Source organism: Rattus norvegicus, chromosome 10, assembly GCF_036323735.1.
Source record: "Rattus norvegicus strain BN/NHsdMcwi chromosome 10, GRCr8, whole genome shotgun sequence".
Lineage (NCBI taxonomy): Eukaryota > Metazoa > Chordata > Mammalia > Rodentia > Muridae > Rattus > Rattus norvegicus.
Genome location: NC_086028.1, coordinates 74100001 through 74170000, shown reverse-complemented (window position 1 = coordinate 74170000; position 70000 = coordinate 74100001). Strand labels below are relative to the sequence as shown.

At 48.6% G+C, this 70000-nt stretch overlaps 1 protein-coding gene and 1 long non-coding RNA gene across 16 annotated transcripts; one reads left to right on the top strand and one right to left on the bottom strand.

Annotated features, from left to right (window-relative positions):
• Positions 1–18634: 18634 nt before the first annotated feature.
• Positions 18635–51769, top strand: Akap1 (A-kinase anchoring protein 1). Of its 14 annotated transcripts, none has more exons than XM_063268270.1 (12): positions 18672–18827; positions 36517–38110; positions 38533–38545; positions 40786–40919; positions 42306–42432; positions 42954–43081; positions 45190–45367; positions 47329–47479; positions 47842–47909; positions 49760–49833; positions 50451–50513; positions 50747–51769. In XM_063268270.1, exons 2-12 carry the CDS (start codon positions 38072–38074, stop codon positions 50819–50821), a joined length of 1050 nt encoding a protein of 349 aa, XP_063124340.1. In that variant the 5' UTR covers positions 18672–18827; positions 36517–38071; the 3' UTR covers positions 50822–51769.
• LOC134480855 (uncharacterized) lies at positions 30397–31750 on the bottom strand. Of its 2 annotated transcripts, none has more exons than XR_010055740.1 (2): positions 31458–31750; positions 30397–30522 (listed from the first exon to the last, which is right to left on the bottom strand). It is a non-coding gene; the product is annotated as an uncharacterized LOC134480855 (long non-coding RNA). The 2 variants fall into 2 exon arrangements; XR_010055739.1 differs by having other exon boundaries at positions 30397–30500; positions 31458–31727.
• Positions 51770–70000: the final 18231 nt, after the last annotated feature.

The window sequence follows — 70000 nt, the reverse complement described above, 5'->3', positions numbered from 1 at the left end:
ACGACAACAACAGCAACAACAGCAACAGCAACAACAGCAACAGCAACAACAGCAACAGCAACAACAGCAACAACAACAGCAATAACAACAACAACAGCAACAACAACAGCAACAACAACAACAACAGCAACAGCAACAACAGCAACAGCAACAACAACAACAGCAATAACAACAACAGCAACAACAACGACAACAACAACAGCAACAACAACAACGACAACAACAACAGCAACAACAACAACAACAACGACAACAACAACAGCAACAACAACAACGACAACAACAACAGCAACAACAACAATTTTAAGAAAAAAAGTGGGTAGAGTATTTGCTAGCATGCACAAAGTCCTAAATTCTGTCCCCTGGATTACATAAGCCAAACGTGGTGATTTAAGCTTGTTATTACAGCACTGGGGAGGTGGAGGCAGGAGGATGAGAAATTCAAAGACATTCTTGCCAAGTTTGAGACCAACCCTGGGATACCCAAGATCCTGTCTGAACACACACACACACACACACACACACACACACACACACACACACACAGGGAGAAACAGAAGGTGTACCATTAAGAACAACACATGGGGCTGGGGATTTAGCTCAGTGGTAGAGCGCTTGCCTAGCAAGCGCAAGGCCCTGGGTTCGGTCCCCAGCTCCAAGAAAAAAAAAAAAAAAAAAAAGACTGAACAAAAACTGTGTTCTAACAAAAAGGCTTACAAGATCAACAATCACCTAAAACAATAAAAAGTCTGCTGGTCCAACCTCCATAAAACAGGCTTAAATGAGCTGTGAACCATGATCGCACTGAGTCCAATGAACCTTGGAGCACAGAATAGCCTCTCTGGGTTGTACACTGGAGTTAAAGCCTAATTTGATGGCCATAATGCAACCAATAATAATCTTGCCTGACTTGTTAGCGTTTCGCATGGCTCACAGGAGAAGGCTTAAGGATCCAAAACTATCTCACTGGTACCTTTATTCTCTCTTAAGATGTCCTTGGAGCTAGTGGGTGTCTAAAAATGTCATGGCCATCATAGACCATAGGCCAATGGCACTGGAAACATGTGGCACTTGACACACACACCACTGTGGGATGTGCCCTGGGAAGATAGCCCACAGTGTGGGGTGCTACTGGGTTGTCTGGTTTGACCAGCAGAGCTCAGAGTCTGAGAGAGCAGGTTCACTGATGCTGATTAATGCGTTGTTCAGTAAACAGGAGGCACGAGACACATCCGGTGTAATGAGTGGACAGAGGATCAGCAGCTATCAGCATCCAGGGCATAGCTGAGTGGCACGGTCACCGTTAAGAATCCCTTTGGATAAACATGGTGGTGCCCATCTTTAGTCCTAGCACTTGGGAGACAAAAGCAGGTAAGACTGCGTTTCAGGGCAGCCCCGGTTACACAGAGGCACCTGACTTGGTGTTTGAAAAAATGATTAAAAAAAAAAAACTTTTTGAAGGGCTGGGGAGATGGCTTTCTATGGAAGCATGAGGGCTTGCGTTCAGATTCCTGGCTAGCACCACATAAAAGCTGGGTGCAGCACATGTCTCTAACCCCAAAACTAGAGAGGCAGAGACAAGAAGACCTTGCCGACTCCCTGGCCAGCCAGCTCACCAAGATGATGAATTACAGGCTCAGTAAGAGAAACTGTCTCTGAGGTTGGGGATTTAGCTCAGTGGTAGAGCGCTTAAGGCCCTGGGTTCGGTCCCCAGTTCCGAAAAAAAAAAAAAAAAAAAAAAGAAAGAAAGAAAAGAAAGAGAAGCTGTCTCAAAAAAATAAGATAAAGAACAACCCAGGAAGGACTGGAGAGATGGCTCAGTGGTTAAGAGCACTGACTGCTCTTCCAAAGGTCCTGAGTTCAATTCCCAGCAACCACATGGTGGCTCACAGCCATCTGTAATGGGATCTAGTGCCCTCTCCTGGTGTGTCTGATGACAGCCAGAGTGTACTTATATATAATAAATAAATCTTAAAAAAAGAAAAAAGGTTGGGGATTTAGCTCAGTGGTAGAGCGCTTGCCTAGCAAGCACAAGGCCCTGGGTTCGGTCCCCAGCTCTGGAAAAAAAAAGAAAAAAGAATGGCCGAGGAAGACCTAGAGTATGACAAGTGCATGTACCATTTGCTTATATTCCTCTCTCCCATACAAACCAACATTTCTGAGGCCAAAGATCGCAGACTTGCAACCATTTGTCGTAGAAGTACGCTGCAATAACTAGCCGTTTGTAGTTCTGCCAAGACAAGTACGTGAACCCCCTGAGGATGTCGGAGCGGGTAGGAGAGTGAGCAGTATTTCATCTGTGTGTGACTGTGGGACTTGGTTCATAATTGGGAGTGCAGACACTTTCCTTTGTAATGGGGGAGTAGCTAAAAGTGTTTCCCACCAAGCCTGATGGCTTGAGTTCAATATCCAGAACCCACAGCATAAAAAGAGAGAAAGTTGTCTTTTGACTTACACATGCACGCACGCATGCACGCATGCACGCATGCACGCATGCAGGCTCGCACGATTGAGGGGGATGGGGGCAGTGCAGCGAAGCAGTGAGTATGAAAAGGCCTTAGGTACACGACTCTGTAAGCTCATTAGAAAATGAGATTTTTTTTTTTAAGAAGGGAATTTGATGTCAGGAATGGTGGTCCATACCTTTAATCCCAGCACTTGGGAAGCAGAGACAGGTGAATCTTGAGTTTGAGGCCAGCCTGGTAGTTGGCCAGCTCTACCGTATGGGATCCTGTTTATAAAACCAAACCAAACAAAACAAAACAAAGATGGGCAGTGGTGTTGCATGCCTTTAATCTCAAGCCTTGGGGCAGAAGGCAGAGGCCGGCAGATGTTGGAGTTTGAAGCCACCTGATCTACAGAGTGAGTTCCAGGAGAACTAGGGCTACACAGAGAAACCCTGTCTTAAAAAACAAACAGAACAAAAACCACGAAACAACAACAACAACAAGAGGAATTTGGTCCCCACATTATGTCCAGCAATACACAGGGGCGTATCATATATCTGACAGTGAAATTTCCAGGGAAGAGCTCACGTCTTCTGGAAGAGGCATTGTCTACACCCATGTAGGGTGGCACTCCCGACTGCCATTGTGTTTGGTTGATTGCCATAACCATATGGTAAGACTTTATTGCTAACGATAACATGTACTTTGGGTTGCAGGACAAAGAAATCGAAGTGGAATGGTCCAAGAGACCTGCTTCTCGCTGGCTAGCTGTCATAGTGCTGGAAGGTGCCGCCATGTAGGTCACTGGAGTAGAAAATCACTAATGGTTTTCTGTCGTACTAGAAATTCTAGGGGTTGGGGATTTAGCTCAGTGGTAGAGCGCTTGCCTAGGAAGCGCAAGGGCCTGGGTTCGATCCCCAGCTCCGGAAAAAAAGAACAAAAAAAAAAAAAGAAAAAGAAATTCTACACTACTAACCTGCAGACAAGATGTGCTCACTGCCGCAGTAGTGTCATGAAGGCAAGGGGGGGAACCAGCCACTCTCTGACTGGGCCTGCTCCACAGGAAGGAATTCATGCTTGGTACTGTAAACCTGGTCAAACCCCCCCTGGCTCAGGAAAACATAAACCACAGGTGGGGACCTATTACTGTGGTTTTATTGAGCGGACACGGTGTCAAATTGCCTTCTAAACGTATTTATGTTTAAGTCCGTAGCTTAATGCTGTTCAGCCTTGGTCGGAAAAGCTTATGGTTGGGGTTGGGGATTTAGCTCAGTGGTAGAGCACTTGCCTAGCAAGCACGAGGTCCTGGGTTCGGTCCCCAGCTCCGAAAAAAAGAAAAGAAAGAAAGAAAAGCTTATGGTTAACGCAGAGATTCATAACTAGTCAAAGTGCTGGGGGCAGTAAGTGTGAGTGCTGAGGCTATGCTCAGGCTAAATGGAGCATTTATATCAACCTTCACCAAGGTTGGGTTAGGGATCATCACAGAGAAGGCAGTAGAAAGCATGGAAGATGAGGAGAAGCCCTGAGAGGTGCTGTCCCCTGGACATGACACAGCCCTTACACTCGTGAACTAACAGCAGCTGTGATTACCTGCACTAGACCTTTACGAGATCAAGCCAGTCAACATTCCGGCATGGATGGGGGAGGGGTTCTGGAGACCCCAGCCCTAGCGGAGGAGGTGTTTGCTGTAGAAATTTTTAATCCCGATCTGAGGTTCCTACCCTGCCTTTGATCATTCAGTTCCCGGATAAAAGACACACAACTTTATCATTTGGAAACGGCACAGAGCTGGGCAGATGTCTGCCCTCTATGCTATCAGACTCTACTTTTCTACCAATAACCCCGAGTTATTACTTACTATGTTTCATCTGGGCTGCTCTCAACTCCAATTGGTCAGCCCTCAGGACCACATTTTCATGAACTTACCTAACACATGAAGGTTTCACCTTCCTCTTCTGCCTTCTTCTCCTCTAGGTTCTACTCCAACCGCAAGCCAGGGAATCCTAAACCTCGCCTATGTGTCTTCTGCCCAGCTATTGGCTATCAGTGTCTTTATTTACCAATCAGAAATAACTTGGGGGCAAGGTAACATAGCACCACTTGGGTCTACGTGTAGACTCTCTTGTCTTTGGGGCAATCAGGTCTTGGGGCCCACGCATAGCATTACAAGACACAGCAAAAGACCAGACCTCAAGCTATTAGCAATCTATGGCTACTGAAGAGAGGTAGGCATTTTTCTTTCATTATTTAGTTTTGGTGTTCCAAGACAGGGTTTCTTTGTGTAGCCCTGGTTGTTCTGGAACTGAATATGTAATCCAGGCTGTCCTTGAAAAGATCCACCTGCCTCTGCCTTCCCAGAGCTGGGACTAAAGGCGTGTGTCACCACTGCTCAGTCCCAGCAGTAGTAGTCATTTTCTTTGGCAGTTGGTAGGTGGCCAATGCTGGGGTAGATGACCCCATAGCCATGGACCTGGAAGCCGCACTAATTGGATTTAGGGGGTCATAAAAGAGGTGGGAAGGAGATGTGTTGAAGGGAGTCTGGAGGGAGCAGGAGGGGAAAGAGTGGGTATATGTGATCAAGATACACTGAATACGTGTATGAAAATAACAAAGAATAAATAAAAACTGGTGTCTCTCTGTGTGTGTGTGTGTGTGTGTGTGTGTGTGTGTGTGTAAGGAATATCAGGGCTAAGGAGTCTAACTCAGACAAAGCATTTGTCTTGCATACACAATGTTCTCACTCCCTTCTCAGCCCCAACAAGATAAATACATACAATAACACTAACACTGTTTTTGGGTGAGTCTTTTTTCCCCCTTACTTTGGGAAAGAAAAATCAACTGCTGACCTTAATATTAAACTGAAGGGAAGTTCATTGAGAAAGTAAAATATGAGAAAAATGAATGTCAAATTTAGCTGTACTGGGCTTGAAAGATTAACCATCGTAGTGTATATAAGAACAGAGGTGTGTGTGTGTGGGAGGGGGGTCAGGGTTGGTGGCTAGAGAGATTGCTCAGTGGTTAGAGACACATGCTGTTCTTGTAAGTAGACCCAGGTTCAATTCCCAGTACCCACCTGGCATATATATCCACTTTTAACTCCAGTTCCAGGGTCTCTGATGACCCTTTTTGGCCTCTGAGGGCACCTGCACTCATGTGGTACACAGACATACATACATACATGCAAGTAAAACACACATTAGAAAAAAGTCTTGGAGGCTGAAATGATACCTCGGTGGTTAAGAGCAGTGGTTACTCTTTCAGAGTATGCAGGTTTGCTGTCCAGGACCCATGTGACAACTCACAACCATCTATAACTCCAGTCCTAAGGGATGCGGGTACTCTCTGGCCCGTCTGGGCACTGCACGCACATAAGCAAAAATGTCCATGCAAACAAAATAATAGACAAATTATTATTTTTTTTTTTTGGTTCTTTTTTTCGGAGCTGGGGACCGAACCCAGGGCCTTGTGCTTCCTAGGTAAGCGCTCTGCCACTGAGCTAAATCCCCAGCCCCGACAAATTATTTTTTTAAAGACTGATTTATTTATTTCATGTATGTGGGTACACTGTTACTGACTTCAGACACACCAGAAGAGGGCATCAGATCTCATTACAGATGGTCGTGAGCCACCATGTGGGTGCTGGGAATTGAACTCAGGACCTCTGGAAGAGCAGCCAGTGCTCTTAACCGCTGAGATAGCTCTCTAGCCCCAACCAACAAAGTTTTTAAAAAATTACTTAAAAGGAAAGATAGGGGGGCTGGGGATTTAGCTCAGTGGTAGAGCGCTTACCTAGGAAGCGCAAGGCCCTGGGTTCGGTCCCCAGCTCCGAAAAAAAGAACCAAAAAAAAAAAAAAAAAGGAAAGATAGGTGGTGAAAGAGAGAGAGGTGAGAGGTAAGGAGAGAAAGGGAGAGAGACAGAGAGACAGAGAGACAAAGAAAAAAGAAAGGAAATGACCACGTGAGGAGAGGTAGACTACAAGAAGCAGGTGACCTGTTCGTTCTGGAGAACAAGAGCCAGCTGTGTAAACATCGTAGGCGGTGGGCACAGCTTGGGGAAGGGTTGCTCAAGTTTGTCATGTGTTCGTTCTCATGGAAAAGGAGCTTTCAGGGCAAGCTTGGGAATGTGGCAGAGCCATGAAGGGCTGCTGGATGGAGTTAAGAGGCTAGACCTGGGCAGATGAAGGTGAAGGCTGATGGGGAGGGATGTAAGGCAAGCCTTTGGTCTCAGAAGAGCTGGGGGAATGCCCAACGGGACCTTCATCCTAGAGTGAGGTGGGAGTCAGCTAACAGAACATCAAAGATGAGGCCGGAGCAAGCTAGTTTTATGTGGTGTTGCTAGAACAGCAGGTTACACACACTTCCGGGTTTGTTTTGATATATATGGTTGTTTTGCTTACATAAATGTCTGTGTATCATGTGTGTTCCTGGCGCCTGAGAAGGCCCAAAGAAGACATCGGATCTTGTGGAACTGCAGTTACAGATGGTTGTAAGCTGCCATGTGGGTGCTGGGAATCAAACCCAAATCCTCTGGAAGAGAGGGGTGCTCTTAACCACTGAGTCATCTCTTGTTTCTTTTTTTTTTTTTTTGAGACAGGCTGTCATAGATCCTAGGCTGGCCTCAAACATTTTATATAGCCACGGATAATTTGAACTTTGGAACCTTCTTCCTCTGCCTCCTATGTGCTAGGATTATAGGTGTGCAGGGTCATGCTCAGTTTTATGCAGGGCTGCCTCAGGCATGCTGGGTGATCACCCCACCATCTGGGTTACAGTCTCAGCCCTGATTCTGAGCCAGGGTGTAACTATGTATCCCAGGCTGGCCTATTAGCATCTTCCTGCCTCAGCCTACCAAGTGCTGGGATGACAGGCGTGAATTGCCATCAAGTCCCGCTTGGCCTAAATACCCTTAAAGATCTTTTTGGAAAACAGAATCTCTCCTAAACAATGTGGCAGGGCTAAGGCTACAGACTTTCGAGAAGATCAGGAGGTTTCACGGATAGGAGAAAAAGGGGAGGAGGGGACGAGGGGACAAGGGCATTGCAGAGTCTAGCATTCGGGAAGGTGGGAGGCAGTTCTCCACCCTTCCTAATGCTGAGACTCTCTAATACAGTTCTTCATATCATGGTCACCTCAACCATAATGCTAAGCTTGTTGCTACCTCATAACTGTAATTTTGCTACTCTCGTGGATCCTAATGTAAATATCTGTGTTTTCTGATGGCCTTAGGTGACCCTTGGGAAAGGGTCCTCTGACCTCCCCCAAAATGGGTGGTAACCTACAGGGTGAGAATCATTGCTCTGACAAAGAGGCAACTGTCTTTGTGGGTCCATTTGCTGTAGGACCTCTGAGCAGAGCAAGCCTAAAGTCTATACTCTGTGGGTGGAAAATCTTCACATGGTGTCTGCAGGGGTGGCTGCTGGCACAGTTGAGGACAATTTCTACCTTGAGTTGTGGAAGCTAGGGTCTTCACTTCTCAGAGTCTCACGTCATTTTGTAACCATGTGAAACTTTCTCATTATTCCTAAGAGTTTGTTGAGAGCTTTCCTTCCTTCCTTCCTTCCTTCCTTCTTTCCTTCCTTCCTTCCTTCCTTCTTTCCTTCCTTCCTTCCCTCCTCCTCCCTCCCTTTCTTCCTCCCTCTTTTCTCTTTTCTTTCTTTTTTTTTTTTTTTAACTTTTTTTTTTTCTGGAGCTGGGGACTGAACCCAGGGCCTTGGGCTTGCTAGGCAAGCACTCTACCTCTGAGCTAAATTCCCAACCTTCTTTTCTTTTCTATTCCTCTTTTCTTCTCTTTTCTCCTTTCTTTTTGACAAGGCTTCTCTGTGTATCCCTGACTATCCTGGAACTCATGTAGATCTTGCAGATCTCAAAGTCAGAGCTCTGCCTGCTTCTCCCTCCTGAGTACTGGGATTAAAGACTGCCTGGCCTAAACTAAGTTCTTTATGCTGAGCACTGCTGTCAGCCTTCCGAGGCTTCCTGAAAACTGACTACGTTGTAAATTTGAGGCTAGTTTGACCTACATGAGACTCTATCTCAGCCCCCCGGAACTGATTAGCTCTTCCTAGACTTTGCTGAAAGTATCTACCATCAACTTCAAAATATTCTGAGAGACTAAGGTGTGGGGGACAAAGAGCTACTTAACTTCTACTATTTCTTGCTTGGCTTTTTTTTTTTTTGAGACAGGATCCAATGTAAGTTGAGGCTAGCCTTGAACTTCTGATCTTTCAGCCTCTACACCTCCCTCCTCCAACTACCCTTTCAGGCAGGTAACCTACACACACACACACACACACACACACACACACACACACACACACACCGTTTCTACTCTCAGCCTTCCTCTTTCCTCCTTTTCCTCCATCTCTTTCCGATCTCTTTCCATTCTTTTCTTCCTACCTTTCCCTTCTCCTCCTCCGTTTTCTCCTTCCTTCTATTTATTTTTGAACTCTGGGGTTTCAACCTAGGGCCATGTGCATACTGGACAAGCACTCTCTACCACTGAGCTATATCCCCAGCCAAAATGTTCTCGAGTCTTTAGTGGCTGCCAACATCACAAGACATCCACAGATACATACTTTATTTTTTTCAGCGCTGAAGATCTATCTCAGAGTCTCGCATATACCAGGCAAGTACTTTACTGAGCTAAACCCCTAATCCAATATAGACAGACTTTATGTATAAGTTAAATAAAAATTTTTAGAAGGTAACTTCCGTGTTACCCTAATTCCCTCATTTCCTAAGAAAGTAAAAGAATCTGTATCTTAGCGCTCCTATCCCTCAGGAAAGGGAGGGCCACAGCTGCTCACAGCGGGTGACCGATTCGTAATCTCATCAGTACCAGCTACTAAGACCTAAGAAGGCAATGAGGTTTCCTCTGCTTGGGCTTCTCCCGGTGAGCCCAGGCCAGCGGCTCTTACGCCAGGTTGTTGTTTCCTTACACGGTACAGAACCACACGTGCGTCTAGAAAGCTGTCCCATCTGGTTCTGCACTATACATTACAGAAACCTACCAGTCAGCCACAGCAGAACAAACAGGAAATGAAAAAATCCCTAGAAGCAGGCACAGGTTCTATTGGGGGCGGAGTTATGATTGTGTATGTTTTCCTTGCTGGGCAGTTTCTGGTCAAGGAGTATTTACCCTGGAGATTATCTGAAGGGATTAAAGCTGAGTGTTCCCCTCAGTAGATCTCACCCCGCGGTGCACCCGACTTATGTGTGGAACTCAGTGCAGGTTTGTCTCACCCTGTAACCCTCCGCGTCTGTGGTGAGAAATTCAAGCAGCCAGCCCCAACCCTCTCTTTCGTCTACTCTCCTTCCTTACCCTCCTCCATTTCCCCAGGTACCTGTGGTTGAACTAAAATTTCCTAAGTAGTTAAGAATGACCTTGAAATTCTTGCCCCCTTGCCTCTAGCTCTCAAGTGCTTGTATCACAGGTGTGTGTCACCACGCCCAGTGTATGGGGTGCTGGGGACTGACTCTGGACCTCCTGCACTCTAGGCGAACACCTACCAACTGAGTCTGTTCTGGTTTTCTGTTTTTGTTTTTGTGTTTTCAAGACAAGGACTCTCTGTGTAGCCCTGGCTGTCCTGGAACTCACTTTGTAGACCAGGCTAGCCTGGAACTCACAGAGATCCAGCTATCTCTGCCTCCTGAGTACTGGGATTAAAGGTGTGAGCCATTCCTTCTTTTTTTCTTTTTTTCTTTTTTCTTTTCTTTTTTTTTTTTTTTTCGGAGCTGGGGACCGAACCCAGGGCCTTGCGCTTGCTAGGCAAGCACTCTACCACTGAGCTAAATCCCCAACCCCGTTTTTTCTTTTTTGTTTTTTTGGTTCTTTTTTTCGGAGCTGGGGACCGAACCCAGGGCCTTGCGCTTCCTAGGTAAGCGCTCTACCACTGAGCTAAATCCCCAACCCCGTTTTTTCTTTTTAATAAGCCATTTTTTTTTTCTCCCCACTCCTCTGTGCTGGGGAATCACATCAGTGCCTTGCACAGGCTAAGCAACCACTTTGAGCTGTCTCCCCAGCCCAACTAAACCATGTTTTCAATATGCCCTTGCCTGATTTTTTTTTTTTTCTGACTTTGGTTTAAAAATAACTCTAAGAAACATTTAAAAAGGAAAACTAGTCATTCCAAATCAATTGTCCAAATACTAACATATTATTTCTGTGGCTCTTGACTACATGTAGAGACCTCTAAAATTTGACACTAAGCACTTTGATATTTTTAAAACTTTTCATGCAGCCATATAGTGCCAGCAGTTACCTGCTATTCCTGCAAGAGTATCTACGCGCACCGTAATTGAGCTGATCAGCCCCCTATTGGTGGGCCTTTGAGCTGTTGACTTTATTTTCCAGTTGCTGTAAAGAAAGACAGCAACAAGATGTTCAACATGAACGGATTGGGATTTTCTTTTGAATCAGTTCCCTTGGGCAGTTTTGTGGGAAGCCGGTTTATTGGGTCAAAGGATAAGAATTTTTTTTTTATGACTCTAGTTAATGATTACTAAATTGCTTCCCCAAAGAGTGAAGAGATCTACAGAGCGCCTGCTCCCTGACAGGATCCCTGAAGCTTCAAGCACCGGTGGCCATTACTACAGATCTAGCCCATTATCCCAGGTCAGATGCAAGACATGCTTCCACTTTATCAGTCACGTGACCTTACTGAGAAGGCAAGAGACCGCACATGTACCTTAAACCATGTCGAGATGTCTCATAATATCTAACATAGCATAAATGCCTTATAGTTAGTTGTTTCAGTACATTGGTTGGGGATATAGTGAATAACAAGAAAACAGTCCATACAGGTTCAGAATAGATTTTTTTTTTTTTTTTTTTTTTTGGTGACAGGGTCTCACTATGTACCTCTGGCTGTTCTAGGACTCCCTATGTAGATCAGGCTAGCCTTTTTTTTTTTTTTTTTTTTTTTGGTTCTTTTTTTCGGAGCTGGGGACCGAACAGGCTAGCCTTAAATAACAAGAAAAAAGTTTGTAGAGGTTCAGAATAGATAATTTGTGTGTGTGTGTGTGTGTGTGTGTGTGTGTGTGTGTGTGTGTGTGTGTGAGAGAGAGAGAGAGAGAGAGAGAGAGAGAGAGAGAGAGAGAGACAGGGTCTCATTATGTACCCCTGGTTGGTCTAGGACTCCCTATGTAGATCAGGCTAGCCTTAAATTCATAGAGACCTGTATGCTTTTCCTTCAGAGTGCTGGGATCAAAGATGTGTATCACTATCCCAGGCCTGAGTTAATCTTGATGTGTAGCCCAGCCTGGCTTTGAGTTTTACGGTCCTTTTCTCTGCTTCAGTTGCCCAAGTGCTGGGATTCCAAATGTGCACTTTCTGAGAATTGTCTATCCTCAGTGGATTAGAACCGTGAATGTGAACCCTTGGGAAAGATGAAGGGTCAATTGTATGCATGTCGCCTGCTTTTCTCCATTATATTGGAACTCAAGGCACCCATCAGCTGTAATGTGTTTACAAACCCATACTTGTTTTGGGTTTTCTTCCTCTACATTCATACACAATGTGTTATAGGTTTTTAAAGACGTTATATGAATGTGGCTAGAATGATGGCTCAGTGGGTAAAGCGCTTGCTCCATAAACATGAGGACCTGAGTGCAGAATTCCCTGCATGGCATGGAGGCACACATCTGTAAAGCCAGCACTAAGTCGCAGAGAAAGGTCAGTCCTAGGGGCTTGGGACCAGTCAGCTAGCTGAAAAAGAAGCTCCAGTTCCAGTGAGAGAACCCATGTAAAATAAATGGATGGGGGCTGGGGATTTAGCTCAGTGGTAGAGCGCTTACCTAGGAAGCGCAAGGCCCTGGGTTCGGTCCCCAGCTCTGAAAAAAAAAAGAACCAAAAAAAAAAAAATAATAAGTGGATAGATCGATCAATCGATCAATCTATTGATCAATAGTCTAGAGGCCCATCAAGATAGCCTAGTTGGTAAAGGCACTCATTGAACAGGCCTGGCGACCTGGTTTTGATCCTTAGAACCCACCTAAAGGTGGAAGTAGGAAACAAATTCCATAAAATTGTCCTCTGACCTCCTCGTAGATATGGTAGTACAAGGAAGCGTTTTCGACCTGGAAAGGCCAGTCAGGAGTGGATCCGATGCAATCACACAAGGGTCTTTATTCATGAGCTCGAGCTTGGATTTAATTCACCCAGGTCTACACAGCCAGATCATCTCTCCCAAATAATATCTCCCACTTATAATGTTTCCAAATGTACAGACACTATGAGAACCTGGTTGGTCACAGTGTGTGTGGGCGTGTGTGTGTGCATGTGTGTGGGTGGGTTTGAGCGTGCATGTGTGTCTTCTCTAGGCAGATCTACAACCAGTTCCATGAGGAGGCACTTTCTAATGTGACAGTTTGTGTATATTTACTCCAATACATTTCGCCTGCCTTCCTTTCTTCCTTCTTTTTTTTTTTTCTCTTTTTTTCGGAGCTGGGGACCGAACCCAGGGCCTTGTGCTTGCTAGGCAAGCGCTCTACCACTGAGCTAAATCCCCAACCCCTCTTCCTTCTTTCTTTTACAGTTTTAATATGTTGCCCTAGCTGACTTCAAACTACCCATGTTGCCAAATTCAAGAATGACTTTGAATTTCTGGGTTGTTTTTTTTGTGTGTGTGTGTGTGTGTGTGTGTGTGTGTGTGTGTGTGTGTTGTTGTTTGTTTTGTTTTGTTTGTTTGTTTTTCTTTTTTTCAGAGCTGGGGACCGAACCCAGGGCCTCGTGCTTGCTCTACCACTGAGCTAAATCCCCAACCCCTGTTTGTTTGTTTGTTTTTTGAGACAAGGTTTCACTGAGTAGCCCTGACTGCCATGGAACTTACTGTCAATCAGGTTGGCTTCTCATTCACAGAAGGCTCTGCTTGCCAGTGCTGAGATTAATGAATGGCATGCGTCACTATTACCTGGTTATCCTTGAACTTCTTTTTTTTTTTTTTTTTATTTTATTTATTATATATATAAGTACACTGTAGCTGTCTTCAGATACACCAGAAGGGGGCATCAAATCTCTTTACAGATGGTTGTGAGCCACCATGTGGTTGCTGGGAATTGAACTCATGACCTCTGGAAGAGCAGTCGGGTGCTCTTAACCGCTGAGCCATCTCTCCAGCCCATCCTTGAACTTCTTATCCTCTGGTCTCCACCAATGCTGACCATAGTCCTGTGCTATCACACCCAGTTTGTGCAACGCTGGGGATCAAATCTAGGGCTTTGTGTGTAACAGGCAGGCATTCTATCAGCTGAGCAAAGCCCAGTCCCAGATATCTGCCATGCTTTAGAATGAGGAGAGCCAGAAAATAGACCTGGAGAGATGGCAGGGCAAAATGTGGAGGCTGACGACGATGGAAATTAGGTTGCAAGGTGCCAGCTACAATATAGTATGCCTCACTCCTCCTGGGAACAGGACACGTTGGCCATCTCACCCACAGGGAAGCTCGGGTTTCCCTGAGTTAATTCTGGATTGCTGTGCTGCAGTGGTATATGGAATAGCTATGCAAACTACCCGGATATACTTAGATGGACACATCTAAGCAGCTGCACACTGGCATCCAGCAAGTTTAGGTAGCTTCTGGGAGGGTCCTAACTGTCCTCTCTCAGAATATCTCTCAGGAATCCAATGAAGTAGCTAACAGGCTCTCAGAACATGTTTGCTTTTTGACCGGTGTGAGCTTTGTTATCGTGGAAGGCTTATGTTAGTTTTAGGTAGACTCCCTCCTGCTAAGAGTGGTATAGATTTTCTCATGCTCCAGTTCCAAGCAGAAATACCCAGTGGAAGAAGCTGGGAAGAGTGGAGCAGTGGGGCTCTGGGAAGTGACCCATCTTACCCAGACCAGCTACAAACAGAACAGAAGAGGAACTGAAACTGGGAGAGGTGCCCAAGTAGTTAGTGGTTATAACTGGTCTGACCTAGGACTATCGAAGGCCCCTTCATCAAAGCCATATGCAAAAGGGCCCTGCCCTGTAGGCCAAAGCTGAGGCAGGTAACAGTTCTTGTTCACCACTTAGTGGCATCAGGTTTCCTCTGATGAATTGGTCTCCAGGGGCTTAGGAGAAAAGGGCACTGCATTAGTTTATGAAGGCTACAGCAGCTGAGTTCAGTATGACAACTGACTTGTTCAAAACAACAGAAATGTAACTGTCTCACACTTCTGAAGTCTAAAATCATTGTGTGACTGTGGACAGCTATAGAGTAATGAAATGGTGCCTGGTCTGTTCTGAGCTTCTGATGGTTTCCTGGCAGTCTTTGGCATTCCTCTGTCCCACCATTTTTTTCTTCCTAAGGCTGGAGATCAGACTTGAGGGCCTTGTATGTGCTAGGCAAACACTCTACCACCAAGCTGGCCCAGCCCTTCTTTGGCTCTCCATCCTCACAGGATAGTCTCTCTGTCTGACTTTGTGACTCTACTTATAAGGCTATTAGCCACACCAAGGGGGACTGAATTAGGATTTCTTTCTGAAACAGTAGTTCTCAACCTGTGGGTAACAATCCCTGGGGATATCACATATCAGATCTCTTGCATATCAGGTATTTACATTAGGTATTTATGGTGTGTGTGTGTGTGTGTGTAGGGCTGGTCATCACAACATGAGGAATGCTATTAACAGGTTGTAGCATTAGGAAGGTTGAGAACCACTGTCTTATAAAAACCCTAGTCCTATTGGAGTAGAGTCAAGACCTGCACTCAGCACCCACAACAGCCTGAAAATCAGGACACCCTTGGAGATAAAATTGTTTAAGTGTATCTTTTTTAGAGGACACAATTTCCCCTATAACAGATGCATTTCTGTGTGTAAAATTGCCCCTGGAGGCCCTAGGTCTCTATTTGCAGTAAAGCCAGCCACTTAGTCAATGGGTTCTGAGTCAGAAAGTTTGGGTTGAAATCTTGATTTTGTTGCTGTGTGTGTGTATGACTAAGGGATGTGAGACAGGAAGACATTATAACAAGAGCGTTTGAGCTTGGAGGATTAGGACAAAGAGCTTTGCTTCATGCTAGGGATTAAGTGTTGGGGAGTTCTAGTTACTCATGTGCAGTTAGTTGTTCCCCAGCTCTTCTCATTGCCTTTTCTAGGAGTATTGGTTGCAGACACACGGGCCTGAGGCATAACCAAGTGCATTTTCTTTGTGAGGGAATTTGATGTAGCTCGGAGAGTGGGAGGGGCTCCTTTTTGTATACACATAAAGGAGACGGTTTATATTTACCATCCCTTGGAATACCTTTGTGGACTCTTCCAACAGAAATGGGAGGACATTTCTCAGAGACATGTCCTTGAGACTGGAGGGACTGCTAAGAGAAGACAGAACTTCACAAGGAGCAAGAGATGTAGCTTAGGGACTGGGGATTTAGCTCAGTGGTAGAGCGCTTGCCTAGGAAGCGCAAGGGCCTGGGTTCGATCCCCAGCTCCGGAAAAAAAGAACCAAAAAAAAAAAAAAAAAAAAAAAAAGAAAAGAAAAGAAAAAGAAATTCTAGGGGCTGGGGATTTAGCTCAGTGGCAGAGCGCTTGCCTAGGAAGCGCAAGGCCCTGGGTTCGGTCCCCAGCTCCGGAAAAAAGAACCAAAAAAAAAAAAAAAGAGATGTAGCTTAGTCAGTAGAGTGCTGGTCTACCTGCCAGGGGCTCTGGGTTTGATTCCCCAGCCAAGGCCACATAAACCAGGGTTGTCATGCACTTCTGTGACACCAGCACTCCAGAGGTAGAAATGTCAGGGGGAAGAAAAAAGGGGAGGAGAAAGAGGAGAAGGAAGAAGAGAAAGAAAAGGAAGAAGAGGAGAAGAAAGAAGGAAAAGGAGGAAGGGGAGGAAGAGGAAGAGGAAACTTTTAGGATTTGGTTATTTTCTTCCAAGTGGGTCCTGGAAATTGAACTCAGGTCTTCCTGCTTTGCCTTTACCCTCTGAGCCATCTCATCCCACCCACACACCTAGTTTTTAACTTGGGTGATGAGGATCTGAACTCAGGTCTTCACGCCTGTATAGCCTTACTGCTTGAAGCTATCTCTCCTATTTTTATCCCCCGTTCCACTCTCTGCTTTTTTTCCTCTTCTTAAAAATATCCCCCCTATGGGGTTGGGGATTTAGCTCAGTGGTAGAGCGCTTGCCTAGAAAGCGCAAGGCCCTGGGTTCGGTCCCCAGCTCCAAAAAAAAGAAAAAAAAATATCCCCCCTTTGAGCCAGGCCCGGCTACACAGAGCTGTAATCATAGAGCTAAGAAGACCAACATAAAAGAATCACAACTCAGAGGCCAGTCTGAGTTACCAGTAAAAAACCTACATGGAGCAAAGCAAAATTAAAAGAGCCTCAGATATGTGTGGAAGTGTGGTGTGTATTCCCCCTTTACACAATTTTTACATATGTGTATTCCCTACCCATTCTCCTTTGATCTCCAGACTTGCATATCCAACTCAGTTGCTATTTGAAAACCAAAACAAACCAAAACAACCAAAACAAAGTTAATGGGCCCCAAATAAACCAAATGCTGCTCGTTCACCAGCGCTCCCCATTCCTTAACCAACACAACAGGAGTGAGCCTCCCTCTACCTCTTTTTTTTTTTCTTTTCTTTTTTTCGGAGCTGGGGACCAAACCCAGGGCTAGGCAAGTGCTCTACCACTGAGCTAAATCCCCAACCCCCTCCCTCTACCTCTTACACCCCAGAGTCACTGAGCAATGATGGGCCATTAGTTCAGGCCAGTATCTCATCTCCAATGACAATGAGGTTTCTTGTTTGTTCCCTTCTGCCACGGTCAGTCACTAATCCACTATTATTTACAGAACAGGTATTATTGGACTTAAGTTTGACCGGCCGGGTGGTGGTGGAGAGAAGGCTTCATGGCAAGGGCACCATCAAATGTTCCAGAGGACCAGAATTCGGTTCCCAGCCTCCACATGGAGGCTTTAAACTGCTCTGTAACTCTAGTTCCACAGGATCCAACATCCTCTTCTGGCTTTCCCAAGCACCAGGCACTCGAGTGGTGAATGAATGTCTGTGTGTAGTCAACACTCATACGCATAAAAATAATCTTTAAAAACAATTTGGGGGGTTTACTTTGAGATAGGATCTCAACTTGGGTAGCCTGGGGTGACTTGAAATTGTGGTAATCTTCTTCCCTCAGCTTCCCAAGTGCTGCCTCAGGAAATAAATGAGTGAAACAGTAGATACATGAAATTATATTTACCACTCAGTAAGCATACAGTCTCCTTTTAAAACATAAATTCACATTTAATCACCAGTGAAGATTTTCCCAAGTAATGGTTCGTTCGTGGTATGGCATCTTTTCTATATTTTGTACAAAAATATGCGTTGAAAGTGCTATGTAATGCTAACACTCCGGGGAGGTGAAGGCAGGAGGATCAGGAGTTCAAGGTCAGCTTCGAACTTGACAGTTTGAGAGTTTGAGGCCGGTGTAGGTTACATGAGACACAATCTCAGAATATCAAAATAAACAAGAAACTAAAGTGCCTAGGTTTTAAGGATCAGAGCAGGGCTGGTTAGCAAGTGGAACCTCCTTCCTATCCAATTGTCTGATGATAGTTTTATTTTCTCATGTTGTTGGGAGGAGGCAGTGACTCATGGTGACCACTTCTTCGAAGGCAAACTTTGCAAAAACTCAAATCATTTAGAGAAAAGTCCTATCGACATCACTAAAGCTGCAAAAATGAGAAAGCAACTTGCCCTCGAGGGCTACACATTATCCATATTACTGATCAATTAATGGCCACCTAATATACTCGAAATGCTACGTTATACTAGCAAAGTTACGGGACAGCTCAATTCCTAGGTAAGAGGAACAATGTAACCTCGTCTCTCACCAGCCGCTCCTGCCTTTTCCATGGGACGCACCATCCCAAGGCAGGAACCTGCCTGATACCTCTCCGTCCCGGAGAAGAAGAGCTCTCAAGCGAGCCAAGTTCATTGTGCCTAGCGCTCAGACATGGGTAACCCACCCCAGCCCTTGTGGGACGTAGGATCATCTCCCACGCCTGCCGTGACTATAGTTACTCTCGCGAGAGCGCCAGCAAGGCGGGCCCGAGCGGCGCCGGGATATCAGCGGAGCGCTCCAGACCGCGCCCCTCTTGGCGCAGATAGGAGAGAGGCGCGCGCAAGTCGGGGGAGGGAGCGGCTGGTGGCGCGCACGCGCAGGAGAGCGAGCGGGCGAGGGGGGCACGCCAGGGGGCCGAGGGCGAGGGGCGGGGCCTTGCGTCGCGCCGCGGGCACGTCGTTGCGCGTCCTCAGTATTTAATGTCTCTGTGTTCGCCCGGCCTGGGCTAGCACGTGGGGGAGCGGCCGAAGCGCCTTGCAGCGCTGCGGGGCAGGGCCGCTGGGCTAGGTGGGGGGCCCGGGGGCGGTGGCGGGAGGACTGTGCGCCTAGACGGTCGCCCCGGAGCAGGTAAGTGACGGCTGGCGCGGGCATCCTCCTGCCGGGCCCGGAGGGAGAACGAGTTGGGGTGATGGGGAGCCTGGGGTGCAGGTGCAGAGGGCGACGCGTGCGTCAGGTACTCCGGCGACGGAGAGTCCTGTGCACGGCGCCTGCTGTCAAGCGGTCCGGTATGAGCCTTGGTGACCCGCGCGCCCCCCCTGCTCCTTCCCTGTCCGGCGATTTGCCCGCGGGCTGCTACTGACAGATCGCGTGCGCTGAGCCTGGGGCGCTGCTTTGAGCCGCTGCTTTCCCCTCCCATCCCCCTCATGTCACTGGCCTCTGGGATGGAGATGAGGGCGCAATTCCCCGGGCGCTTCGGTGAGCCTCAACTTTCCCGGTGCCGGCTCACCCTTCTGGGTAGCGAGCCCGAGCGCGTCCCACCCAAGGTCGTCCAGCCTCGCTAGCGTTTACTTTTCAAAGGTCGTGTGTACCCAGTTTGAGCATGGAGAGGAGGCAGCGGGGCTGTCTCTGCCCAGGACCCGGTGCCCAAGGCGGGAGAGGAGGTCCTTGGGAACCCCTGTACTTCCTAACTTCCTAACTGCTGGGCCCAGTTCACTCGCTCTGGGTTTGCCCGGCAGTGGCACAATTCCTGGATTCAGTGCCGCGAATTATTGGAGGACTGTTGCAGCGGGGAGAACGGGATGCGAGACAGGTCCCAAACCTTTTGGCGGTGAAGGGACCATAAGACCAATTAGGACCGGAGGTCGAGGGCTTGGGTGTCCGAAAGGGGATTAGAGTTTGTGGCCCCATAAGCGCGTCCCAAAAGGTGGAAGACCTCTAGCTAGAGGTGTCCGCTGACCTCTGGCGGGGGTGGGGAGGTCCAGGGTCACGTGTCGCCTTCCACCTTTCTTCCCGCCCCAGGACAGTGATCTGGAGGGACTTTGCAAGGGGTCATGGGGGGGGGGGACTTTGCCACGATTGTAGGTAAAAACCTGCGTGTAGAGAAGCCTCCGTACGCGTCAAGGAGCCTACATTCTGGTGTCAACTACTCCCTTGTCCTATCTTTTCCTGTTTCCTTTCTGCGGGTGGGAAGGTGCTAATAGTATTGGGCTGTGCAGAAGAGACTTCCGAGAAACCCTGTGTTAACCCGGACCTTTCTTCTCTGGGAAATGCCTCGAGCGACTAGTACCTTTCTACCCTTGGGCTGTGCTTAACACAAACCCGGTGGACTTCGCTCCAGGTGCGAGTGGAGGCTCCTCAAACCGGTAAGGTAGGGTGTATGTGTAGGGCAATTAGTGAGGTTAAACTGCCTATCTTTCTTTCCACTACTGAAGTTGAGGCTGCTTGGGGTTTAAATGTAACGCCTGCAGTGAAATCGGGGTTGCCGCACCTAGTGTAACCTTCTCTGTCGATTTGCTATTGCTTCCGGAAACCAATAATCAGACGCGCTCCTCTAAGTGCGAAATCCTTCCCCAATTAGTAACCTTGGGGTTTTTGGTTTTGTTTTAAACGCTTTAGAAAATCGAGGCTTAGATCCTTAGGGGTTCCTACCCGTTTCTCTCTTAAAGCCACAAAGCATCTATAAACTCGATGAAGGAGTCGCTCTCGAGTCAGAGTCTTCTCTGATTGGCATTTAAATGGCTCACCTTCAGATTATTTAGGAGTCTTGCAGAGCCCAAGGGTTAGGTTTTTGACAGCTTTTTGCTGTTGAGCTTTCTTTTACTTCTAACCTGTTTTGTAGGTTCTGGGTAATTCCTGGGTGTCGTCTTGTGAATGGCCTTGGGTTAGAGGACATTCTCCTACCCTATGGGCGTGTGTGCAAATCACTAAAGCTTCCGGTCAGTTTGCTAAATCAGAAGGCTTTGTTCTGTAGAGGGGGCCGGTGGGTGAGACCTGATGGAAATCTAGTGAGTTTGTCTACCCGGGGTTCTCCCATCTCCCAGATAATTGTAGGAGTCTCATTCTCACTTGACCACTGCAGGGTGACAGCAAAGATACACAGGTATCAGTTGTACGATGCCTGCTCAGATGCTGAAGGCAGTGTGTCAGGTTTGCAGAGCCTCAGTACTTTAAAGCAATCTGTCTTTGCTACCTTACCAGGTACCCAGATTATTTGTGGAGCTGGCCATAGCTAGTTTGCGGAATAAGGTAGTTTTAGCTTCCGGTTTTCCTTTTCTCATCCTAAACATGGATGGAGATTGGGACTATCCCTGGTATAGGGTAGGCACTTAAGTATGGCGTCCCTCACTCCCAAGGAATCCCTGTCAAATGTCTCTCGGTCATTTGATTAAATATAAAAGCACTCCCTCCCCTAGCCTCTGACCTAGTAACTTGGTTAGAAGGAAAAGGAAGACAAATTGGTTTACCCTCACTTTGCCACCTAGCCTCCTGGGTCAGCATGTCTTGATCGCACCGGCATTTTAAGGCATCGGAGCTCATGTGCCCGGGGAGCTGCCCTGTTTTCCCTGGCTACTCCTTCCTAATGTTCCTTGTGAGTTTGACATGCCTGGACCTCTCTGCGGCTCAGTTTTCTTTCCTGTCTGTAGGAAGTTTGTATCTGGCGTTTTTCTTTGAATAGTAATCCTAGGAACTTTATTATGGGGAGATGCCTGGGTTCTGTGGGCTCCATGTGCCATGGATATCATAATGTTTGAGAGTTACTAATCTCTACAGTGGGGTGTGTTAAGTCCTAAATCTGGCTTCATAGGGCAAATTCTGTTTCTCCTTCCTGGTGTAGTCAGTCTCTCTCAAGCACTTGGGATTGGACATAGGCTTATGCATGGTAAGTTCTGGACAGTTGACCTTTAGGTCCAGAGTGCCCCTCCCCCCTTTTGAGACAGGAGTCAGGCTATGTAAATGAGGCCAGCCTAAACTTGCAGCCCTCCTGTCCACCCTTCCAAGTGCTGGGATTTCGAGCACACACCATCCTTGCTAACCTTCTTGTCATTGACTTTGTTGTCCTCTTCCAGATGGTGCATGACATTGGGGAGGGTATGGAGGAGTGTTGCTGCCATGCCGGGACAATTTGAGGTTTTTTTTGGGTTCAGCAACATCATTCTGTCCAAGCCCTTGCTGTTCGGATGCTCCTACAGTTCATGTTAATAAGCATTTTGTTCCCTGTGGCTTGTGTTACTTAGCTTTGTCATTGAGGCCCAGAGAAGCAAAGCAAAGCAAGGGGGTTAGTTCTAGAGGAAGGAGAAGCCTGCAGTGCTCAGGACAGAGGAGGCCTGTTACTGCTGGCCTTAACTCTAAAGAGGTCAGGGCTTGCTGTGTCTCTCCAACCTCCTGCCAGCTGATTGGCCATCCAGGGTCTGTTTTTTTTTGTTTTTTTGTTTTTTTGTTTTTTTTCAATTGGTAAAGGAGAGTTGGTGAACTGAAGGTGTTCAAAGTGTTCTGATTGGAGAGCAGGTCAAGGCTTGGGCTTATACCTGTAAAGAATTCTGACTCTGCTCTGGGACTCAGGGCAAGCTACCTGGTGGGGCTGCTGGAGGAATATGGTTGCCTGCCACCCTGGGGAGTCAACATTTCATTACCATAAGGAGTTTGGATTGTGTGAGTCTAGAATATTCTTTGTCCTACTCTAAAACCTTAATGGCCTCAACCTGTGAATGTCTGAAAAGCACTGTGTGTTTGGGTTTTATTCATTTGTAGTTCACAAACAGAACTACCCTTTGGTCACTAGAGGTTCTCTTTCCATGGCATGCTAAGAAAGAAGCAAGTTCTGGTCTACAGCGAGGAGGGGGATGAGAGGGATGGGTTTCTAGGAAATAGGCTGAGGAATGAACTTACTGAGAGGTCTGGGGGACCCGAGTATGAAGTGGAGCAGCCAGAGCTGAGCCTCTCGGTTGAGCCACCTTGGTTTGAGAACTTACCTGGGGTCTGTGTTCATTGTTTTTGGTCTGCCTATGTCATATCACCAGACCCGATAGCTTCCAAAGGACCTCAGTATGATACCTCTCTGTTAAACCAGTGTGACTTTTCATTCTGTGTCAGTAATTTTTTTTTTTTGAGGCAGGGTCTGCTTGTGTATCTTAGGCATGTACGATATACCGCCAGGTGACCTCAGGTCATTCTGTCAGAACCTTGCAAGTGCTGGGGTTACAGACATGAGCTACTGTGTCCCATTTCCCAGCAGCCTGTCTTAATGTTAGGAGGTGTCCTTTACAGAAGGCAGTGGGACAAGGGTGTCACGGTGTAGATCCCGTAATGTTGGTGTAGCCTGTGGAGAGTGGACATTATTTATAGATGATCCTTTTCATCCATGTTGTGTGACAGAACTTTTCCTGGTGAGATGCAACACACAGTCTACTCACCCCCGATAGGGATCACATGACAGACCCATGTGTATACCACCCAAGCATGGGTGACAGCTCACAGAGCTGGGAACTTGGAGCACACTGCACATCCTACAGGCAGCTCAGCAGGTTGGAGAGTGTCCTTTCCAAGTGACTCTCTGGTCTAAACCTCTTCCAGGCAGCATGGCTTCTGCTTCTAGGCAGCTGTTCTGGTCTTTGTGTCTTTGCAGCTCCCTTCTTTGTAGCTCAGCTTACCCCCTCCCCCCTCTGAAAAGGACTCTCAGCTTTTATAGTTTACTCTGGCAGGAGGAGCCTAGTGAATCTGTTCGGTTTCAGGATGTTCTTAGCTAATTTTAGTAGTTTACCTTCTTGTTTAAATAGCTCCCCTGCAGGATGGAATGTTTTAATTTGGGAAAAAGCTGTTAATACAACAATCTGGTCCTGGGTCTGCTTTGTTTGGCCCTTGCAGAAGTAGCCTTGAACTTGGTGCTGCAGCCTACATTTGATGAGCACCTATTATACTCTACATTAATTTATTGATTGAAATGGGGTCTTACTGTGTTGTCATGGCAGGTTCCAGGCTCCTGGGCTCAAGGATCCTCCCTCAGCTTCCCCAGTACCTAAGACTACAGGTACATGCCACTGTATCTACCTAGCTGGGGTTTTGTTTGTTTTGGGGGTTTGTTTGTTTATTTTAGTACACTGAAGCGGTCTTCACACACACCAGAAGAGGGCATTGGATCCCATTACAGATGGTTGTGAGCCACCATGTGGTTGCTGGGAATTGAACTCAGGACCTCTGGAAGAGCAGTCAGTGCTCCTAACCTCTGAACCATCTCTCCACCCCCTGGCTGTTTTGTTTTTTAAACAACACTGGTTTTATGCTTTTGTCTCTAGTTGAAACTGAGACCCCAAATAAGATAAATAAGGTGACTCCCAGAACACTGGACGGGTTGGGCTGCCTTTGGATCTGGGATGATGTATCCTTTCCTTCCCCACATACTGGCCTTTTCCCGAGACAGCTACTTACTGCTCCTTTATCACCCCCTTCCCTCATCTACAATGCGAAATTGTTTTCAAGAATTTTTTTAAATATTTATTTAATGTATATCAGTACACTAGACAAACACACCAGAAGAGGGCATCTGATCCCATTACAGATGGTTGTGAGCCACCATGTGGTTGCTGGGAATTGAACTGTCATGATCAGGGAAATGCACCTTTGAAACACACAAGTAATTACTGAATGAGAAAGCCTCAGGGCTGGGAAACTGAGCAGGGTGCAAGACAACCTTGAAGTCACTCATTCCTTGGCTAATAATAACATTGCCTGTCAGACCTCACATGGAGGTCATGAGACCATTCTCTGGCCCTCAACAGGCTGTTAGCCAAGAGAGGAGGAGACTACAAAAGATCTGTCCAGGCAGCCCCCAGGCCCTTCTCTTCTCTAGCCTTGGTCTGGCTGTGCCTTCCTGAGGATGAGCGCACACTCCATTTGGAGGCGGCTCTTAGCTCTGGTCTGCTGTCCATCTCTTCCTTGTCACTTTAGCAGAGACTAGGCAGTGACTCCAGCTTGTCCAGCCGCCATGGAGAGAGACCAGCTCTTGAGGATAACCTCCCAGCTTTGTCCTTTGGCTTTGGTGTCACCCACTCCACCAAGCTTGTGATTATTTTTAGCAGGTGGCATCCTTCAGGAGAGTCAAGTGCATGTGACTGCAAGTGTCCAGGACAGGTCCTTTCGGGGGCCACTGCTAACTAACCAGGGGAAGGAAGCAACCAATGCTACCTTAGAAACTGCTGTAGCTGCTTCTGCTCAAGAAGTCTCCGAGGTTGCCTTTTCTATTCTGGGTTTGGGCCAGGGCCAGGCAGGCATGTGACTGAGACCAGCAGAATGCTAGGGAGATGGACCAGGTACTATATCCTAGGAAGCGAAGACTCCTTGGTACCCCATTGTTACCCCATTAGCTAATTTTCCGGAAAAACATTCTCCTCCATTCCCCATCACCCCCCCCCCCCCCCCCCGCCTTTTTGGTGAAGTTGCCCAAACCTAAGGACTGGCCACAGAGTAGCACAAAAGGTATGAAATTGTGTTGACTGGCAGTCCAATAACTGGTGCCTTCTGGCATTCATCAAAATACAAACACAGGAGGGGGCAAAGTGGCTCTGGTAGGTAGGTACACAGGTAGGGTGTGTGTGTGTGTGTGTGTGTCTGTCTGTCTGTCTGTCTGTGTCTGTGTGTCTGTGCGTGTGTGTGTCTGTGCGTGTGTGCGTCTGTGCGTGTGTGCGTCTGTGTGTCTGTGTGTAACCCCTCAGAACTTGTGCATGCTAGACTCTACCTCTGAGTTATATCTGCATCCCACACCTCCTACCCCCACTAGGAATCTTTTGCTGGGAGGAAGCCAGTGAGGCGGAAGAGGGATGAAAAAGGAGTTTGACAAGTTTGCCTGTTCCTCATACTTTTCTCTCCACTCTCCCCCTTCCTCCTTCCCTCTAAGTCAGCTGCCAACTCCAGCCCATCTATCTGTTTCTGATTAAGAAAGCTTCAAGCCATATAAGGCCCTGTGGCCTATGGTTTATGTTGGCTGTGGAGCAAGGCTTGTTGTTGCAAGATCTGATTCGGGGGAGTAGTGAGGGCTTATGTGAGGGTGTGTGTGTACTGTATGTACATGGGTGCAATCCCCACTAGGGGCTGGACCCCTTAGTGGGCTAGACCCACTTTGAGGGCTAGGAGTAAGGATGCTGGTCCAGCATTGGCTCTCTAAGCTGATGTGCAGTGTGGTTTCAGGGCTTCCTGGCAAGCATGTTTTTTGAGGTTCTGGGTAAAAAAAAAAATTAGCCTGTTTACCCACAAAACATACCTGTTATGTTCCTAGCCAGTGGTGTCATGATTCTGGAGTAGCTTCTGGAGGCAGTTTATGAGTTAAGAACAGAGCCCCTTGACACTTGAGGACAGGGGTTCCCCTGGAAGTATGTTCTGGTATGTTTCTGTGAGTCCTGTGATTTCCTCAAGTTTAACCTCTGTGGGGGATGTGGAGCCAGCCGTTCCCCTGACCCCATCTTGGCCTCTCCTTGCTGTCCCTTGAGCTGGCTGAGCTTGTTCCTGCCCGAGGATTTGGGTCGTTTTCTCTGCCTGGGACTCTTCTCTCCTTCTCTGTACCACCATCATCCTGGCATGGCTCTCACTGTTTGAGCTCTGAGGTGCTGACAGCCCTTCATCCAGGAGATGTTCTCTCACATTTTACATAGAGCTTCCCATCCCATATATTCTCCGTAGCCCTTTTCATCTCAGCTACAGGGCCCACAAAAGGTGAGCAAGCGTTTGTTAACCATCCCATCACTCTTACACACTTGGGGAATGTGCCAGGGGTGCCTGAGGGCTCTGTGCTGTCAACCAGTTCAGAGCTTGCAGGCATATTACATTAAGTTCTTTACTGCATTGTCTTATTACCTGAAACTTGTCCCCACCCCCCATGGAACTAGCTCGAGGTAGGTATTGAAACCTTTTATTAAATGATGGGTCCTGATGGGTCCTGCTACCTTAGGGCTGGGGAGACTGCTGCCATGGTTCCCCAAAGCTCTGTCAGTTAGCATGTTCTCTTGGTTTCCACTGCTATGTTAGTTTTAGGGGTATCTGAAGCAAAGGTGCCATCAGTAGTGAGAAAAGAGCAATACACGATTGTAGGAGTTGGCACTACTGCGTGTTTATCTTGGTTAGCAAGAAAGATGTACTGTGGTAATAGAGTATCCATTGCAGGAAGCCTTGGCTGGGCATGGTGGCATGTGCATGTAATCCCAGTATTGGGAGGCTGAGGCAGGACGGTTATGCTTTAAAGATTTAAAGTCAGTTTGAGCTACGTAGTGAAAACCTGCCCCAAACCCCAAGTTGCAGTGTCACAGCACTGCCTATGGAAAGAGAGATTTGTTTATCTGTTGTTCTGGGGGTTGAACCCAGTGCCTTGGCAGGCCACACTGGGTTTGATTATGTTCAAGGCTTGAAAAGACAGTCCTCTGCTAGAGCTGTATGACTCAGTGGCACAGGGCTTACCCAGAATGCACCTGACAGACCTGTGTTTGGTCCCTAGTCTTTTGCCCTGTGAGAACATCCTGGAAGCTACCTACAGCATTTCCTCTTTCCTTCCTTTTCCTGTCTCTCTTTTTAAAAGAAATATATTTGTACTATTTTATTTATTTTTATTTTATATAGATTAGTGTTTTGCTTGCATGTTTGCATGTAGGTACCTGATCCCCTGGAACAGGAGCCGTAGACAGTTGTGAACTGCCATCTGGGTGCTGGGAATTGAACCTCAGTCTTCTAGAAGAGCAGCCAGTGCTCTTAACTCCATCTCTCCAGCTCCCCCTTTCCTCTCTCTTATTATTTTTTAAAATTTTATTTTATTACATATGAGTGCTCTATCTGCACGTACACCTTCATGCCAGAAGAGGGCATCAGATCCCATTACAGATGGTTGCGAGCCACCATGTGGGTACTGGGGATTGAACTCAGGACCTCTGGAAGAGTATACACAGGAAGCCGTTTCTCCAGCCTCCTTAATTATTATTTTTAAGTGTGTGTGTGTGTGTGTGTGTGTGTGTGTGTGTGTGTGTGTGTGTGTGTGTTTGCCTGCCATGTATGAAAGTACCTAAAGAGGCCAGAGGAATTGTATTTCTTAGAGCTGGACTCACAGTTAGTTGTGAGTCACCTAGTGTGGGGGCTGGGACCTAAACTCAGGTCCTGTGTTAGAGCAGTACATGCTCGAAACTGCTTGAGTTCTCTAGCTATCCTGTCAACTTTTAACTGTTTCTAGTCTGCTTGCTTGCTTGCTTTTCTTTTCTTTTTCTTTTTCTTTTTTTCCTTTTCTTCTTCAGAGAACACTATCTGGTTTTCTACTATGAAGGAGAGTGAAAGTTCTGTTCATTCCTACACCTTCTTCCTCAGTTTCTCAATATAGAAGTAGCATAATATGAATGAAGGTTGCTATTCATAAATATTATCTGTGGCTACAAAGCTCTCAGGTTTTATATTTTTTTGTCTTTATTTTTTTTCTGCACTGTGTAACCCATTCTTGTCTGGTGTTCACCATCCTCATACCTCAGACCCCTACCTCCACCCCACGTTCTGGGGATTACACATATGTGCCTTCATGTGTGTCCTTACTTGCTTTCTGGACTTTTCTGTGTCTTCACTAGCTCCCTGCTTCTCCCTGCCTCTGACATTGTGGCAGGCCTTGTGCCTTGGTGGTTAAGCATGCCAGCTCCTCCTAAGAGCTCCACTGGGCTCTGGGGATGTGTCCCTTTCTGTTGCTCTGCCTCCTCCTGGGAATTTTCTGTCTGATGTGTTCCTTGGATGTGATACCTGATGCAGTTTTCTTCTTAACCCAGCAAGCTCCCAAATAATTGAGACTGGATTATTTTATTTAACAGGTTTTAAGGGCACAACCACTGAACAGCAGTATTACTTAATCTTCTAAACTGAGCGGGCTACCTCCCAGCCAAAATCCTGAGATATTTGCATGTTAGTACTGATCTGGGCTCCATGTCTTTTCTCATGATTCCTCCTGGACTCTTCCCCTTCCTCTTCCTCTTCTTTCTCCCCTTCCTCTTCCTCTTCTTTCTCCCCCTCCTCTTCCTCTTCTTTTTTTTTTTTTTTTTTTTGGTTCTTTTTTTCGGAGCTGGGGACCGAACCCAGGGCCTTGCGCTTCCTTGGTAAGCGCTCTACCACTGAGCTAAATCCCCAGCCCCTCCTCTTCCTCTTCTTTCTCCCCTCCTCTTCCTCTTCTTTCTCCCCTCCTCTTCCTCTTCTTTCTCCTCTTCCCCCTCCTCTTCCTCCTCTTCCCCTTCCTCCCCTTCCTCTTCCTCATCTTCCCCCTCCTCTTCCCCCTCTTCCTCCTCTTTCCCCTCCCCTTCCTGTTATTCCCCCTCCCCTTCCTCTTCTTCCCCCTTCACTTCCCCTTCCTCTTCCTCCTCTTCCCCTCCTCTTCCTCATCTTCCCCCTCCTCTTCCTCCTCCTTTTCCCTCCCTTCTCTTTCTCCTTCCATCCCTCCCTCCTTCCTTTCCTCCCTTCATCCTTCCCTCCTTCCCTCTCTCAGCTGGGAGAAAGAGTCCAGCCCTATTCATCCTGCTCAGTCATTGGCTGATCAGCTAGCTTTATTGACCATTCAGAAAATAATTGAGGAGCAATGTTTATACAACATTAAGACAGGAGATTCTTAGAATAAGAATTGCTGCCAGATAATGGGGGGGCACGGAAATCAGCATTTAAGTAATACAAGCATAATCTTTACACAGTGCACAATAACATGCCTACGGATGCTCCCTCCTTTCTGGATCCACTCCTGTGTCTGGGGAGAACACATCCTCCAGTACCTTGCTGAGAAAGTGAATGTGCATGGGTAGTACCAAGAAGCTGATGTGTGAGGAGAGCCAGGGACCTCCGAGAGTGTGCACCAGGGAGTATGGGACTGAGTTCAGGACTGCTCAACAAGGGCTCCCAAGCCAACAGGAGGCTTTCCCTTTTGGAAGATGTGAAGGAGAAGAGATCTGGATTTGAGCACCCAGGTGGTGGTGACAGTGGTCACTGAGTGCAACCCGGCTATGCTTGGCTCTTCAGTACTTAGTCTAAAGTCCTCTCATCCCCGCACAAGAACTAGAACATCCCTGCCTGCCTGAGAAAATGGTACTCGTTTTCTGCTTATTCCTCCAACCACCAGACATTTTTTTTTCCTGCCCCTTGGACCAGCCATTGACTACGTGGGCAGCAGAGCAGCTCACTAGGGAAGAGGTCATGGGTTTTCACTTCCAAAAAAGTTGTGGAAGGTTCATAGCTTACTCATTTCTACCCTATGCTGCCTAGTACTTGGACTTGTCAATAAATATTTACTGAATAGAATGTTTCTCTTACACCTTTATGATTTCTTGGTTGCTGGCATCATTAGCCACACATCAACATCTTTCCTTACCTCTTGTGAAGCCATATACCATATTAGTTTTTATTTGCTAGGTCTTGAGACAGGGCCTCTAACTCATGGTCCTCCTGTCTCAGCTAGGATTATGGCCTTCAAGTAAGCTTGTTGTCAGATCACTGCTCATACCTTTGGGGCAGGGCCGTGTGGCGCCTTCCTGTGGTGAGGTGGGAGCTCCATGTACCCAGGAGTGCATTCCTGTATCTACTTTGTCATCGTCCCCTAGAGCCTGACAGAATTCACTTGTAAATTCACCAGGCAATAGTGAAGAGCCCAAGGTGGGGGGCCAGGAGGGACTGGACACAACCTTCGAAGTTTTCAAAAAACACACCTCTAGTCCAGGCATGATGGCACACACCTTTGATTCTAGCATTGGAGAGGCAGAAGCAGGTGGATGTCTGGGTTCGATGCCAGCCTGGTCTATAGATGGAGTTCTATGAAGGTCAGGGCTATACAGAGAAACAACACTGTCTTAAAAAAACAAAAACAAAACACCCCAACAATAACAATAAGAATAAGATAGTGTTTAAAACACACACACACACGCGCACGCACACACACACACACACACACACACACACACACACACGGGCTGGAGAGATGGCTCAGTGGTTAAGAGCACCCGACTGCTCTTCCAGAGGTCATGAGTTCAATTCCCAGCAACCGCATGGTGGCTCACAACCATCTGTAAAGAGATCTGATGCCCTCTTCTGGTGTATCTGAAGACAGCTACAGTGTACTTATATATAATAAATGAATAAAAAAAATTAAAAAAAAAAGACACACACACCTACACACACACACACACACACACACACACACACACACACACACCTACCTCTCTACCTGAGATGAAGTAATTGGGGAGACCACTCTAGAAGGTTTGTTTTCTCACATTGCTAGAGAGAACTGGGGCTGGGCCTGCCTGTCCTCAGAGGAAAGAGGTGGATGCTCTGTTCCTGTGTGTCCTGTGTGGTTGGTTCCTTTGTCACCAAGGATTTTTCCTTTAACGTTTGTGGATATTTTATCTGCATGTGTGTATGTGCATCATGTGTATACAGTACCTCCAGGAATTAAAGTAGGGTATTAGATCCCCTGGGACTCCAGTCGAAGAGGGTTTTGAGCCATGTTGTGGGTAGTGAGAATTGAACCTGGGTCCTACATAGGGGAGCCAGTGCTTTCAACAGCTAAGCCCTTGTAACTAGATTCTTTTTTTTTTTTTTTTCCTTCGGAGCTGGGGACCGAACTCAGGGCCTTGAGCATGCTAGGCAAGCGCTCTACCACTGAGCTAAATCCCCAACCCCTGTAACTAGATTCTTTAAACTGGAAGTTAGTTAGCTACTGATTAGGCTGGCGAGGGAGGTCCCATGCTTAGAATGGGAGTTTTGGGTTCCAGCTCTTCTTACCTGGGCCTCTAGGTTGGTTCTCGACCTTAGTTTTCCTTTTGGGCCAGAGAAGTTGCACCCAGCAGGTCTTCTGCTTAGATGTTCTGTTGAGCTTCTGCCCTCCTCCTGTGATGCAGGCTGAGACAGTGTTCCCCGGCGTTGGATAGATGGCCCACCTGTGCTAGGAGTTAAAGCTGCTCTAGGGTGAATCTGTCTGTCTGCACTGACTGCTTGCTGCTCTGTAAGGCCATCACAATAGAGGGTGTAGGGCTAACCTTGGGCGGGTCAGCTAACCCATTATGAGCTAACACGGAATCCTGAGGGTGCATGAGTCACAAGTTGATCAGACCCCCAGGGATGAAGGGAACACGGGGCTAGGCTAAGATCAGCAGGCCTGAGGCATGGCTCCATCTCTGTGACCCTGGGTCTCAGCCATGCTGCTGTGGGAGAGTAGTCCAGGCTCACCGTCACCCCCAGCCTCAGTGGCAGAACTGTACTTTCCAGCAAGGTAGGTGCTAGTCCCATAGCTCAGTCAGGACCTCTCACATCTGGGGACTTTCTGGAAAAACCCACTAGTACTTGCTGGCATGTGGCTATTTAGATTAACTTTACGTAAGATTAGAGTTTTTCAGTCACATTTGTCATATTTCAAGTGCTCAGTAACCTCCTGTGGCTAAGTGCCTGGCTACTAATGTTGGCCAAAACTCACATGGGGATCGCCCTAGTGGTTACCTCTGGTGATCTGCCCCACTTGACCAGGCTGCCAGTGTTGTGCTATAAAGGTCACAACTTATTTTGCCAAGCCTCCTCACCCGCTCTTTAGGTCAGCTCCTAGGACACCTTCAGGCTCTGCCCAGGGAATTTGTGTGCATGCACACACACATACACCCTGTATCTATTGCAACCTATAGAAATCCTTGCCTTAAAGATTAGCTTATTTCATGTGTACGAGGTGTTTTGCCTGCATGTATATGTATGGACATGGCATGTGTGCCTGGTGCCGATGGAGGCCAGGAGAGGGGTTAGATCCCTGGCACTGATGGTTCGACACCTCCTTATGTGTCCTGGGAACTAACATATATATGTCCTCTGGAAGAGCAGACGTGCCCTGAACTAAATGAGCCACTTCTCTAGTCCTAATCCAGGTCTTTAAAAAAGTTTTCCTGGGCTCACCAATACTTGTGCAGGGGTGTGTGCGTGAGTGTGAGAGAGTCTTCTGGCAGACTGACCTTGAGCTTCTGGTAGAAGAACTGCTCCATAGAAGCATCGTGCACAGATCTGAATATGTAGGTGGGCAAGGAGCAACAGGGCTTCGAATTGAGAAAACGCTGTGGATGGAAGCTAGAGGTTCTTTCTTTTGCTGCCAGGCAGGGAACTACAATTGTATGTTCTTCCTCCCCTCAACTCCTACTTAGGGAACTTCCTTATGTAGCCAGCAGCCTGCCCCTACTCTCCACAGGAAATACAGGAGAGCTTTCGGGGCCAGCTGGATTTCTGTTTGATTGCTGGCCCGGGGGAAGACCCCGTGAAGGGAAGGCACATTTATCAAGAGCAAGCTGTGCTGGGCGCACACACTTCCCTGGTGGTCATCACTACGATAATGGGAGGAATGTTCTAGTTCCAGTCAAGTGGGTGTGTGAACAGCTGTCCAGAGCAGAGTTCTGTGGATCCTCCCTGCTTCAGGGCCCAGCCTAGAGTGGACTTGGGCTCTTGGCTTCTAAGCTGTTGTTTTTTATGATTGACTTTCCTGTCAATTGCATGCAGCCCTTTTTCCCAGTAACTGCAGCCAAAACTGACTTAGTCACCAGGGCCAACAGTGTTTTTGTGCCATTCCCAGGGATTATTTTATTGTTTAGAAGGCTCTAGACTTGGTTACAGGTTTGTCAGCTGGTTGGGGAGTGAGGCCATTGCTTCTCCAGAGGACATTCTAAAAAGCCACAGGTACTTCTGGAAAGAGAAAGGATCTTTTTAGAACCTGGAGGGAGCAGTTGACTGCAAAGGGCTGCTGGCTGTAGCACGTGCCTGCTTTCAGCTCTGTGTGACCGCTTGGCCACAAGCCAGTATGCATCTATTCCTGGGCAAGTGGACCTGCTAAAAATACACAGGCAGGAGTTTAATTCCAGCAGATTCAAAATAGCTAAGTGTCCTCCTCACCAGCCTAGGGCAGGGCTGTGAAGCATCCTCGTGGGAGGCTTTCCCTGATTGCAGGCAGCCTGTTTCTGGGGGGCAGAAACTGGTCTTGGAACAGTTTCCAGTTAGCTTGTGGGTGTAGAGTATGGGGGCCTTTGGGACCTGTAGAGTTCAGTCCACTTATATCTTGGGAGGTTTAAGGTTTAAAAACCAAGTGCTTAGGACACTAGGGAATGGAGGTAGTGGGGAGGAAGCTTTGTGAGGGTAAAGGGTGTGTGTGTGTGTGTGTGTGTGTGTGTGTGTGTGTGTGCACGCGCGCGTGCGTGCGTGCGTGCTCGCGTGCATTTAAATTAGGGAAATGGCCTCTTAACTAATTCCCTAGAAGGCTGTTTGGCCGACATGAGACTGCCTGGGGTGAGGAAGAGATGGGCTATTTGTTTCCTTGTGGGGTAAAGAGGCATCAGTTGCCTCAGAGAATCTCCTATGGGTGCTTCCTGGCACCAGATACCCTTAAGGTGACACCGCTGGACTCTGGACTCGGTGAGTGCATTCAAGCCCTTTGTGTGGATCTGCTGATCCCAGAGGCTGATTCTGGGGAGAGAATGAATAGCGGCCGCTAATCTCACCCATTGTCTTGGAAGCAGGAGACAAACAAATCCTGCCCTCTACAGGGCTGGTGGGGGAACTCCCTCACACACGTCTCAGCTTTGCCTAGAAACAGCCCTGGAGAGAGGCTTCGTCCTGAACCAACTCTTTCCTGAAACCAGAGAACCTCTAGAATTCTGTAAGAATCACAAATTTGAGTCCTGCTGTGGAAGGGATTTCCTAGTTAATAAGGAGTCAGACAGAAATTTATGGCCACTTCCTGTAATCTTTTGCTTGCTGGGCAGTGCTTTCCGACTCTAGGCTGTGGGTTCCTGCCTTGTTCCAAGCATGCAGATCTACTCCTTAACAGTCTCAAGTTGCTTTTACTCTTTCAGATGAATGACACTGAGCGCAGACCCAGTGACTCTCACTTACGTTGTTGCTGTGTGTAGGATGCAGACAAAAGGCTCTCAAGCCTGACTGAGTCAGTATTCACCTGGGTTAAACCAGACCAAACCTCGTGTCAGCTCTTGCCTCTTGGGTTCTGATTTAATTGGTTTGGGTGCTAGTTGGCTTTGGGCTCAGGAAAGCTTCCTCAGCAGCTGGGTGTGGTGGCTCACACTCATAGCCCCAGTGGCAATCACAGTGTTTGAGAGACTGAAACAAGAGAACTTAAAGTCCAAGGCCAGCCCGGGGTGCCGATAAAATAAAATAATCTTCCTCAGGGGACTGGAGAGATGGCTCAGAGCTTAGGAGCACTTGCTGCTTGATTCCTCGCACCCACAGGTGACTCAACCAGCCATAAGTCTAGTTCCAAGGGACCTGATGCCTCCTCCTGACCTCTGAGGGCGTCAGGCACTCATACTACATATGTTCAGGCAAAACGTAGAATAAATCTTTAGAAAAAAAAAAGCTGGGGTTGGGGATTTAGCTCAGTGGTAGAGCGCTTGCCTAGGAAGTGCAAGGCCCTCGGTTCGGTCCCCAGCTCCGAAAAAAAGAACCAAAAAAAAAAAAAAAAAAAAAGCTTCCTCCTTGATATATGCAGATCCAAGCTGGAAAACTACAAATATAAGACAGCTTTCTGTTTACAGATAGGATCTACTGAAAGACCACGCCAGTGATGAGTTCATATTTGACCATGCAAAATCGATTTGCAGAAACTGCCCTTTTCCTTCAGCCGAGGGCTTAGTCCAAGTCATCTCCCCATAGGGCTTTTGTTTTCTTCACTACAGTGGTTTCTGTCAGAGCACAATATCTGTAACACCAGTACAGCCTCAGCGTTGATGACTCTACAGTATATCTACCACTCATTGCTCTGAAAAAGGCCAATCCCAACGTTGTTTCAAAGGATAGCCTTGGTGGGAGCCTCTTAAGAGCCTTTGCCTAGGCACGGTTACTTTTGTTTTTGCGGAATTGCTGGATCATAGGGTATGCGTAAGGTTTCCTGTGCTGTTACTCTGAAGGGGTAGCATGGAGCGCCCCTTCCTTGTCTCATCGAGTCTTCCCTGATGGACCAGTCAGCTGGCAAGTAGGATGGCAGCCAGATTCCCATTCCTCAGCTGCAAGATGTTGAGTTACTTAACCACCAAGGTAGTGATAGGTTCCAACGAGGATGAATGGGAAGGTTGAGAGTGAAAGGATGCAGGTGGGCCTGCTTGAACCTGAAGCCACAGGTAACATCGTGGAAGGTTTCTACCTGATCCCTGACCACTGCTCAGTCCTGCTCTGCACTTAGCCGTCTTGCTTCTCTGCCTTTGGATGTTAGTGAAGGATGTCTGTCATTACAGCTGGAAGGGCTTTCTGGAATGACTTCCTCTATGCTCCTATTCCATTCATTTTGGGGTAGCTAGGTCTCCTAGTCTCAGGATTCCTCCGAACTGTACTGTGCCTAAAGATTCCTGGGGATTTTGTTAAAGAACCAGTGTGATTCAGTAGGGCTGCACTTGTAGCAGGTACTGGGGAGTGATCAGCAACTTTGATTTGTAGACCACTTTTGGAGAAGCAGGAGTCCTCCAGCAGGGTTCCTGACCTTGCTGAATGCTAGAACCAGTCAGGGTGTGCTGAGGTATTTGCCTTGTGACTCTGTAGCCAAACAGAAACCCCTGTGCATGTGTAATGCACACATCAGGGTACAGTTCCTCCATCCCCAAGTTGGTTTTGATTGTACCTTTTTTTTTCCTTTGGGACAGACTCTCACTATTTAGCCCTTGCTGGTCTGGAACCAATTCTGCACACTTTGACTTCATAGATCCACCCACCTCTGCTTCCCATGTGCTGGGATTGAAGGGGGGCGTCGCCATGCCCAGCTTACTGCACTCTTAATTGTCTTCTGTAATACCTCCTTTTTTTCTCCTTCCTTTCCTAGGTGTAGCTACTTCACATCGCCTCCAAGATGGCAATCCAGTTCCGTTCACTCTTCCCCTTGGCCTTGCCTGGAATGCTAGCACTCCTTGGCTGGTGGTGGTTTTTCTCTCGTAAAAAAGATCGGCTCAGCAGCAATGGCAAGCAGGTGGGGACATTGAAGGTTGGCCCTGCCATCGAGGACCGACTGCCCACTGAAGAGGCCTGTCCTGGAGTCCTGTCTGTGACCCCCAGTGTCACACAGCCTCCTGGAAAGGAAGAGCAGCGCTCTATGGACAGGCCTCTTACAGATCCCCCAGCCTTGCCAAGGACCCGTCAAGTTCGCCGAAGATCAGAGTCCTCAGGCAACCTCCCCAGCATTGTAGACACAAGGTTGCAGGCAGGACAGTGCAGAGATGAGAATTCAAAAGTGGTACTCTCCCTGATGGGGGACGAAGCCAAATCTATTCCTCTTGGACGTCCGCTTTTCCCAAAGGATCTGTCCTTCCCCTATGAAGCAGTGGAAGGGTGTAAGCAAGAGTCTGCCCTGGGCAGAACTCCTGGGAGAGGCTGGCTAAGCCAGTGTGCAGCCTCTGGAGAGAACGCGAGAGAGACGGGTGGGGCGGAAGGGACTGGAGATGCTGTGTTGGGGGAAAGTGTACTTGAGGAAGGCCTATTGCCCCAGGAGTGTGTTTCAGAAGTAGAGAAGAGTGAGTTTCCGATCCTAGCTCCCGGGGGAGGCGGGGGAGAGAAGGTGAGAAGTGGCCCACCACAGGTAGATGAGCTTTTAAAGAAGGAAGAATATATTGTTGGGAAGTTGCCAAGTAGCTTTGTGGGGCCAGTTCACTCGGAGCTGGTTAAGGATGAGGGTGCGCTGGTACCCCAAGTCAAAGGTAGCCAGGACAGAAGCCTGGCTAGAGAACTGGACAAAGACAAGACCTTGCCTGAAAAGGACCAGATTGAGCAGACTGCCTTCCAGATCATCTCCCAGGTGATCTTGGAAGCGACTGAAGAGATACGGGCCACCACAGTGGGCAAGACTGTGGCACAAGTGCATCCAACCCCGGGCACTCAGCCTCAGGGGCAGGAGGAGAGCTGTGTCCCAGCCAGCCAGGAAACTAGCTTGGGACAAGAAATCCCAGATCCTGCTTCCACCAGAACAGGTGCCACTGCCAGCCCTTCAGCAGGAGCCCCACCACCAAAGACCTATGTGAGCTGTCTCAGCAGTCCTCTGTCAGGCCCCACCAAGGACCAGAAGCCAAAGAACTCTGCACACCACATCTCCCTGGCTCCCTGCCCACCGCCAGTTACCCCCCAGAGGCAGTCTCTGGATGGGGCAAGTAACCCGAGAGGTGATGACACCTTTGTCACCTGTACGTCCAACAACAGCCAGAGTGTCCTTTCAGTTACCTCCTTGGGGCTGTGCTCAGACCCTGTCAGTACTTCGAGGCTTGAAGACTCTTGCACAGAGACCATCTCAAGCTCCGGAGACAAAGCTGTCACCCCACCACTGCCAGACAGTACTGAGCCCTTCAGCAATGGGGTGCTGAAGGAGGAGTTGTCAGACTTGGGGACCGAGGATGGATGGACCATGGATACAGAAGCAGATCATTCAGGAGGTAGGAAGGTCTCGGAGGCTTTCTTTGTGAATCTGGGAGGGCTCCCATTACTTGCTAGGCAAAAGCTCCTGGCCACCCTTCCCATCCCTGTGCAAGGAAGTGATGCTGCCCATCTCTGTTTTCCAGCCACCCACACAGTTGGATACCCAAGAAGTCAGGTGACCATATGATACCCTAAGGCTGTGAGAATTGCCCATGGGCTCACTAGCCAGGGAAACCTCCCCAGACCTTTAGAAGGGACCATGGCCGTTGGGTCCACCAGTCAGTCTTAGTGTCTCTTCTCCTTTGGGTACCTGCCCTTGGATGGTCCTTTGGGACCTCCTAAGTGGTCCCTCCCAAGTGCCAGGGATGGGTGAGCATCTCTTAATGGCCGACCTCCTTTACTTATGTGCTTGTTCCGTGTCTCCACCTGCTCTCCTCAGAAGCCCTCGAAGGGTAAGTTCCCCAGGACAGCCGCAGCTTTGAGTGCTGGTGGGAGGCTCGAGCTGCCTTGGGTTGCTGTGATCGCCTCCGTCGCAGAGCCTCAGCCATCCTTTTTCTGTGCAGTTGCAGCTCCACCCCAGGAAAGAGGGCACTTTGGTAACGGAGGGTGCGCTGGGTTTTTCGAGTGCTGACCCCAGCGTAGACAGTTCAGACCGCTAACTTACAGGTCAGCAGCTCCTGACCCTGCTTTGCAGCTCCCGGGGGGTATGTGATCCTCCCAGTGACTTCCAAGCAGCTCATGGCTTCTTTGTCCTGGAGTGTTCCCAACCAGTTCTGTCCAGGAAGCTTGGGCATTTTCCTCGGGTGTTTTACTATTTATTGACCTTAGAGTCCGGGGGTGGGGGTACCACACATTGGATTTTTACATCCAAGATGCTGTTGCGTTGAGACCATGATAACTTTACTTTCCTCCAAAAGGAAGCACCTTCTGCCCACTGTAATTGCGGGAGGCCAGATAATGTATTATACATCCTATGCCAGAGTGCTGGAAGGCTAAGGTAAAAAAACTGCACCTTAAAATGGGCAAAAAGGAAGGTTTTTAAAAACATTTTAAGAATAAAGGAGTCTGATGCCCATTGTAATAAATGAGCCCTCAGCCTGTGGCAGCTCTGGATGGATTGTGGTAGCTGTGCAGATGCCTGAGGCTTATGAGCATAGCTTTAGAGAAGAGACCATAATCAGTGGATGGGAAGGCAGGGTAGCCCATCAGTCATAGCCAGGGAGTTGTAACTGCTGAGCTCTCAGTGGGTGCAAGCAGCACTGGTGTTTTCAGGTTGGCTTTAGCACCGCTGTATGTGCTTCCCTTGAGGTTGAAGTTAAGGGAGCTGGTACGGGGGGACGGGATGAGGGAGCTGGAAAGTCAATGAATGCAGCCTGCTAAAGGCTTGGTATGGTTCTGAGTCACTCTTGGGAGCCACTGGCATGCACATATTGGCTAGTCTACTTCTCTTGGACAGAGGTTAGGGGCTTTGTGGTAGTAAAACCTTCACCAGCTCATTCTACCTCAAGATGGCTGCCCAAGGTGGGGTTTCTTGGGTGGGGTTCTCTGCCGTAAACCTAGTGTTGAGGGAGGTCCCTCAAAGGGAGATCGCTTTGGAGGTCTCTTCCTTGACTGGGAACAGAGAGTACCATAGTCTTTTATATCCAGATGTGGATTGCTTGGAAAAGAATTATGTCCTGAGTTGGGAGAAACCAGGTGGAAAATAGCCTAATTAGTTGCTTACAGGAGTGATTTATTTCAGGCCATTGAGTTTGGTATTTCAGTCAGGACCGGATCTCCTAACTTGCGCTGAATGGTCCTTGGTGCTTATTTGGTCCCCTCTTCCTCCTCCTCCTCCCCCTCTTCCTCTTCCTCTACCTCTTCCTCCTCCTCCTCCCCTTCCTCTTCTTCCTCTCCTCCTCTTCCTCCTCCTCCCCCCTCCTCCTCCTCTTGTTCTTGTCCCCTCCCCCTCCCCTCTTCCTTTTTCTTCTCTCTTCTTCTTCTTCCTTCTTTGCAATGGTCCTGGGGAAGAGTGGAATGGCCTGTGTTGGTTCCAGAGTCACATTCTCCACTGTTCTCTTGGTTTGGTGTTTGGTTTCTCTCACTGTTTGGGCTGTTTGGGCCACCCCATATTCAGAGCCAGTTCCAGAGGGGAAGGGAGGAGGCCCACCTGGCTTTGTCCTGAGAATGGGACCCTCAGAAGGCTTTCCTACTGTGATTGCCCAAGTACCCCAGAACACCCCCTCCCCCCAAGCCTGGGCCTTGGAGACTAGAGATCCTTGGTCTGAGGGCCTGGGACATTTGGAAAGGGATCGAGGTGATCGTGACAGGAAGGTCAAGGCCTGCTCCTGGAACTGCAGATCTGTGAGTCATCTTGTTGGCTCCCCTCCCCGATATACCCTGTATAAGCCCCTCCCTGGGTATAGAGAGTGCCTCTTCCTAGCTTACCACGTGTGTGTCTGCCCAGCAGCTGTGGCGAGGCACGGCTGCCAAAGAAGCAGGCAGGACTGTTCAGTGACAGGCTAAAATTAGGTGCATGGGTACCCTAAGCCTCCTTTCATTGGGTTTCCTGAGCCTTTTAGTCTGTGGTATCTGCCAAGCTTGCAGAGGGGTGTCTGTGTGCAGGGCCTCCCAGTATTATAAATTTGGGAAGCTGTGATAGTTACTGTGAGCTGGTGTCTGTGTGTGTATATATGTCGTTCCTCCCCTGCAGGTTCTGACGGGAACAGTATGGATTCAGTGGATAGCTGTTGTGGGCTTACGAAACCTGATAGCCCCCAGACTGTCCAGGCAGGCTCCAACCCTAAGAAGGTTGACCTCATCATCTGGGAGATCGAGGTGCCAAAGGTAAGGGCAGTGACTTTCCTTTAGGCTGGATTCTGTGGGAGCTCAAAATTTTTCAATGCCAGGGTTAAAGGATGTCAGCAAATTACATTAGATGACCAGGCTGGGAAGCTGCAGACTGTCTTTCCTCCCTCCCCTGTTTTGCTGGGTCCCCCAGGCTCCTCTGTGTGGGCTGGGGCTTAGGTCTTCTCTGTATACTAGCAAATGTCAGTCAGAGGAGTGAACGCCAGAGTCTCCCTGCTCTGCACTGTGAGGTGGACTCGATAACTGGGCAGAGTGTCAGCTGCTGTAGAGTACAGAAAGCCTGAGGCAGAAGCAAAGGCAGGCAGGCAGGCCAACCCCGAGCGGCTGTGTTCCCTCTCACCTCACACCCTGTGATTGTTAAACAAGCCAAGATTGTGGTGTCTTAACTAATACTTCTAAATTTTTAGCAACTTAATTTTCCTGTGCTAGTCTTTAAAAACATTGTTTTAACTGCATTGTTCATCGTAGGAATGCGAGGTGCTTCACCAGTCCCCAGCGCCTAAGTAGTTTCTAGCCCCTTGCTGTTAGAACTTAACCGCTTACTAGTGTTTGTCACTGGGGTTCAAAAGTAATTGGCAGACTGCTTAATCCCCAGGGCACTTGGCTCCAAGCTGAGTCTGAACTTTGGGTCAAGACTCCTAGGCTGACCCCGGGCTGCTGGCTCCCGTGGTAGTTTCTTTCCCTAGTGACCTTGTTATCAATCCTGCCCTCGGTGGTCACAGAGGGCATAGTGAGGCAGGCTCTGGGTGAGTAGGGACCATGTCCCTTGCCACCCTCCAGGGCTGGGGTCATTAGGAATTGTTGCAGGGCTTGCCTTACACTATGCTTAAGTCTGGCGTCTTCTGTTTGCCTGGAGTTCTGGTGCACTGGGCACTTGTATGTACTTGCTCTTCTTTAGTGGTGGGGTGGGAGTCTTGAGTGTTCTCATGCTTTCGTTGTCCAACCAGCTCTTTTGTCTGTGGCCCCTGGTGGACTTGGAGTGGCAGGGATGTTCAGAATGAGAGTCAGCCCTTAGAGCAGTGGATTATTAAGAGTGCATGCATGTGTAGGAGGGGTACTGTAATATTCCTGGTCTGGGACATACTGTTAGAATGAGATGCTGAGTCCTGGGCCAGGCTGTCCCCTTCAGCTGCTTAGCAGCTGTGTGGGCTTGTGTGGGTTCCAGAGCATGTCCCAGCTTGTTTCTCTTCATGTGGAAGATGATAAAGTTGTCTATCCGTAGGTACATAGTGAGCATAAGTGCTTAGAACAGTTCTGAAAAATACATGCTGACAGAAACGAATGGTGTGAGCTTGACTAAGCCTGGGTCCTTGGGCAGCGAGGAGTTGGTTTCCTGTCATCCTTACCTCTCTCTTTCCCTGGAAGCATTTAGTTGGTCGACTGATTGGCAAGCAGGGACGGTACGTGAGTTTTCTGAAGCAGACGTCTGGTGCCAAGATCTACATCTCCACCCTGCCTTACACACAGAACATCCAGATCTGCCACATAGAAGGTCAGTGGCGGTGGTGCCCTGTGCTTGGCTCCCTCGCCTGAATTCAACACAAGGCAGTAGCTTCCTGGTTGCAGCTGTCCATTTGGAAGTTTAGCTTTTAAATAGAAACTGTGGGTTTCTAGGTAGAGGGCATGCTGGGTGTCTTCCTACAGACTCCTCCGGTTCGGGTGCTTGTGGGAGACTGCCCCTCTGCACCATGTCTCTGTCTAGCCAGGGTGGGTGCTCAGTGACAGGGCCAGGGTCCTGGGTCACAGTGCCTGTCATCCACATTTCCCTCACAGTCACAGGTACCTTCTGGCTGAGGCCACTTGTGCCTTTCCCATCTGCCAGCTTCTTGGTGTGTTCAAAGCATGGGGACCAAAGGGGAGTGGATTTAAGTGACTTCATTCCTAACGCAAAGCCAGTGTTTGGCACCTTAGAAACCCTTGCACGCGAGAATCCCAAAGAGGCCTGAGGGTGGGTTTGTGTTTGCTGTCACTCTTCTTTTACCCACAGAGGCTGTGTCCTGTCCTTACCTGTAGGCTCTCAGCATCATGTGGACAAAGCTCTGAACTTGATTGGGAAGAAGTTTAAGGAGCTGAACCTCACCAATATCTATGCACCACCGCTGCCTTCTCTGGCACTGCCTTCCCTGCCGATGACATCGTGGGTGAGCATGCTCTACAGGATCTCAGTTCTTGACTCTTACCCAGTGGAGGCTCCTGGCGTGGGCTAAGCAGGCCAGTGGGTGTGTGTGCTCTTTGCTCTGGCCTCCACTCAGTTCTGCCGGTGTCTTCTCTGACGGCAGGAGAGAGTGCTGGTGAGAAGCCAGGGCCTCTTGAACCCATACTAGGAGGATTATACTTCCTTTCCTGCCCTGGGCATGCTTTCTTTTTTCTGGGCTTTTGACTATGGAAGACTGAGCTAGGTGACTGGGTGTGGGACTTCTGAGGAGGCCTGGGTAGGGTCTGCCAATAAGGATTTGTATGAGCTTAGATGGACTGCTACATTCTTTGTAGTCAGCTGGGCTGAATAGTGGCCCTGGCAAAGGACTCCCTCCTCTTGCCTCTCCTCAGAAACTGCCTGGATTTTAGTTGGTAAATGCAGAGTCCCTAGCCTGGAAGCCCAAGAAGTTGGCAGAAGAGAAGGTACTGTCTCCAGAGCGATGAGCAGGCCTGCCCCTGGCCCTTGCTGGGCCCCTTGTTGCTGAGAGTAGATGGCTCAGTTCTGTGGGCCACACACTGTTCACTGCATTTCAGAGGCTGAGCAAGCCGCTTCAGGAAGATTGCCCCTTCGGGTTTTGTTTAGGATGGTAGGTGTTTCACCTCTGTCTTTCCCAACCAGAGACCCTTGTGCTGTAGGGGGTGGAGGTAGGGTTCTTCCACTGTGGGCATTAGGGAATGGGGTAGGCTCCACTCCATGCTTTACTTCTGAATTAGAGGCTTTCTCAGAAGGCTTGGCTGTGGCCTCTCTTCCTTAATAATGGAATGGCTAGTGTGGGTGGTTTCCTTCCCTTGTGTTCTGCTTGCTCAGTGGGACTGGGGAGGAGACTCCAGGTGTTTTGAAGTCAGCAGGGCTACAGGGACCCATAGAAGTAAAGGATGTTCTTGGGGCCACTAGGTTTGAAGGCACAGTCCAAACCTTCCTGTGTTCAGAGCCCTGCTTTGTTGCCATAGCTTAGCGTCAGGGAAAAGGGTGCCAAGCATGGGGCTCTTAGAAGCCTCTGCTAGGACCTGTTGCACTGCCCCTTAGCAGATGAGCACACATTCAGACCCCACCCCAAAGTGAATCGAGGTGGAGGTGGATAGGATGCGATTGATCTAGGAGCCAATTAGAAGGCACAGAGGACTGAATAGGACACCAGGGGACCTGCCTTGAGGCTGCTGCTTGCTTTTCTGAGACAGGGAAATTCTTCCAAGCTCTAGAGTCAACTGTAGGTCCAAAGAGGCCTGAAGCAGCTCACCCAGGATTCTCCGGCATGTTGTTCTGAGCAAACTGCTCACTCCCACTTGCTTTCTTTGACTTAGACTCAACAAAAGAAGTGGGAAGGGCGGGTTGGGATTTAGCTCAGTGGTAGAGCGCTTAAGGCCCTGGGTTCGGTCCCCAACTCCGAAAAAAAGAAAAAAAAAAAGAAGAAGTGGGAAGGGGGCTGGAGAAATGGTTCAGCAGTTAGGAGCACTGCCTGTTCCTCTAGAGGACCTGGGTTCAATTCCCAGTACCCACACAGCAGCTCACAACTGTCTAATAACTACAGTTTCAGGGAATCCATGGCGGTGGCATGTGCATGGTCTGTGCATGCACACTCATATGTGTGTATATGTATGCGTGTGCATGCGTGTAGGCAAAAGATCCATACAAATAAAATAAATCTTTTAAAAAGAAAGGAAAAAGTCAAGGGAACTCAGTGAGCATGAACTAAAAATTCCAGAAGGAGTGGAAGGGAGGGGGAGGAGGGAGGGAGGGAGGGAGTGAGTGATGGGTTGATTGCTTGCATGCTCCAGGAGATAGACCCTTGCCCAGCCTGTGCAAGGAGTCGTCAGCACTGCATATATAGTTGGCCTCTGGCTGCCTAGTTTGGGTTAGGGGTCTCCCTTATCTTATCCCGAGGTGATGCTGCCTCTAATGGCAGGTTTCGGTATTACAATGCAACAGCCCACAGACCTCTGTTATCTGGGTGCCATGTTACTGTGCCAGCTCCTGGACTTGCCCTGGGGCTTCGGGACGTACCCCATACATGAGAATAACTGATATAGTGTTGGCTGCCTCTTCCTTCTCCAGCTCATGCTGCCTGATGGTATCACTGTGGAAGTCATCGTGGTCAACCAGGTCAATGCTGGGCACCTATTTGTACAGCAACACACACACCCCACCTTCCACGCACTGCGCAGCCTGGACCAGCAGATGTACCTCTGTTACTCTCAGCCTGGAATCCCCACCTTGCCCACCCCAGTGGAAAGTAAGTGCTGCCTGGAGAGTCAGGGACAGTCCTGGCTCCTGGTCAGGCCAAGACGTGTAGGCAAGGAGGGTTGCCCGTGTCAGCCTTGGTCTGGATCAGGAAAAGACTGTTCAGGCTCCCTTGTGTGACAGCATCCTTAAATTCTTGTGTCGTTATGGAATTATACTGGAGTGAGTTTTCTGGCTAGCCCAGTGCTAGCTCGTACTTTCACTGACCGGCCAAAGCAGTAGGATTGGAGTGGCGATTTGATGGGTGGACTCATCATAGCCCTGACACTTTACGTCTTCTTTTAAACATTTTTTTTTCTTTTCTTTTTTTCGGAGCTGGGGACCGAACCCAGGGCCTTGCGCTTGCTAGGCAAGTGCTCTACCCCTGAGCTAAATCCCCAACCCTAAACATTTTTTTTTTTTTTTGGTTCTTTTTTTTTTGGAGCTGGGGACCGAACCCAGGGCCTTGCACTTCCTAGGCAAGCGCTCTACCACTGAGCTAAATCCCCAACCCCACCTAAACATTTTTTTAAGATTAGATTCATTCATTTTATGTTATTCGTGAGTATTTTTGCCTGCATGTATGTATGTGCACCACATGTGTGCCTGGTGCCCATGGAGGTCAGAAAGGCTTTGGGTCCCCTGGAACTGTAGTTATGGAGGGTTGTGAACCACCATGTCGGTCGAGGAATCAAACCTAGGTCTTCAAGAACAACACATGCTCCTAACCACAGAACCACCTCTCCAGACTGGGTGTTGCGTCTTCTAAGTGGGGCGATACCGAGTGGTACCCAGGCTTGCCCACCAGGGAGTAGAGTGGAGATGCTGAGTGTCATGTGGGGCATTCGGGTGTAGCTTGTCACCTGTGCAGTGGTCTGGGTGAGTCGCTATCTCTCAAACAAGGGACTTGTTGAGGCAGCTTGAACAGGGCTGGGGTGTCCTGGTGCCTTTGTTGTTATATCAGTGGGTAGGGGACTAAATGCAAAACATGCCTCCTGTCTCCTCGTGGGCTTTGAAGTTATCTGTAGCCCCCTCCCCCCTTTGGGAGAATGGGGTTTTAATTTTCATCAGATTCTCCAGTAATCTAGCCCGAGATCAAGCTCAAACTGGAGTGGAAGCTTAGCTAGCTGCACTGGGGCTTTGCCGCCTGCATCAGGACCAGGTGTAGTTAGCTGCAGCAGATGCTAGAGGTGCTGCCGTGATCGGTACCTGACCCTGCCCAGCTCGGCTGCCTGGGGCACTCTGTACTTGTGAGGCAGAGGCTCAATGGTGTGAGCTATAGACCTAGGATGTCCTTCTGCCAGGCTCTCTGTTGGGGTTGTTGTGGAGTCAGGTAGACCAGGTCCTAGGTGCTGGGCCACTAAGCTTAGCAGTGCTTGATTCTCTCCGGGGACTTCCTTAGGCCCAGGGCTGGGAGGTAATTTAGTGAATGTTCGTCACAGGATGTGAGTTTGATTTTCTCACAGGAAGAAAGGAAGGAAAGCTGTGTATAGTATGCTTGTGCGCCAGCCCTGAGGAGGCAGAGATAGTCAGACTCCTGGAGTTCACTGACCAGCCAGCATTTTTTTTTAAAAGGCCCAATATCTGAGGAATGACACAACATCTGAGGAAGGTCATATCCGGCCTCCGCGTCCATGCATACACACATAGGGCAGGCCCTCACTCCTGCTCAGTGAGTTTTGTATTGTACTAGGTTTAGGCTACATCTCAGAGTCATGGACCCAGACTGAAGGTCCTTCAGGATTGGGTAGCTTTGGGGATGTGCTGAGCTGGATTTCCCATGTCCTGGGTTTTCCCTTGCTTGTCTTGGGCTCCGGGAGAGAGTTTGTGGAGGATTCGTGTTGTCCCTGTCCCCTCCCTGTGGAAATGCATGCCTCTGACAATGTGGGAAGGTGGGGAGCAATGACCAGGGTAGCCCTCACAGCCCTGCCCTAGGCCAGACGTGTCCCACACACTTGTCCTCCCACCCTGCAGTAACGGTTATCTGCGCTGCCCCTGGTGCGGACGGGGCCTGGTGGCGAGCCCAAGTAGTGGCCTCCTATGAGGAGACCAATGAGGTGGAGATTCGCTACGTGGACTATGGTGGATATAAGAGGGTGAAAGTCGACGTGCTCCGGCAAATTAGGTGAGTGGGACTCCTTGGCCAATCACAAGTCACCCCTGCATGGCATGGGTGCATGGCTCAGTTCTGCCCAGCTTCAGATGGGGCTGGAGTCTTCCCCTCCTGCTGCCAACTTTGTGTTCACATCAGATGTAGACAAAGGTGCTGACCTGCCTCAGCCTCACAGAACCAGGAAGCCGCTCAGTGGGAGGAGCCCCAGTGCCAGGCATGTGGAGTGAGAGACACCCGAGTTTACCCTCTGAGCCAGGCTGTAGCAGTTGTCCATCTGCAGTCAGGTGTGCTCGTCACCCTGGATTGTAGGTGTCGCTGTGCTGAGGTCAGATGCTGTTGGCCATGTTAAACCCATCCCTTCCTTGCCTTTCCAGGTCTGACTTTGTGACCCTGCCATTCCAAGGAGCAGAAGTCCTTCTGGACAGTGTGGTTCCGCTGTCAGGTAACAGGCGAGCCCCCAGCTGCTGGGGGAGGGGGTGAGGAACACTGGGGCCTGGGGCCCTCGCCTATCGCCTGTGTAGACAGTTGCTGTCACTGTTAGCTTCTGGTTGAATAGTCTAGACTGAGGCCCAGTGTCGGATGATGTCATTATGCAGCAAGGCGGGTCCAGGATAAGGTGAAGCCTATCATTGGATGAGAAGGAAGGGTGGGCGGGGAAAAGTCTAGGAAGAAGGGAGGAGGAGGAATGAGGGGAATCAAGATAGAGACAGTGGAGGAAGATGATTCCGATCCAGGTGGTCTAGGTCAATTTTATCCTGTCTAGGTGGGCAATTTCTATCTTTATTAATTGGCAGTGAATTTATTCTGTGGATGTATCTTAGATTGACTATTGAACACATAAATCTGATTGTTGGGTTACAGTTTGTTGAGTCTTGATGTTACCGGGTAGCTGGGACCAGAGTTCCTGGCTGGCCAGGGCTGACCGGGGCAACTAGCAATGGGACTGGAGGGACCCCTGGGGCTAGAAGGTAGCTAGGCTAACATGGTGTGGTGCACACTGGAACCAGCCACCGCTGAGATAAATTAGTGTTAGTTCTATATGGCCCTACAGTGCCAGAAGTAACGCCAGGGAGCAGCCGCCGGGTCTGAGAATACCAGGGGCCAGTGCGGAGCAGTGACACAGTAGCCTAAGATCTCAGATTTCTAGCAAGTCCCCAGGCGAAGCCAGAGCTGCTGTGGCCTCATTCAGGGTCTGCTGCTTTGCACTTTACCCAGCTGCCAGCCTGCGGTTCCACGAGGTTTTTTAGGATGTGGCCAGAGGGGACAGGCTCGGGGCCAGCACACTGCTTGGCACAATCTCCACTCCTTGGGTGGGGTGGGGACTGTGCTGACCTGCGTGTCTAAGACCGAGAGCATTGCTAGAGAACGGGTGCTGGGCTCATGTCCTCTGGCACGATAGGGTGGCGCTCACACGTCAGGGTGGCTGTGGGAGTCACATGTGTACTGATGTAGAAAGTGGTCAGATCGCAGCTTCTCACGCTGTAGGTAAGTCTGTCTGACCCGTTGCCCTCTCCCCTTCAGATCCTGTTGTGTCAGAGCCGTTTAAGTGCTCAAGACTTACCTCAGTGTAACCAGGCGTGATGCTGCACACTTGAAATCTCAGTATTCAGGAGGCCAAAGCAGGGGCATTGCCATGAGTTTGCTGTCTTTCTTTAAAAAAGGGGGGTGTGGTGCAGCGGCTGAAGTCCTGCCAGAGCACCGGCAGGCTCCCTCCCTCCCCCTCTTCCCCACCCGTCTCTGTGCTGTCCACCTAACAGTCTGGCCAGCCCACGGAAATAGCCCTGCTTCATCACAAGACTTGCCCACCACAGCTTAAAGCTCTCCTCCCACCCTCCTGCTCCCTGCCTTGGCCTGTTCTCTTATCTGTCACTTTATACTCGAGCCACCTGAGTCCTGCCCACTAGAGGACGTCCACCCACACTGGGCCCTGCTGGGACTAGAATGCTGCCTAATTGTAATCCAGCATGTGGGAGCCCGTTGCCCTTTGGGGATCAGCCTTTGCCCATAAAGTAGACATGCCCGCCCTTCTGTCTTCTGGGCGTTGCGGGTTTGGTTGGAAGTACACAAATGTGTTCACCCCCCCATCCTGTGTGCCCTATGCCTTGGGGGGCACATGCAGCTGGGGCTCCCCTGTGTTTACCCACGTGAGTCACAGAGGCATAGACTCAGCTGGTAAGGTGGTTGTCCTAGACACAGTCCTGCAGTCTGCAGTGTCTGGAGCAGCCTATAAGTGACGAGACTGTTTTGCCCCAGAGGGCGTCTGAACTGTTTTGTCTTTTTCTTCTTTTCTAGATGATGATCACTTTTCACCCGAGGCAGACGCAGCCATGAGTGAGATGACAGGCAATACAGCACTGCTGGCCCAGGTGTGTGTGGGGGAGTAGGAGGCTGGCCCAGGCGTGGGGGGGAGGGGGGAGGCTGACCCAGGGGTGTGTATGTGTGTGTGTGTGTGTTTGGGGGGTGTGCAGAAACCTGGCCCAGATGTGTGGTGGGAGTAGGGAGCTGACCCAGGTGGGGGGTGGGGGTGGGGCAGGAGACTGGCCCAGGTGTGTGTGTATGTGGGGGAGTAGGAGGCTGACCCAGGTGTGTCTGGGGGTGGGGGGGTGGGGGTGGGGTGGGGGACAGGAGGCTGACCCAGGTGCATGGCAGAGAGCAGGAGACTGGCCCAGGTGTGGGAGGGGGGCAGGAGGCTGGAGACCAGCCAGGGGCTGTCAGGGGAGTCTCCTGCCTAGTGCAGCTAAGTGTCCCGACTTCTTGAGATCGGACACTTAAATTCCTTCAGACCCCTATGGTCATGGGGCTGGAGTGACCAGCAAGCTTGAAGTGCATAAGCCAGGCCTGGCACACTCCTTTAATTGGAGCACTCTGAAGGCTAAGGCAGGAAAATTTTGAGTTTGAGACCTGTCTAGGTTACTTGGTAAAACTCGTCTCAAGTTTTAAGTGTGTACAGCCTAAGATGTTTTTATGCCCCATGTCCCTCCAGGTGACAAGCTACAGTGCAACTGGCCTTCCTCTGATTCAGCTATGGAGTGTGGTTGGAGATGAAGTGAGTCTGCCCCTTTCTACCCAAGCTGCTGTCAGCAGCACAGGCTGACTGGGAACTAGTTTTGGCCACTCTTAGACAACATGATCGTGGGCCAGTGCCACTCAGGGGACACTGGGCATCAGGGTTGGGAGTGATGGTATTAGTGTCATGTAGTGCCATGAAGCTAGATGTGCTTGCTTGAGACCTAGCCCCTAGGTACCAGGCAGAATTCTCAAGAAAACTCTCTTTTCCAGGTGGTGTTGATAAACCGGTCGCTGGTGGAGCGGGGCCTGGCACAGTGGGTAGACAGCTGCTATGCCAGCCTTTGACCGTGGCTCCTGGGCTGCTTCGGTCTTCTTTGCACTGTTGAGATTGGGTTTGGCACCCAGGACAGAGATTTAACAGCAGAGTAACGAACACTGTTCTCACTGAGTCTTCTTTCCCCATTCTGTAGTCCTGTGGAGAAGGAGACTCCTCCCAGGAGGAGCTGGGTATCCTTTCAAAGCCTTAGAGTGGCGGGCGCTTCACCAGCCAGCTGGCTTAGCCTGGCTGGAGGCTGTCTGGCGGGAGGTCTCTCAGCCAGGCTGTCCCATTCCCATCCCATCCGTTCCCCTCTCCCCACCCAAACCCCACACACTGCAGCAGGCAGGCCAGGGCGGGTGTGGGGCTGGCTGAGAGGGTCAATTTCAGAGTCTTTATTCAGGGAGTGAGACACGGACTAATCGGTATGGATTCCCTGTGTGGCTCACTTGGATGAGTTGACGGTGTTTAGCAGTTTTTATATACTTCCTCCGGGTCTCTGGGAACTCAAGACTTTTTTAAACATAGGTGTAAATAAGGAGCGATTGTCACACCTGACCCCAGTGAGTGGGGAGAGGGGAAGCTATTATCTTGCCAAGCCTGGTTGTAATTTGTAACCATTTTCTATTTGTGCAAACTCTGTAAATATGTTTAAAAATGTAATATTTTGTACAAGACACACTGGAGAACAAAGGGAACTTAAAACTCTTCCACAAGTCCACCCATCCCATGGAGTGGGACTAACTCCCCTGCTGCTCCAGCCAGGGGCCCTGAGCTTCTGTGCAGACAGGAAGCTGTATGGGAGACTGTCATTGGGGATTTGATTTTTTTTTCCTGTACGCATTTAAAAAAAACCTTCATTGGATTACCTTGCAGTGGTGTGTTTGACTTTTATAGGCTGTCTTTAGCATTGTGCAATTTAAGAATAACTTAAGTATCATGGACTTTACATAAATTTTGAATTGTATAAACTATAACCTTGAGTCCATTTTTTTTTTCTTCAGTGGTGGCAGAAATTTGGGGCTGGGACTAAGGAGTAGTGGCGAGTGGTGTGGTAGAGGGTCCAGCTGTGGCTCTCAAGGGCCACGGTGAAAGAAAGGGAGGACCCAAAACCTTAGAAGACATTCTGGCCTGCTCTTCCCCCTGCTCCCACCAGGTGGCAGCCCAGCTTCCTCTGGCCTCTGCATTGAGAGAACACAGGGTGTGGTGTAGAGAAAGGCTGTGGAAGGTAGAGGATAGAGACACAGGCTCCTCTGGCCAACGCCATAGGGTCTGGGGAGGATGTAGGTTCTCGGTCTCTCAGATCTTAAGGTCTCAGTCATCCTTGGAGGGTGGTTCTACGGGGCGTGGTTGGGAGTTCGGGAGAAAAGGAGGTTGGAGGGCCAATCATGAAGGTATGAACCCTACAAAAGACAGACACTTTTCAGAGGAGCAGGCGTTTGGGGTTTTCCAAGTTAGTTTATCTGAGACTCCTGTTACTAGGGGTCATCAAAGGCATCTTAGCCTGATCCAGCCAACTGCTGGGGGTGAGGGTGGAATCTCGGGGACTGAATCTTGGGGACTGCCCTTCGATGGTACTGTTTCTTCCAGCTCACTGCTGGCGTTAGTATCCTCTGAGCCCTGAGAGACACAGGAGTAGCTGGTCACTGCAGAGCCTAGGTTCTAGGTTACCTGCTACTGCAAGTATAGCTTTGCTTATGCCAAGACCAGCATCCAGCTCCTGAGAACTGAAGTCACTTACAGCCGTCACACTAGAGGACTCCCACAGTGATCTGTGCCGTGCTGTGGTGATACGGAATCCACAAGCCTGTGAGGCAGGAACCCTTCCTGGCTGAGCTACTTAAAGCAGAACAGAGCAGAGCCAAGTCTCAAGGCCAGCCACTCCCCAGTCGAAGTGCTGTTAACCACTTATCTAAGTAGCAAGGAACCCCATGCTCACCTAGGTTTATGTCCCCTGACAAATGCCAGTACTTAAATGGTCGGCCAGAGGGATAGTTTTAGATCATAGGGGAACAGGGGAATACAGGGCCATTGATGGTTTTGCTTCTGTGAAAGGCTTAAAAGTCAAGTATGAATCAAGCCAGGAAAAGTTTGTAACATCTGAGCCAAAGGGTGAGTGCTCTTTATGTAAGATGACCTAGAAGGAAAAATCAACTCTGCTGATAATGTCTAGGGCAGTCTGGTAAAACACAGTAGAAAGACAACCTGATGGGGTTCAATTTCCTGAACCCACATGGCAGCTCACAACTGTAACTCCTGTTCCAGGGGACCCGACACCCTCACACGGACTGGTGGGTGGTCAGAACACTAATGTGCATAAAACAATAAATTATTTAAAAACAGAACCTGACTCCTCACTGTGACAGTTTCCCAAAAACTGCAATTAAAAAGAAGGAAATTTTGATATTTTTTCGCTTAAATCGTGTAAGAAAAACATTAACAAGAAAGTCCGGGTTGGGGATTTGGCTCAGTGGTAGAGCACTTACCTAGGAAGCGCAAGGTCCTGGGTTCGGTCCCCAGCCCCCCCGGAAAAAAAAAAAAAAGTTGTAACATTAAGGGGTGGAGAGATGGCTCAGCGGTTAACAGCACCAGCTGTTCTTCCAGAGGACCTGGGTTCATTTCCCAGTGCCCACATTTCCACGTGGAATAAAAATAAATACATTAAAAAAAAAGGGGGGGGGCTGGAGAGATGGCTCAGCGGTTAAGAGCACTGTACTGCTCTTCCAGAGGTCCTGAGTTCAATTCCCAGCAACCACATGGTGGCTCACAGCCATCTATTCTGGTGTGTTTGGAGACAGCTACAGTGTGCTCGTATCAGAAAATAAAGATATAATTTAAAAAAAAAAAAAAAAAAGAAAGTCCACGGTTTGATAACTGGTGTGGACGTTCTGTGGCAGTCTCTATTTCTGTGTCTCCAGTCCATACCAGTAACTGGCTTGTGGCTTCTCTCTCAGACAGCAATACTAGACCGTCCGCCAGTCCCAGCACCCTTACACAGATCGTTACTGTAAACGCTATAGATTGGCCAGGTCTTGCTATACAAGCAGGAGAACTGAAGCACCCTGGGCTATATGGTGGGTAATGTGTCAAAAACATGATTATGGGCTGGGAGATGGCTCCTTAGACCTGAGTTCAATGCCCAGTTGAAAATCCAGGGTGGACGTAGAAAAACCACTTCCCAAAGTTGTCCTCTGACCTCCACATGTCCACATCGCACACACACGCAGTAGTTTTAAAGGCATGTTTCGGGAAGTGTTTTTAAGATTGCGTGAAGTTTTGCTATGTAGGCCAAGCTGGCATCAAACTTCAATCCTGTCTCTGCTTCCTGGGTGCTAGAATTACATGTGTGTGTGCCCCTAGATTGCCTTCAGACTTCTGAATTGTGACATTAAGCCAGTCATTTTAAAACACATTTTGATCCAACTGTCCGCCATCTTCACTGCACACCTGTATCTTCCACAGCACCCCTGAGCCTTTGGTTTTGACTCACCTTCCCTTTGGACTATGTCTGATTTGTTATGATCAGGACATGTGAACCTCCCCCCCCCTTTTTTTTCCATTAAAGTGTTTTACTGGTGATTACTGAGGTGAGAAAACCAGGTAACAAGCATGGGAGTGTGAGGGTCCCTGGATTGTGGATCTGAGGCCTCCTTTTCATTCTTACTGAAGGACCGCAAGGCTCAGAGTGAAGAGGCCCTTCAGCGGGAGGGCCGTGCCTCCCAGCCTGAGGCCTACAGACTGCCATGGAATGAGCAGGTAGGAACTCACAGGCCACTGCAGTGTGTGAAGCTAGACAACTTTGGAGGACCTGAGACTACAGGTAGACAGAGGCCGTCTCAGGCACTACCCCCAAAGCCAGGGGACTGATGCCCCAGTGACAAGAGCACATCCTGAGCCATTTCCCCCGCCCCTGAGGAATCGAAGAGTGGGCACTCTGATTTTCCAAGGCAGGAGACGTGATGTGTGTCGTCTTGACCTGACAAGCACCATTATTTGACTGGGCATCTCTGGTTAACTGGGTGTCCCCTTTGCCAAGAATCCTTTCTACTCCACAACAGTCCTTCAGCCCTGTAGGACTTAAATGTGGACATAGGGTTCCTCCTGATGCTGAGGTAAGGCGGTATGTGTCACAGGTCGCAGGTAAGAGGGCAGTCCTGCTTTCCTTCATCCTGTGCCCAGTGTCAGCCATGTTTCAGAGTGAAGAGGACACAGAAGAGCTTCAGCTAAGCCACGATGGTGGTAGGGGTGAGGCAGAATTGCCATAAGCTGCCAGACGAGGTTTGTGTGTCAACTGCTCGGTGATGTCACTCTAGACCCCTGTCTTAGCCACCTTTCTATTGCTGTAAAGAGACACCATGACCTCTTACAAAGGAAAACATTTCCCTGGGGCCAGCGTACAGTTTCAGAGGTTTAGTCCATTATCGTCATGGTGAGAAGCATGGCGGCACTCAGACAGACATGGTGCTGGAGAGGTTGCTGAAGTCCTACGTCGGGCAACTGAAACTCCAAAACCCTCTTCCAATGAATGGCACACTTCTTCTCATAAGGCCACACCTAACCCCCATCAAGTTAGTGCCCTTCCCATTCAAGCCACCTGTACTGGCTGGTTTTGTGTGTAACTTGACACAAGCTGAAGTTATCCCGGAGAAAGCCTACCTTGAGGAAATGGCTCCATTTGAGACCCAGCTGAAAGGCATTTTTTTCAACTAGTCATCAAGGCGGGAGGACCCAGCCCATTGTGGGTGGTGCTGTTCCTGGGCTGGTGGTCCTGGGTTCTGTAAGAAAGCAAGCTGAGCAAGCCAGGGGAAGCAAGCCAGTAAGTAACATCCCTCCATGGCCTCTGCATCAGCTCCTGCTTCCTGCCCTGTGTGAGTTCAGTCCTGACTTCCTTTGGTGATGAACAGCAATGTGGAAGTGTAAGCTGAATAAACCCTTTTCCTCCCCAACCTGCTTTTTTTTTTTAATTTTTAAAAATATTTTATCTATGAGTACACTGTAGCTGTCTTCAGACACACCAGAAGAGGGCATCAGATTTCATTACAGATGGTTGTGAGCCACCATGTGGTTGCTGGGATTTGAACTCAGGACCTCGGGAAGAGCAGTCGGTGCTCTTAACCACTGAGCCATCTCTCCAGCCCCCTCAACCTGCTTCTTGGTCATGATGTTTGTGCAGGAATAGAAACCCTGACTAAGACACCACCACCACCACCCCAACCTTCCAACCTTTTCTCTGAAGACAGCACTCTGGCCCCATGGCCACCTGTGCACCATATTTGACTTAGCACAAATTCTGTGTTCCCATAACCCTCTCTTTTCTAAATAAAAAAAAAAAAAAAAAAAAAAAGGTGGTTGCTGATGAGTGAGTGCTGGTTCGAGGACCCAGGTTTGGATCCTCAGATCCCACAGAGAGCTGGGTGTTATAATCCTAGTGCGCTGGGGGTGGGGGGAGGGTAGGGGGAGACAGAAACGTCAGAAAGCTCCCTGGGCAGCTAGCCTGGTGGGGCAGTGTGCAAACCTACCTGTCTTGGGGTAGATGGAGAAGACCAACACTTGAGGTTGTTCTCTGACCTCCACACGTGTGCTTCTGCTCTCATGAACGCTCACATGAACATGGCTATATGGCATGAGTGCGCACACCGTACTATGGCTATACATTTTTAAGTGAAGGTGAATTTCAACAGGATTGCCAGGTTTGATTTCGGGTTAATCTGTTTGGCAAACAGGGGCCAACTGGATATTCCTCTCAAGGAGGTTGACTTGTATCTTTACAAAGAATATAATCTCAGTGAGATCCTGACTTGTTTGTTTAGAGAAGCAGGCCCAACTGACATCTGGTGGAGACAGACGGCCTTGGAGAAACCCCCGGTGCTCTGGGCAAGGACGGCTGATTCTTCCTCCCTGAGCCGGGATGCAGTTCTTGTCTTTCTCTGGTCTTCCTGGCAGGATGACAGGCAAGGCATTCTGACTGCTCCTATGGGTTTCTGCACCAAGTGCCTGTGCACGTACGCCAAGCCTGCTAACGGCTACAAAGCTGAGACAGACCCAGAGCCTTCAGGAAGCTCTCTGCGGAAGTGTGCCAATGAGTCTATAGCAGATGGCGCTAGCCTAAGTGGGGGCCTTTCTTCCCTTTTCTGTGGGGTCCTGGAACCCTTGGGGTGGTAGGGACTAGGCTCACAATAGGCTGGGCCTGGCCTTGAACCTGTGTCTTCTGGTACCCAGGCTCTGCTCTCTATGGGTGCTTGGGTGCCCAGGTTCCTAAGTGACTTGGTCCCCATAAGCACAAGCCCCTGCACCCAGACATTTACTTTCACTTGAGGGACTCGGAGTCTGTTCTTTGTTCATCGAAGGTTGAGTACTTCCCCAGGGCCATGATGGTTTATATTGGCTGTGTATTATACTTACCTGAAACCTACCGCATGAGCGGATTTCACTGGTCTGCGGTGAAGCTACTCACTAAGATAATTAAACATTGTGACCTTTTGGGGGCTGGAGAGATCGTTCAGCAGTTGAGAATGTTTGCAGCTCTTTCAGGGGACTAGAGTCAAGTTCCTAGCACCTACACTGGCCAGCTAAAAGTGCCTGTGACCCCAACTACAGGAGGTTTGACTTCCTTTTCTGGCCTCTGTGTCTACTCACATGCACATGCGTGTATGCACATATACATGCAGACACACAGAATAAAAATCCATATTTTAAAAGATTATTTGGGGGAGGGTCTACATGCATAAATCAGTAAAGTGATTGCTTTACAAACAGGGGATTCTCAACCTTGGAATCCACATGAAAAAATCTGGGGTGGGAGTTTAGAGGTGTCTCAGTGGTTAAGATCACGCACTGCTCTTGTAGAGGTCCTGGGTTCAGGTGGCTCCAGTTCCAGGGGATCTGATGTTTTTAGCCTCTGAGGATACAGCACTCATTAGCTTTGGAATATTACTACCCCGTTGTCACCTTTAGCATATAATAAATGCACGGGAATCTGGAGCATAGAATGTGATACCTTCTCGAACATGCACATATCCCTTCAAAAGGTGAGGATAGGATGCGTGTTGGGTCCTACAGTTCCCTCATGTCCTGTTCTGTGCCCAGTTCTGTGCCCAGCTCAGTCAGTCTAATTTAGTTCTCAATAGGAGATCTCATGTCGCTTAAGCTGGCCTTGAATTGCCCATGTCAGCGCGGGGTGATCTTGAACTTCTGATCTTTTCCCCTCACAAGTGCCGAGAGCACAGGTGTATACCACCACGCCTGGCTGTGCGGTGCCAGGGGCCAAATTTAGGGCTTCAGTCATGGTGGGCGAGCACTCTACCAACCAAACCAAGAGCCTGGCTCCTCCTTTGCCATAAAAAAATATCATTTATACAGATGAGTGTTTGGCCTGCAAGTATGTCTGTGTATCACATGCCTGCCCGGTGCCTGAAGAAGTCGAAAGAGGACGTCAGAGCCCCCGGAGCTGGAGTTACAGGTGCTTGGGAGCTACCTCAAACCTGGATCCCTTGGAAGAACAACTGGTGACACTCTGAACCCCTGGGGCACCTCTCCAGCCCCGCCCCTGCCCCTCTGATGTTTACTGGGAGGTTAATGAACATGTGTTGTCATGAGTTCGAGTGCGGCTCAGACTGCTGTTGGATGGTGCTAGGTAGGGAACATGGTTTTGAGATCACTGCCCTTCAGACTGCCTCACACTAGAGGCTCAAGCATTTGCTTCAATTTACCTATAATGCTTGCAAGTGGCTGGGCACAGGCCCATTGAAACATTCTTTTTTAAGATTTATTTATTCTATATAAATACACTGTAGCTGTCTTCAGACACACCAGAAGAGGGCATCAGATCTCATTACAGATGGTTGTGAGACACTGGGCTTTGAACTCAGGATCGCTGGAAGAGCAGCCGGTGCTCTTTTTTTTTTTTTTTTTTTTTTTTTTTTGTTCTTTTTTTCGGAGCTGGGGATCGAACCCAGGGCCTTGCGCTTCCTAGGCAAGCGCTCTACCACTGAGCTAAATCCCCAACCCCGCAGTCAGTGCTCTTAACTACCCAGCCATCTCTCCAGCCTGAAACAGAGATTCTTAAGAATGGAACTTTGAAACTTACCTTGTTTTCAGTATTGAGGTGGGGCAGATACACATGTGTTCTATTACTAGGCTACAATGTCAGTTCTGTTTACATTTCTATGTTGATACAGTTGTCCAAGCTGGCCTTGAACTCACTCCACAGTCCAGGTAGCTGAGGTGAGTCTTGAACTTGTGACCCTCTCTTTTACTTTTTCTTTGAGTTTTAAACTAGAAGGATAACCTTGAACAACTTTCTTCTTTTTTATTCCTTCTCTTCTTCCTCCCCTTCTTCCTCCTCTCCCTCCTCCTCCTCCTCCTCTTCTTTCTCCTTCCTCCCTCTTTTTTTTTTTTTTTGGTTCTTTTTTTCGGAGCTGGGGACCGAACCCAGGGCCTTGCGCTTCCTAGGTAAGCGCTCTACCACTGAGCTAAATCCCCAGCCCCCTCCTCCCTCTTTTTGTTTTTTTGAGACAGGTCTTTTCTGTGCATCCTGGAACTTGCTCTGTAGACCAGGCCAGCCTCAAACTCACAGAGATCCACCTGCTTCTGCCTCCCTGGTGCTGGAATTGAAGTTGTCCACCATCACTGCTTGGTTAACCTTCCTCCCACTTCTGTCTCCCAACTGCCAAGGCTGGGATGACAGGTGTAACCACTATACCCAATTTAGGTGGTGCCTGAGAGTCAACCTAGGGTCTCGAGCTTGCTGCAGTAGGTTCTTTACAACAGCCATAGCCCCAGGCTTGAGTTTCTTCTAAAGTGGTACGCTTCCCCACTGGATTGAGACAACATGGAGTTCTTGGTTCCTGTGGTGACTTAGAGCTAGTTATTGTGTAATCTGGGTGATGTTCTGCTGTCTGCCATGTGTGCATGCAGTGTCATGCTTTAGGTCAGATGTTTCTGAGGGACAGTTATCAAAATCAGTTTAGTTTCTACCCTCAAAACACCCAGTTTCCTGTTTCATTTCATCCACATTGGGCAGGGCATAGTTTTTAATTGTCCTATTCAGAGGATGGAAAGAGTGCTTTAAACAGTAAACGGCCTACCTTAAAAAGTAGAGCCGTTAAAAGAGAATGTGTTTTTGAAGTGTTCAAAGGAGTGCAGTTAAGTCTTGTGCACGCCACAGGGCAGACTGCTGCTATTGCGCTATGTTTCCACTAGATGGAGCCACAGCACAAGCTACTATAGGTATCCCCTCCCTTGGCCTCATCACTGAAAACAGGTTCTCCAAGCACTGTCTCAGTATTAAACTTAATATGAATGCAAATTCCCTGCTCGCACCCTAGACTTACTGAACGAGAACCGTGTAGCACTCTGTCTACGTAGTTTAGATGCAGTCTTAAGTTTGGGAGCCACTGTCCTAGAATCAACCTTGGGGTAGCCGCCGGGGTAGATGCCTGTAGAAAGCCAGAGCGCTTGCTGGGGAGGGGTGAGGAGTCAGGGAAAGGGAGAGTGAAAAAGGGCGGTGGAGGGTGGAAGAAGGTCATTGGTGCAGGTATAACTAATGCCGAGGAGCTGGCCAAAATCAGAAAGCTGATATGGGCTTGGGGGCAACGCTGTTTTTCTCCCAAGTCGGGTAAGGGGAAGTGGAGGAGAGAAAAAGAGGGCTCTTCAAAGAGATCCCCTTCTTTAGGGCGACAGATCGTGGTCTAGGAGCTGAATCATAGCTGTCTGAGTTCTGCCGGGAGCCCCAGGGCAGCTTGTGTCCTCATTGTGGCTGTTCAGCTCAGCCTGTTCTGAAATTTCACCAGCCTACTACTGTGTTAATGGATTGAAATCTTGCAACCTTCCCAAGACGACCCAGGAAAATGGATGCTCAGAATCAAAAAGAAGCTTGAGACAGGGTGGGAAAATCACTAGTGAATTAAAACCTTATTTTTGTCTTTTCGATCCCATCTGTACCCTCAGGGAAGGCCAGTGCCGAATGAATTCATCTCATCTTTTCTTTTCTTTTTTTTCTTTTTTTTTTTTTCTGACACCGACAAAATTTCCTTTTGCAGGTCGGCCGCTGAGGAGGCTTCAGGGGCGACATACCATGCAAATGATTTTTTTTTCCAGTTATGATGTATACAGTTTTTAGTTTGATTTATTTTTGATGTCAGAAACAAAATGGAAGTTAGCTCTTTAAAAATGAGTGTAGCTGGCCGAATAAATAAATAATATGCTCTTGGCCAGAACCTGCCAGTGCCTCCTTAATTGCCCATTGATTCTTTAATTCTCTGCACTTTACCATCTACGAAATTAAGAGGCCACAGAGCATGGAGATGTCTTTTGCCAAACAAATTTAAAAAAAAAAAAATCAGGGATTTTCAGAGGTGTAGTCCGTCCTGGGTTGGGGGGGAAGGGGCTTTGACATAGCATTAAAAGGCAGAAGTTACTCAAGGACTGAAGCCTGGTGTCCTGCATGGACCCTTCCCAAGCCCGTGTACCAGCACTTGGCTTTCGAACATGTGTGTTGTGTCCAGCAGCTGAGAATGTGCACTCTGGTGGGCCACCAGTAGCAGCAGGGACCGGGTTGTCCCTCCTAGTGATCTCTGGAGGTTGGGTGGTCTGACATGGTCTCCCTCCAGCAAACACGGCTGTTCAGATCTTTCAGACTAGTCTGATAGACCTGTCTTGGGAGCTGTCTCCTTTCTGCCAGGAAGCTTCCTTTTACTCCATTTCTGGAATGACCAACCAGTCTCCCCTCCCTCAGAAGTCCCCTGGCGTTATCTGCTTAGCCTCTGCACCCTCAGGACTCCACTTCCCCTCTCCTTCCCTTCAAGGCATAGAAGCCTGTTTTCTCATCTCAGGCTGTCCCCTAGGATCCAGGATGCACTCTTCCTCAGGATTCTGCCCTGAAGCGCCCTTCTCCGGCATGGCTCTGAACATTCATATCTCTCTGTAAGCTGCCACACGGGGTGGGGTAAGGACAGGTCGTGCCTATTGCTTCTCTGTAGAAGTCTCTTAAAAGGGTCTGCTTCTGTGGGCTTAGGGCGGGGTGCTACACGTTTCTTTGAGCCCATAGGGTTCATCACTTCTTCCACCCTGGAGACACAATGCCGTTGCCTCTGCTTTTCCTCCTATCCCGGAGTCTCCATGTTTGCCTACTTGGCTGTTAGTGTCCCCATGAGAACATCTACTCTGGGCTGGGAGCCCAGGCAAGGATGCCCAGCCAGGAGCAGGGGGACCTTACCATTTGCCTTTGGACCCCTCAGCGGCCCCTCCTCTCCGTCCCCCTGTCCCTCTCCATCTGCATCTTCCTTGAATTAGAATTCTCACTCGTTCCCTTATCAAGTCAGCATCTCGCCTGCCTGTCTTTGCCACTGTCAACATCCCCCACTCCCAAGTCTCCAGCAGCCTGAGCTCAGGGCCGCCCCTCTCTCTCTGGCAATTACGATTCCTTCCCTGGCTCACGTCGGAAGTCTTTGTTCTTCTCCCTGAACGTTCAAGTTAATTTCTACTGACTGTTTATTCAGCCTTTGTACTGGCTGGCTTGTTACTTAGTCAGGAAACGGGCGCCCTCAGAGGCAAAAGCACGGGGATGTGGAGACTTGGAGCAACAGTTCAGGACAGGAAGTAAGGCACTAAAGAGGAGGAGGGCGCTAGACAGGAATCCTCCAGGCCATGGGACCAGGACTAGGATCCTGAGCTTAGGGAGGGGAGTGGGTGGGGAAGAAGAGTAGGGGAGAGGAGCAGAGGGGACAGGGAAGGACAACAGGGGAGGGGAGTGGGTAAGGAGGGGAAGCAGGGGAGGGGTCAAGAAAGTTGCCCTCAACTCAGGTCCTGCTTCCTGTGTGTCTGGGGACAAGTGTGCATGTAAATACACTTGGAGACAGGCTCACTGCACTTACTCAGAGACCTGCTGTGTGGGAGACCTGAGGACAAGACAAAATCGGCATTAGCAGTCCTGGCTTGCCTTCCACGTTAGCCTTTTGTTCTGCCAAGCACTTGAGAGTTTAGGAGGGGGTCTTGGGCCAGCAAAACACCGGTGCACTGGAGGTACAGAAGAAGGGATCCCATGGGGAGGGGCACTGAGGAGGGAGGGAACAGGAAAGGGAGCAGGAAAGGAGAAGGCTGGGATGGGTGGTGGGTAAGGAGAGGCCTCTGGACCGAGGACAAGCCTGTGCAGCTGCTGGCTAGCACCGGCAAGTCCAGTCCTTTTGTAGCTCTTTTTATGTGGAGAGACATTGTTGCTAAATTTCCCAGACTGTTCTCAAACAAAGAATCTCCTGCTTCAGTCTCCTGAGCAGCTGGAATTACAGGTGCTTTCAGCTGGCCTGGTTGAAATCGGTTTCTCTCTCTCTCTCTCTCTCTCTCTCTCTCTCTCTCTCTCTCTCTCTGTCTGTCTCTCTGATATAGATAGATATAGGTGATAAAGAAGATATAGATACAGATATAGACGATATAGTTATAATATAGATATAGTTATAATAGAGATAGATACAGGTACAGATGTAACAGTAGATATAGATATGGTCCTACAATATAGGCCTGGCTATATAGACTAGAACTTGCTATGTAGACCAGAATGGTGGTGAACTTGTCCTCTTGCTTCCGATTCCTGACTACTTGAATTACCAGAGTGTGCCACCACGCCTAGCAGCAGTCTCTTGAAAACGCGGTAGAAAGTGTTTGGAGCCTTGGCAGACCTGGAGTACTGGGACTCCACGTGTGTCGCACCAAAGGCCCTAGGTTCTAACCCCACCACTGCAAAAGTGAATGGACAGAAGGATGGGTGTTGTCTTAGGGTGACCATTGCTGTGGTGAAACACCATGACCAGGAGCAACTTGGGGAGGAAAGAACTTATTTGGCTTACACTTTCGTGTCACTGTTCATCACTGGAGGAAGTCAGGACAGGAACTCAAGCAGGGCAGGAACCTGGAGGCAGGAACTGATGCCCTACAGGCTTGCCTATAGCCCAGTCTGATGGAGGCATTTTCTTAAATGAGGTTCTTCCTCTCAGATGACTCTGCCTTTTGTCAAGTTGATGTTAAACCATCTAGTGGTAAACAAACTTTTTTTTAATATTTATTGTATTTATATGAGTACGCTGTAGCTGTCTTCAGATACACCAGAAGAGGGCATCGGATCTCTTTACAGATGGTTGTGAGCCACCATGTGGTTGCTGGGATTTGAACTCAGGACCTCTGGAAGAGCAGTCAGTGCTCTTAACCACTGAGCCATCTCTCCAGCCCTTAAACAAACATTTTAATTTATGTTTATTTATACTATTATACTTTTATTTATTTACGCTATGTAGACTAGCCTTGACTTACTAGAAATCCACCTGTCTCTGCCTCTAGAATGCTGGGATTAAAGACTTTTGCCACCATACATAGTGAATACATTTATTTAAACAAATATACTATATCCCTTCTTTCTTTCTTCAAAGAAATCTTCTTGAGCTGAAGAGATGGTTCAGTGGTTAAGAGCACTGACTGCTCTTCCAGAGGTCCTGAGTTCAAATCCCAGCAACCACATGGTGGCTCACAACCATCTGTAATGGGATCCGATGCCCTCTTCTGGTGTGTCTGAAGACAGCTACAGTGTACAGTATACTCGTATACAAAATAAATAAATATTTAAAAAAAAAAGAGAGAGAAAGCTTCCCAAACTCCTTTATGAAAAACAAAGTTAATATTTTGTTATTGTTAAGTTCAGTCACCTGGGCTAGGAGTGTAGCTCAATGGTAGAGCACTTGCCTAACATGCATGAGGTTTGACCTCAGCCCACAACAAATAAGAGTAAGTTAGAAGTAAAGCAAATGTGTACGTTGGTGTGTGTGGGAATTTATCTACTAGATGAAGATTATTGAGACGGATGAAAACGTAGATTGGATTAAATGCAATGTGACGGCCTGCGTTTGACTCTGAGATCAGTAAGGCCCTCAGTGGGAAAGCTGTGAAATCTGAAGAAATTATGGGATTAGTTCCTGTTTTGGCAGTGACGGGGGCTCTCGGGCCTGAGGGCTGGGCTGAGCTTCCGTTCAGTGGTGAGGTTAGGAGGAAACGATCCTGGGGAAGCTCACTCAGAAGCTGCCACTTTTCTGCAAATAGAAATCACTACCAAGAAAAGCTTTCTCTCCAAGCCATGATGGTATCCGTGAATAGATTTCACAAATGGACAAATAAAGAACCACGGCCTCGGCTACGGATGGCGGGGAGCTCCTTCAACCAACAAATTACTGCTACCCTCCGCTTTGATCTCACAATATGGAGAGAAATCTTGCCTTTCCTAACCAAGCCATTGAAAAATGGCAGCAGATTTGAACAGCCTGTGGTCTCAGGCCCCTTGAGTTCCGAGAACCCAAGATGTGGCTTTGTTGAAGGAAGTGCATCACTGAGTAGGTGGGCTCTGAGGTCTCCTATGCTCAAACTCCACCCAGGGTGGAAATAGAGGGTCCTCCTGGCTGCCTTCTGATCAAAATGTAGAACTCTCAGCTCCTTCTCCAGCACCATGCCTGTCTGCACGCTGCCATGCTTTCTGCCCTGTTGATAATGGACTGAACCTCTGAAACTGTAAGCCATCTCCAATTAAATGTTGTTCTTATAAGACTTGCCTTGGTCATGGTGTCTCTTCACAGTAATGGAACCCTCACTAAGATAGGGACCCCAGCTAGTGGTGCTATTTGGGAAGGTTATAGTATCTTTAAGAAGTGGAGTCTTGGGCTGGAGAGATGGCTTAGTGGTTAATACCACTGATTGCTCTTCCAGCGGTCCTGAGTTCAAATCCCAGCAACCACATGGTGGCTCACAACCATCTGTGATGAGATCTGATGCCCTCTTCTGGTGTGTCTGAAGACAGCTACAGTGTACTTATATATAATAAAGAAATAAATCAGTCAGTTAGGGGTGGGCCTTCAGGCTTTATAGCCCAGCTTCAACTCCTGTTGTCCAGACCAGTTTTGTGTGTCAACTCGACACAAGTTAGACATCAGAGAGGAAGGAGCCTCAGCTAAGGAAATGCCTCCAAGAGATCCAGCTGTAAGGCATTTTCTCAATTAGTGATCAGTGTGGGTGGTGCTGATCAATCCATGACCAGCCTGGGAGTAGGCAGCATCCCTCCATGGCCTCTACATCTGCTTTTGCCTTCAGGTTCCAGCCCTGCTTGAGTTCCTGTCCTGACTTCCTCCAGTGATAAGACTAGGATCTGGAAGTGTAAGCTGAATAAACCCTTTCCTTCCTCCCCAACTTTTTTTTTTAAAGATTTATTATATATAAGTACACTGTAGCTGTCCCCAGACACACAGGAAGAGGGCATCAGATCTCATCACAGATGGTTGTGAACCACCATGTGGTTGCTGGGATTTGAACTCAGGACCTCTGGAAGAGCAGTCAGTGCTCTTAACCATTGAGCCATCTCTCCAGCCCCCTCCCCAACTTTTTTTGGGGGGGTCTTAGTGTTTTGTTGCAGTCATGGAAACCGTAGTCAGACACCCATTCTCTCTGTGTCCTGACTGCAGATGCAATGTAACCAGCTGTCTGTAGCTCCTGCCGTCTTGCCTTTCCTGACATGATAGACTGGATGCCCCTTCTTTCAAATAAATAAATAAATGAATCCCCTCTCTTTTAGTTAAAAAAAAGATTTATTTAATTATTTTGTGTGCATTGGTGTCTTGCCTGTATGTATGTCTACATGAGGGTGTTAGATGTCCTGGCACTGGAGTTACATATAGTTGTGAGCTGCCATGTGGGTGCTGGGAATTGAACCCAGATCCTCTGGAAGAGCAGCCAGTGTTCCTAACTGCTGAGCCATCTCTCTAGCCCTTGTTCTGGTAATTGTTTTTTAACTTAAACTTGCAACCAGAAGAAAATGAGCGTTGGGAGAGCTAGGGAAAGAGATGACTGGTAAAGATCTGAGTCTCGTCCTCAGAGACATGTGAAATGCTGGGTGTGCGGCACACATGTGATCCCAGTGGAGTTCAGGGAAACCCTGAGGGCCAGCTGGTCTCAGCGAGATTCAGCGAGAGACCCTGACTCCAAAACCAAAGCTCAACAGTCTGTATGGTGGTGCATCCCTTTAGTTCCAACACTTAAGAGGCAGAGGCAGGTAGATCGCTATGAGTTCGAGTCCAGCCTGGTTTACATAGTGCACTCCACGTACTGAGACCAATCTCAGCACAACCATAACATAATAAAAATACGGGATGCAGGGGCTGGGGATTTAGCTCAGTGGTAGAGCGCTTGCCTAGGAAGCACAAGGCCCTGGGTTCGGTCCCCAGCTCCAAAAAAAAAAAAAAAAAAAAAAACAAAAAAAAAAAAAAAACCAAAAAAAAAAAAAATACGGGATGCAGGGGCTGGAGAGATGGCTCAGAGATTGAAAGAACTGACTGCTCTTCCAGAGGTCCTGAGTTCAATTCCTAGCAAACACATGGTGGCTCACAACCATCTATCCTGGGATTTGATGCCCTCTTCCGGCATGCAGGCATAATAAATAAATAAATAAATAAATAAATAAATAAATAAAATTTTAAAAGTTTAAAAAAATATGGAGCAATTGAGGGAGATACCAGATGTCCTCCACATACATGTACACACATGTTTATGCACAAATACACACAATATATATGTGTATACACACTCACAAAAGATAATGGGTTTGTGTCCCGGGAGTGGCAGGTGCTCAGGCTCCTAGTATCTTCCATCCAAAGCCTACGTTTGTCTGGTGTCTGGAGCTCAGAGTGTTCTGTTCTCGCATCCCTTTGCAATAGATTCTGTACTTCAGAGCATGTGACTGCGCCCTAGCTCTTAATAAATCAGCCGGGAGCCTGTGCCCGGGAAAGAGCCTTTGCTGTTCATCATCTTTGTTTTCCTCTTGGGGAGAACAACCATGCTACAGCAATAACCTGCCACGTATATGTCTCAGAGCCCTATTTATATAGCCATATGGATAAACATATATAAATAGGGCTCTGGGATAATAGATTAAGGGGTCTGCTCATCCATTGAAGACTTATGAGGTTTTCAGGACCAAATGGCGGCCTGATTCAGTAAGAAAAATGGATCTCTGGTAGAACGTGGCCAAGAGTCTGATGGGCCTGGGAGAAAGCCCATCGGTGCAGAAGAGAGAAGGGGGTGTACCAGGAGCAGGCAGGGCAGGACGGCACAAAGCAGATCTTTTCAGCTCACCTTGTTTTGCTGCGTGACCTTGGGCAGGTCACCTGCCTTCACTGAGTTCCTTCCGTATCGGTGCAATTAGAACTCACTGACTATAAAATTCCTCTCGGGCTATCATGTTAAAATGACCCTGAGGTCGGTGGTCAACTTCTTTGGATGGGAAAGAGTGAAAGGATTAGTTCATTGACATTTTTTTTTTTTTTTCGGAGCTGAGGACTGAACCCAGGGCCTTGCGCTTGCTAGGCAAGCACTCTACCACTGAGCTAAATCCCCAACCCCTCATTGACATTTTTTTTTGTAGTTCGTGACTTCTCATTGGTGTGACTCGTGGATCTCTATGGACCTCTGGAAGCTTCCATAGAAGAGGTCTGCATCCACTGGTGTGTGCGTGTGTGCGTGTGCGTGTGTGCTCGCTGGGTACTTGCAAGCAGAGTTTGTGCCTCCCGCCCTCGCCTGCCCTCCCCCCACGTCTATACCCCACACCACAGCCATAGGGGCTGGACTTCTGGTTTGATTTGTAGGCGCACACACTGGGGCTCCCAAAGGTGAATTCAAGAGGGAACTCAAACATGAACCACCAGGCTGTTCTTGGGCATTTCCCAGCTCCCCCCCCCCCCCCGTCCATGTTTTGGGGGAAGGGCTACAGAGAAGATGCACTCTTGCTGTAGTGAGATTTCTTTCAGTTTTTCCAAGACAGGTCTTTTTTTTTTTTCTCTCTCTCTCCAAAAGTCTATTTACCGGAGAGCCTTACAGGGCCCAAGATAACCAGACATCGGCCATGCTTCAGTGAAGCCCAAATCAAAGATGGGCTAGATAACTCGTAGCTGATGTATTACCTTCTAGCATTTCAGACCCTCTCTGCTGGCTGGGGCCAGGCTCTCACAAGCTGATGACACACTCTCTCCTGGTGTGTAAGGATGCAGCTGGTGTCAGATCGGGCACTGCAGAGGGAGTGAGCAGGATGTGCGGACTTAATCCCAGGGCCCCTTGGAATGTGAAGGCCTGGACAGCTAGGCCCCTACGTCTATACCCACCTTCGTCATACGTGTAAGCAGTGTGCCACACCAAGCACATGCCATGGGCCAAGCCCAGAGCTGAGGGTCGGTGGGATTCTCTAAATACCTTCTGGGCGGTCCTGCCATTACCTCCACATGACTGGCTGGAAACCGAGGCACGGGGATCGAGCAGTTGGCTTCCATGCCTCCCCTCACAGGGAGCTGAGCTGTAACTGGCTCAGGCTGGTCCTGGAGGTGTGCCGGTTACCGTCACTCTCTGACACCGCCAAGACCAGCTCTTACATTTGTGGGAAGTCAAAATGCAAGAACCGTTGTTTAATTTTTTTTCTATAAATTATTGGAGTGTGTGTACGGTTGTGTGTGTGTCTGCTTGCACATGCGTGTGAGTATGCATATGCCCAGACCAGGGGACAACACTAGATGTCTTCCTTATTTCTCTCTACCTTTAAATTTTTTATTTATTATTGTGAGTCTCTGTATTTCTGCTACATCATGCACATGGAGGTCAAAGGGTAACTTTCTGGAGTTGGTTCTTCCCTTGTACCTTTAAGGGACCCCAGATATTAAACTAATGTTACCAGGATTGCAGGACTAGTGTCTTTACTGCTGAACCATCTTGGGCACCCCATGAATCTCTCTGTGAATCAGCCAGATTGCTGGCCAGTGAGCCTTAGGGACTGTCCTGTCTCTGCCTCCTGAGTGCTGGGATTATGGAAGGGCTGCCACATCCAATCTGAGTCCTGGGGATCTAAACTCAGGTCTTTACCCTTTGCATGGCAAGTCTATTCCTGATTGAGCCAGCTTCCCAACTTCTTGTTTAACAATTATTGATTTGTACAGATATTTATTTTAGTTTTTGTATATGTGTGCATCTGTATGTATGTATCTATTACACACACACACACACACACACACACACACACACACACACACACACACCGCTATTTAGGTTAGGCTATTTCTGGCACTCACGTTGTCTTCTCATGTCCCTTCTGAGCACCCATATCCTCAACACATAACAACCCTATGCGTTATGGCTGCCATTGTTACTGG

Bases quoted from the DNA above. Each gene is read 5' to 3' on its own strand.
- Akap1 (XM_006247068.3), top strand. From the start codon at position 36,544: ATGGCAATCCAGTTCCGTTCACTCTTCCCCTTGGCCTTGCCTGGAATG. The intron at 45,368-47,328 runs GTAAGTGCTGCC...CCCACCCTGCAG, and splicing joins CTTGCCCACCCCAGTGGAAA to TAACGGTTATCTGCGCTGCC. The intron at 47,910-49,759 runs GTAACAGGCGAG...CTTCTTTTCTAG, and splicing joins CAGTGTGGTTCCGCTGTCAG to ATGATGATCACTTTTCACCC.